Genomic DNA, 61,713 nt, shown 5'->3' with positions numbered 1-61,713 from the left:
GTGGCGGTCTAAACGAATCCAGCCTGGAGTGATGTGAGACGTACGTCCTATGCTGAAGATTCTAGAGCTGGAGAACGTGATAAGGATAAAATATGTACAGTGAGGTGATATATACAGTCTACTACCAAGTGACAATGGGGCATGCGGCTGACAGATATATTGCTCCATAAGGATACAGGCTATGGAGTGTCCCCAGAGTAACAGGAATGTGCGGGTATAGTGCACAGTGAGCTGCCTAAAATGAAAAGAAAACAGGCACATAAACACATAAGATGCTCGGCGTGATGCTTGGTGATGGACCCTAGGGTCCCAGGAGTATTGTTATCATGCCAGTGAAGTCCAGGGAGTGACCACTAAATGCCCAGGTCCCAGATAACCGTACCAATAAGATACAGAAATGTGAAAAGGATAACATTGCTAGGGGCTATAATATAGGTACCTGGAGACCACAATAACAAAATATGCGGATATAACCATACACTGGTTAGGAGTCAGCAGGGGAGCAGGAGCGCAGGGCGTCTACAAAGACAGCAGGGATGTGTATGAGACACTGCAATGCCAAAGCTACACTGTCCAGTCTAGAAAACATCATGACACAATGCAATACCTTATAGCAGGCGGTGGTAGGTGACCAATACGCTGAAAAGAGCAAGAGACTGGCCGGGACAGAAGCGCTGTGGAGGCAACATAGCAGGGGGGATAAGTAACCACATGGAAGAGAAGTGGAGAAAAGCATACTGCCAAGTGAGCCGCTGCTGTACCTGTAACCGCCAGAGTAGAGGACGCCGTGCCGCCAGGAAAATGCGCTCCAGGGCTGCAGGGGGAGACTGGCACTTCCGGGTTTAAGTGCTGGACGCAGCGAGTCAGCTGACCCAGCGCGTCATAGGGTCATGTGACCGGAGAAGCTGCGCATGCGCAAAGAGCAGAAAGGGGGGGACCGACGGATCTGATGCTGGAAGAGCTGGCGCCTGCGCAATAGATGACAGGGGCAAGGAGCTGCTAGTCTAGGAGTGTGTTAGGGGTGCTAAAGAGCAGCGCAGCGCACCTAGTAACGGCGGGGGCGACCCCCAAAGGCAGAATACTAAGAGAAGGTCACTCTGACATGATGGGGGATAAGCTTAAAACTCTACATGATAAAATGGCAAAAAGAGTGCATACTATACCCAGTGAGGTGCACGGTGCGGAAAGTGCATTTTAACGATTCTGTGAAGAGAAATGGATAAACAATGGTGAAACAATGATGAAGCAGTACAGTTAAAACCAATACTATACAACAATCAGGCTACACCAACATGCTAATGTCACCTCTGGTACTATGTACACATATATACACTGTTACAGAAAAGCTGAGACGTCGTAGTCCCTATTTAACCCTCTAGGTTCTAGAGTCTGTAAAGTATGAATCCAGTATGCTTCTCTCCTGAGAAGCATGCTGGTACGATTTTGGCCTCTCCTAGGTATGTCTACCTGTTCCAAAACCTGGAACCGGAGTTGAGAGATATTGTGGTTCCTTTCGGAAAAATGGTATGGAAGGGGAAGGTGCGTTTTACTACACCGAATCGTGGACTTGTGTTGGGTCTGATTGTGTAAGACCGAAAACGTTTAAATATTGAACTGGATGCACCGAATAAAAATCTATTTCTCAAATTTGCAAAAAACTCTTCTGAGTGCCAAGTATTTTCTACTTATATTAAGTACCAAATTGTCTCTGTCACTAAGGGGTTAAAGAAAAACTAACAGGTCTGAGCCAGAATTCTTGCTGGTTGGTAGGTGATCAAATACTTATGTCACGCAATAAAATGCAATTTAATTATTTAAAAAATATATAATGTGATTTTTTTCATTTTTATTTTTAGATTCTGTCTCTCATAGTTGAGATAAAAATGACAGATCTCTCCATTCTTTGTGGGTGGGAAAACTTGCAAAGTTGTTAGTGTATCAAACACTTATTTTCCCAACTGTATTTGTGCAGAGCTGATCCTTGAGCATTCTATCACAAGATTCCGTGATGACGTCACTGATGATGCTCGGCTATGATGACATCACTGGTGATGCTCGGCTATGATGACATCACTGGTGATGCTCGGCCATTATGACATCACAGACTACATTCCCTACTTCTAGAATCTACACGGAATCACCGGTGCCATTTTTGGTTCTATAGTGACTGAGAGCATTTGCAATTTTTCACTATGGCTGAATTTCGTCTGAAAGATTTTCAGGTACAAGCACTGTGGGAGATTCTTGTCATCAATCACCCTAACATTGAGCTTCTACCACCCGATGGCGTCCTCTGCTTCACTCACCGGCTGGTGGTGCAGCTAGTAAAGGACTGCCTGAAGAAACACCGACAAGATCAACTAACGTCAGAGTATCTGACTGATTTACTTCACAACATCAGGACATTAGTGCACCAGGTAAGTGGCGGACGCTCCGCACAAAACTTCTCCATAATCACAGATGATAATGGTGGGATAGAAGCTTCTCCTTTCCTCCAATATAAAACATGACGAGTCCCCAGATATGGAACCATTGTATCTGCAGACACATACAATGGCCGCCTCCATTGAGTCTTTTCTCATCTCAGATTTTTATGGTGCTTGAACCCTCTAGGTTCAAGCAACATATTGTAATCTGATTTCTTATACTTTATTATTATTCTACTTCTCTGTGTTTTCCGCAATTCATGTGGCCCGAACCGCTCGGCGCAGAGACCCCGTTCAGGCGGCGTTTCGAATCCCTCAGTGGGGACAGGTGTGCTATGTATTTTTGGAGTCAATTCAGTTTGTAGTTTTTTTTAAAAAAATCGCATTTTAAGCAAAAATTTTCCCATAGGAATTAATGGCGACCTTTCCATGACCCCCAACTGACATGGATTGAAGCCACAGCGCAGGTGCACTGACCTTACAAAGATGGCAGCTATGCAAATGTACGGTGTCCATTTTAGGACATGATCATTTAAGTCCAACATCAGAATAATGTGACTCTGACTCGTGACTCTGACTCGTGACTACCGAGGGGCCAAATGTGCAAAAGTGGCTACCAAATGGCCAATGTGTCTACCAAGTGGCTAAAGTGGCTACCAAGGTGCCGAATGTGCCAAAGTGGCTACCAAGTGGCCAAAGTGGCTACCGAGGTGCCGAATGTGCCAAAGTGGCTACCCAGTGGCAAAAATGACTACTGAGGAGCCGAATGTGCCAAAGTGGCTACCAAGTGGCCAAAATGTCTACCAAGTGGCCAAAGTGGCTACCAAGGTGCCGAATGTGCCAAAGTGGCTACCAAGTGGCCAAAGTGGCTACAGAGGTGCCGAATGTACCAAAGTGGCTACTAGTGGCGAAAGTGACTACCGAGTTGCCGAATGTGCCAAAGTGGCTACCAAGTGGCCAAAGTGGCTACCAAGGTGCCGAATATGCCAATGTGGCTACCAAGTGGTCAAAGCGGCTACAGAGGTGCCGAATGTGCCAAAGTGGCTACCAAGTGGCAAAAGTGGCTACCGAGGTGCCGAATGTGCTAAAGTGGCTACCAAGTGGCCAAAGTGGCTACCGAGGTGCCGAATGTGCTAAAGTGGCTACCAAGTGGCCAAAGTGGCTACCGAGGTGCCGAATGTGCTAAAGTGGCTACCGAGTGGCCAAAGTGGCTACCGAGGTGTAGAATTTGCTAAAGTGGCTACCGAGTGGCCAAAGTGGCTACCGAGGTGCCGAATGTGCTAAAGTGGCTACCGAATGGCCAAAGTGGCTACCGAGGTGCCGAATGTGCCAAAATGGCTACCAAGTGGCAAAGTGGCTACCAAGGTGCTGATTGTGCTAAAGTGGCTACCGAGTGGCCAAAGTGGCTAACAAGGTGCCGAATGTGCCAAAGTGGCTACCAAGTGGCTGAAGTGGCTACCGAGGTGCCGTGCCGAATGTGCCAAAGTGGCTACCAAGTGGACAAAGTGGCTACCGAGGGGCTGTGTGCACCAAAGTGGCTTCCTGCATGCCGAAATGGCTACCAAGGGGCCAAAGTGGCTAACAAGGGGCCATCACTCCCATTGGCTGCATATACAACCCATCCCAGGTTGTGCCATCGCTATATACAACATTCATATTCTAACTTTACTTTCTTACAGTCGACACCTGATACACGTCTGTAAAGCTGGCAGCGCTGTTCAACTACCATGTATTTTCTTCAGGAAATGTCCATCTAGTTCCTTTTTGTTTCTTTTCTTCTTTATAGGCTAAAAAAAGATCTCAAATTGAAGATTTGGCTTTTATTAAAGACCTAGCCGAAAAAGTCCTGTGTGTGCTGGAACGTCCGGCCCGCTCGTCGGAACGCCCGGTAAGGAGCCATCATCTTCTCTATCACACGTCCTTGTTTTCTGATCTTCTCCAGATCACCGGTCAGGTATCAGAAGATCTGGGGTTAGATCTTACAGGCCTCCCTGTCAGTCTCCGGCAGGCACAGGAGGTTTTATGTTCGCCTGTCTGTGCTGCTCCCTCCTCTGTGAGGACAGTCTGTATTCTGCTGAGGTAGTCACAGCTCAGTGGGGGAAGTCGGTATTTTCCCTTCTTCCTCGCTCTATCAGAGTCTTCCTGCTTGTAAACGCTGCAGCTGAGATAATAGACGTCATTACAGAAATGTTCTGCATATAAGTCCATTATACGGTATATTAATGTGGGCTTGTGGAGAGGAGCTGCAGTGTAAAGCAATTCTACCCAATAATGTAATGAATAAAGTGCAAGATGTATCCATGGTGTAAAGAACGTGAATAACATAGCTCTGGGATATAATATAAGGGTTCATAACATAAAATTTGACACCGAACGTGAGATTTTTCAATGTTAACTCATCTTAATCCACATAAGCAGGGCTGGTTTTAGGCAAAGTGGGGCCCTAGGCGAAAGTTTAAAATAGTGCCCCAAATGCTAACATATTGTACATCACACAGAAGCATTTGCGTTGTATTTTTATGCACTGAGTTCAGGCCGCTAGACGAGTGTGATCGACAATACTGAACTCGTTCAACGCTTGTTTCCCGGCCTCTTTACCCCAACTGAGAAAGAATGAAGGAAACAGAAGAATCACTATTAGGTCAATCTGTCCCCATACAGTATCATGTTATCAGCAGCACATCTGCAGTTTACACCGGCGATGTGCTGCTGAGAACAGTGATTTTTGTTCCGGCATAAACAATCCAATCACTCAATGAATATGCAGCATTTTGCTTGTTTAGTATAGCACACCTCATAGTCCTCCATATATTATAATGTGCACCTCAGTCCTCCATATAGTATAATGCACTCCCCAGTTCTCCATATAGTATAATGTGATGCGCCCTCCAGGGCTGTGGGGTACCCGGAATCGGACCGGACAGTTCTATGGGGGAGGTTACGGGGCCATGATCCGTTTCTGTGGCCCTGGCTGTGTCATAAAATGGAGGATAATTATGTGGTGTTTGGCCATGACGCCACCTGTGGTGTTCGCCAATGGGTGGCCAAACCTGTGGTTTAGGTCCACTGGGGCTGATGGTGACGCGCAAAGATGGTTCAGCTCCCCACGGGTAGAGCGGGGCCCCAGGGCAAATACATTTGATTGTTCAGATGGTGGTGAACATTGGGGTACAGAGAATAAGTGAAGGACACAGAGATGTGCAGTTTTCTTTACCTTTTACTTGAAAGTAGATGACGGATTGAGTCTGGCTTGCCTGGAGGCTTTCAGGGGATGCATCCTGCCAGGTGGGGTTGGGGACCTTCCTTCTGCGCTCTCTTTTAGAGTCCCTGCTACTTGTAGTTAAGCTGCAGCCCTCTCCTGCATGATGATTTCTAACCTGTATGGCAGACAGCGTGAGCCTATATCATGGGCACTGTCCTTTTCACTGTCAGCCCCGGGCTCTTGGTCTGCTGCCGTGCCTTCAGGTGTTCGGTGTGGCCAGGCAGCTTGCAGTCCCCTGCCCTCCAGATTCGGCTGTCAGGGCATACAGCACCCGCCCAGCCAAGGACTCTGGTGTCCCTTTTTATCAGCGCTCCGCTCTGGGGTCAGCTATATGTAGTTTTTATTCCCCTGAGCTCTTGTCTCTGCTCCTGTCCCTTCCATCTCCACAGACCAACTGCCAACTCTCCTCTCTCACTGTCCTGCCAGGAGTTCCAGCTGGCTCCCATTTCCATGACAGCTCCCCTGTTTACTCTCTCAGCTGACTTCTTACTGACTCACTAACCCCACCTGCTGGCCAGGATTTATAACAAAGCTTCCCCTTTCTGGCTGGAGCAGAAATTGACATGTATACCGTGTTACCTTGCATGGTGACCCCCCTGCCTCCTGGCATGACATCACCCCTTAGAGGGAGGCAATGTCACCGTGGCAACCGGACTCTGGGGTGCCACAAATGCACTCTCATAATCCTCCATATAGTATAGTACTCTCCCCATAGTCCTCCATAAAGTATAATATACTATATGGAGGACCATGGGGAATACACTCCCTATAGTCCTTCAGATAGTATAATACACTCCCTATAGTCCCTCCATATATTAAAATACACTCCTCACTCCTCCATATATTATACACTTCGCATAGTCCTCCATATATTATAACACACTACTCAGTCCTCCATATAGTATAATGCACTCCTCATAGCCCTCCATATATTAAAATACACTCAGTCCTCCATATAGTATAATACACTACTCAGTCCTCCATGTAGTATAATACACTCCTCGTAGTGCTCCATATAGTATAATGCATCGCCATAGTCATCCATGTAGTACAATTCACTTCCCATAGTATAATGCACCCCATAGTTCTTCATATAGTATAATGTATTCCCCATAGTCCTCGATACAGTATAATGCAGCCCACATATAGTATAATGCAGCCACCCCATAGAGCACAATGCAGCCACCTCACAGAGTATAATGCAGCCACCCCAGAGTATAATGCAGCCACCCCACAGAGTATAATGCAGCCACCCCACAGAGTATAATGCAGCTACCCCACAGAGTATAATGCAGCCACCCCACAGAGTATAATGCAGCCCCGCCATATAATAAAATGTAATCCCCCATAGAATATAATTCAGCCACCCCATAGAATATATGGTAGCCCCTTCATAAAGTATGATGCAGCCACTCAATAGAATATAATGCAGCTCCCTTATATAGTATAATGTAGCCCCTCCACAGAATACAATGTAGTCCTCCTCATAGAGTATAATGCAGCCCCCCATACAATATAATCTATCCCCCATAGAATATAACGCAACCCCCTCATATAGTATAATGTAGCCCCCTCATAGAGTATGATGCAATCACCCCTCATAGAATATAATAAATATAATACAGAATATAATGTAGCCACCCCATAGAACATAATACAGCCCACCTACCCACAGAATCTAATGTAGCGCCACCAAAGAGCATGATGCAATCCTCCCTCATAGAATATAATACAGCCCCCATAGAATATAATACAGCCCACCTCCCTATAGAATATAATGTAGCCCCCCATAGAATATAATACAGCCCCACCTCCCTATAGAATATAATATAGCCCCCATAGAATATAATACAGCCCACCTCCCTATAAAATATAATGTACCCCCCATGGTATATAACACAGCCTCACCATAGAATATAAAGTAGCGCCCCCATAGTACATAACACAGCCTCCCCCATAGAATATAATGTACCCCCCATAGTATATAACACAGCCTCCCCCATAAAAAATAATGTACCCCTCATAGTATATAACACATCCTCCTCCGCCATAGTATATAACAGCCTTCTCCCCCATAGTATATAACACAGCCTCCTCACCCCCCATAGAATATAACACAGCCTCCACTCCCCATAGTATATAAAACAGCCTCTTCCCCCATAGTATACAACACAGCCTCCTCCCTCATAGTATATAACACAGCCTCCTCACCCGCCAATAGTATATAACACAGCTTCCTCACCCCCATAGTATATAACACAGCCATCTCACCCCCATAGTATATAACACAGTCTCCTCCCCATAGTATATAAAACAGCCTCCTCCCCCATACTATTTAACACAGCCTCCTCACCTCCCATAGTATATAACACATCCTCCTTCCCCCATAGTATATAACACAGCCTCCTGCCCCCCATAGTATCTAATACAGCCTCCTCAATTTGCATAGTATATAACACAGCCTCCTGACCCCCCATAGTATATAACACAGCCTCCTCACCTCCCATAGTATATAACACAGCCTCCTCCCCCATAGTATATAACACAGCCTCTTCACCTCCCCATAGTATATAACACAGCCTCCCCCATAAAAAATAATGTACCCCTCATAGTATATAACACATCCTCCTCCACCATAGTATATAACAGCCTTCTCCCCCATAGCATATAACACAGCCTGCTCACCTCCCCATAGTATATAACAGCCTCTTCCCCCATAGTATATAACACAGCCTCCTCCCCCATAGTATATAACACAGCTTTTTCACCCCCCATAGTATATAACACAGACTCCCCCCATAGTATATAATACAGCCTCCTCCCCATAGTATATAACACAGCCTCCTCACCCCCATAGTATATAACACAGCCTCCTCCTCCCCCATAGTATATAACACAGCCTCCTCCTCCCCCCATAGTATATAACACAGCCTCCTCGCCCCATAGTATATAACATAGCCTCTTCACCCCCCATAGTATATAACACAGCCTCCCTCATAGAATATAATATACCCCCATAGTATATAACACATCCTCCTTCCCCATAGTATATAACACAGCCTCCTGCCCCCCACAGTATATAATACAGCCTCCTCAATTCGCTTAGTATATAACACAGCCTCCTCCTCCCCCCATAGTATATAACACAGCCTCCTCCTCCCCCCATAGTATATAACACAGCCTCTTCATCCCACAAATAGCGCCACAGTCCAGTAAGTACTCAGGGATATATAAAAAAAACACAGAATCCTCACCCCTCCTCGTTCCCCATGCTGCTCCAGACTTCGGTCTCAGAGGCTGCACTGCAGTCTGCCCGCCACACAGTGAGTGCACGGTGATATGACATCATCGCACACCCGCAGTGTCAGAGGGGAATGATGGGAGAGGGAGCGTCAGCTGATGCTCTCTCCTGCATCATTGCCTTGAACTCTACCGGCGTCTATGACGCCTGTAAAGTTCAATGCCGCAGCGCTGGCGGGGGAATCGGTGCTGGTGGCAGGCGGGCCCCCTGCCTCACATGCCCCATAGCGGCTGCCTGATGTGCCACTAGCTGGGGGCCCCTGGGGGAGTGGGGGCCCTAGGAAGCTGCCTGGTCTGCCTGCCGCTAACGCCGGCCCTGCACATAAGTGAGAGAAGTTTCTGAGAAAAGTTCTCATGATGGCGCGTGATTTGTAGAGTTACAATTGGTGCATCTGTAAATGTTGGTTTAGTCCTTCCTGATTTGTGTATTTGGTGATTTAGTGAAATCTTCCATATAATAATTATCTATATTATATCTACCAGGAAACAGCAAGAGGCGACCACAAATGTGGGAAGAATGTGACCCCGGAAACCCCGGGCCCTAATAGGAGTCAGCCGGAGCCGAGCCGCGATCTGATGACAGGTGAGCCGATCACTACAGGGAATATCCGGAGATTACACAGAGCAGGGAATAATGGCAGATTCACTCTCTGCTCCATGTATTAATCCCATGTACAGACGTCTTGTCATGTCTCCGCTTTATTGCGGGATTATGTATGTAGGATTGTTATCATCTAATATATTTTATTTCTTCATCCCTTTATCACTATTTTAGAACCATCAGCGCTGGCGAATCCCAACAATGGAATCTGTGAGAAAGCGGAGATAAAAGAATCAGCCGGTGTAAGTATCATAGAGATATAGGGGTGACTGTGTATCACCAGATCATGGGGTGTGAGTGACCCGTCCAGTGTTATCCCCCATATAACGTCTATGACACTATGGTGTTAGATAATAGCATTTATATTAAGTGGAATCTGTCACCAGGTTTATGCTATTTGAACTTAAAGCAGCATGATGTAGGGACAGAGGCCCTGATTCCAGCAATATATTACTTACTTTACTGAGCCTTGTATAATCACACAACACTGATTGGCAGCTTTCTGTGTACACTGTGCATAGGCAGAAAGCAGCTATTCAGTGGTGGTTTAGGGTTTACAGAGCAATAGGACTACATGGCACGAGCACATAGTCCTCTATTGATAATCTCCTACTGATAAAACACTGATTTTATTGAAACAACAGAACATAGCCTATTAAATAACAATGCTGGAATCAGGGTCTCTGCTCCTAAATCATGCTGGTCTCAGAATACATAGTTCTCCCCTGTGTGATCTCCCGTATTATCCAGCACTTTACAATAATACCGGTGTATAGAGGATCCCCCTTAGATTACATCCATGCGGAGCATCCGGCTTGTATCGTCCCCTACATCGGATCAGTGTAAATCAGCTGGGACATAATACAGGAGGAGAAGTTTTTATATCCTGAGATGTTTTCCTGCAGCTTTTATATCTTAGTATTATTTCTTATTCTTTTCTAGGACTTGATCAGATCATTGATCCCGGCAGGAGAGCCGCGTATGAGCGACTATGAGACATCTAAACTGATCGGCTGTGGAGCTTTTGGGTGAGATTTCTGTTCCCATAGTCCCCATTTCTCAGGGTTCCCTATGACAAAGCTTCTGCCTCTGTGCTCTGCATTCAGTGTTGTCATAGGCCGGCGTCACACTCGGCGTAAGACAATACGGTCCGTATTTTACGGCCGTAATACGGCCGTAATACGGAGAAATGTTCCCAAAATAGTGATCCGTAGGCAGGGTGTGTCAGCGTATTTTGCGCATGGCATCCTCCGTATGTAATCCGTATGGCATCCGTACTGCGATATTTTCTCGCAGGCTTGCAAAACCGACATCTAATGGATTTATGGGCTCAAATGTTCGGGAAAACATATATACAGTATATATATATATATATATATATATATATATATATATATATATGTCATTGAGACACATATATATATATATATAGTCTGTATTTATATTTACTACAGCGCGATATCTGTGAAAAGCCGGTAATTCAATTGCCGGCTTTTCATTTCTCCTTCCCAAACCCGACAGGATATGAGACATGGTTTACATACAGTAAACCATCTCATATCCCCATTTTTTTTGCATATTCCACACTACTAATGTTAGTAGTGTGTATGCAAAATTTGGGCGCTAACAAAAAATAGAGAACGATAGCGGAAGCTTATTTAGGTTATAAAATACATAACAAGTTTATTGAAATAGCAATACAAAAAATTAAAAACATACAAAACCGTGTTGAAGACGATAAAATACAAAAACACCAAAATGTGCCTGGCCCTCATGTAATTCTGATGTCCATGATAAGTATCAAATACTACCCAGGATGTATAGACTCACAAAAACACCGCCTAATTAAGAGGTCTCACAGCACACCATAGATAGTCTATAGAACAGTATGTATTGAGTGGATATGGCAAGGTAACCGATCTCCAACTGCTATACCTCAGCTCTGTGAGCACCAGAAGACATAACCAAAAGGAGCATATCTCACCTGGGTATGGAGGGACCCCGGCACGCACCCCGACGCGCGTTTCGACGATGTCGCACCCTGCTTTTCCCTTGAGAACTATGGACTATGTTTGGCTAAAATTTGGGCGCTGTAGCTGCTAAAATAAAGGGTTAAATGGCGGAAAAAATTGGCGTGGGCTCCCGCGCAATTTTCTCCGCCAGAGTGGTAAAGCCAGTGACTGACGGCAGATATTAATAGCCTAGAGAGGGTCCACGGTTATTGGCCCCCCCGTGGCTAAAAACATCTGCCCCCAGCCACCCCAGAAAAGGCACATCTGGAAGATGCGCCTATTCTGGCACTTGGCCACTCTCTTCCCATTCCCGTGTAGCGGTGGGATATGGGGTAATCAAAGGTTAATGCCACCTTGCTTAATGTCACCTTACAATAGGCTAGGCTATTAATATCTGCCGTCAGTCACTGGCTTTACCACTCTGGCGGAGAAAATTGCGCGGGAGCCCACGCCAATTTTTTCCGCCATTTAACCCTTTATTTGCGCAGCTACAGCGCTGAAATTTTGCACATACACACTACTAACATTAGTAGTGTGGAATATGCAAAAAAAAGGGGATATGAGATGGTTTACTGTATGTAAACCATGTCTCATATCCTGTCGGGTTTAGGCAGGAGAAATGAAAAGCCGGCAATTGAATTACCGACTTTTCACTAACACCGTTGCGTATTTCTCGCAAGTCACACTGCTGGTCCGTGTGGAATCCGTATTTTTCTCGCCCCCATAGACTTTCATTGGCGATTTTTTTGCGCAATACGCTAACAAACGCAGCATGCTGCGATTTTGTACGGCCGTAGAAAGCCGTATATACGGCTGATAGGACGAGACCCATTGAGAAGCATTGTGCCGTATGTTATGCGAGTTTTACGCACGTAGTTTCTGCGCTCTTACGTCCGTAAAACTCGCATGTGTGACGGCAGCCATAGGGAAACGATCTGAGTCCACATCACTGTCCACATCTCAATGTCACTATTCAGCTCCGTTATATAAGCTGAGCGAACTAATCTGTAACAAATCAGTCTGTAAGGAAAGGGATGATATAATACGTTACACTCACCGGTCCTAGACCTCACCTGTTCTTATGCTGCCGCCTCCACCACAGCTTCCTCCGATCTTCGGAGTCTTCGGGGCCCCATTATGGAGCTGATAATCGTGATTGGCTGCACATGGTCACGTGAGGGGTGACACGATACTGACGCCAATGACATCTGCACCCCCACCCTCCATCATGACCATGTGAGTCCAATCACTGGCCTCAGTAGCAGAAGGGAGAACAACCAAAGACCGGCACAGAGGACGGAGGACGGCAGTGATGGACGGGGAGGGCCGAGGACAAGTGGGTGTAATGTGATTAATTATATTAGAACTTCCTCCCTCCCCTCCATTTATTCTGCCTTGGGGTGTGGGGAGCATAATAAGCCTCTTCTTACAGCAAACGGAGCATTTTCAGTTTAGATCAATTTATATTTGGACTGAATTGTATCTACTGGTCGGTTATAGCGAATCTGCCCAAGATGAATTTCGGTAGATTCTCTCATCTATAATGTGACCTGGGTGAGGGTCCGGCAGACGGGGCATTGTGCAGACCTCCCATAGGTGATCTATGTACAGCTCTTTATGTATTTCTAGATGTGAGATGTGGATTTCTAGTGATGGTCTGACTGCTGGTATTAAACATTACAATAAAAGATCATATAATGACTTGTGCAGTACAGACCAAAAGTTTGGACACACCTTCTCATTTAAAGATTTTTCTGTATTTTCATGACTATGAAAATTGTACAATCACACTGAAATCATCAAAACTATGAATTAACACATGTGGAATTATATACTTAACAAAAAAGTGTGAAACAACTGAAAATATGTCTTATATTCTATGTTCTTCAAAGTAGCCACCTTTTGCTTTGATGACTGCTTTGCACACTCTTGGCATGCTCTTGATGATCTTCAAGAGGTAGTCACCGGGAATGGTTTTCACTTCACAGGTGTGCCCTGTCAGGTTTAATAAGTTGGATTTCTTGCCTTATAAATGGGGTTGGGACCATCATCAGTTGTGTTGTGCAGAAGTCTGGTGGATACACAGCTGATAGTCCTACTGAATAGACTGTTAGAATTTGTATTATGGCAAGAAAAAAGCAGCTAAGTAAAGAAAAACGAGTGGCCATCATTACTTTAAGAAATGAAGGTCGGTCAGTCTAAAAAATTGGGCAAACTTTGAAAATGTCCCCACGTGCAGTGGCAAAAACCGGAAAACCAAGAACACAAATAATGAAAGGGTATACTCAATATGTCAACCAAAAAACGAAAAAAAAACCTTTAAAAATACCTTTATTATATTCTCATTAAAATATAGTAATTAGGAGTCAAATAAAAAGAAAAAAAAAAACTACCAACACCGCAATACAAAGGTATGGGCGGGGTGAAGGGCTAGCCAAAATACAGCGGGAACTTATTTTGGGGAATGTATTCCTGACAAAGTCCCTATTTATACTCCTAGTAGGCTTTAAATCTTCCCGGCAGTGGAGGTTGGCACCCTATAGGTCGATTAGGGTCCGATTAGGGCCAGAAGGGACAGCCGACGTTGAGTGGGGGCACCATGTCGACCTATAGGGTGCCAACCTCCACTGCCAGGAAGGTTTAAAGCCTACTAGGAGTATAAATAGGGACTTTGTCAGGAATACATTCCCCAAAATAAGTTCCCGCTGTATTTTGGCTAGCCCTTCACCCCGCCCATACCTTTGTATTGCAGTGTTGGTAGTTTTTTTATTTGTTTCCTAATTACTATATTTTAATGAGAATATAATAAAGGTATTTTTAAAGGTTTTTTTTAGTTTTTTGGTTGACACAGTGGCAAAAACCGTCAAGAAACTGGCTCACATGAAGACCGCCCCAGGAAAGGAAGACCAAGAGTCACCTCTGCTTCTGAGGATAAGTTTATCCGAGTCACCAGCCTCAGAAATCACAGGTTAACAGCAGCTTAGATTAGAGACCAGGTCAATGCCACACAGAGTTCTAGCAGCAGACACATCTCTACAACAACTGTTAAGAGGAGACTTTGTGCAGCAGGCCTTCATGGTAAAATAGCTGCTAGGAAACCACTGCTAAGGACAGGCAACAAGCAGAAGAGACTTGTTTGGGCTAAAGAACACAAGGAATGGCCATTAGACCAGTGGATATCTGTGCTTTGGTCTGATGAGTCCAAATTTGAGATCTTTGGTTCCAACCACCGTGTCTTTGTGCGACGCAGAAAAGGTGAACGGATGGACTCTACATGCCTGGTTCCCACCATGAAGCATAGAGGAGGAGGTGTGATGGTGCGGGGGTGCTTTGCTGGTGACACTGTTGGGGATTTATTAAAAATTGAAGGCATACTGAACCAGCATGGCTACCACAGCATTTTGCAGCGGCATGCTATTCCATCCGGTTTGCGTTTAGTTGGACCATTATTTATTTTTCAACAGGACAATAACCCCAAACACACCTCCAGGCTGTGTAAGGGCTATTTGACCATGAAGGAGGTGAAGGAGGGTGATGGGTGCTACACCAAATTACCTGGCTTCCACAGTCACCAGACCTGAACCCAATCGAGATGGTTTGGGATGAGCTGGACCGCAGAGCGAAGGCAAAAGGACCAACAAGTGCTAAGCATCTCTGGGAACACCTTCAAGATTGTTGGAAGACCATTCCCGGTGACTACCTCTTGAAGCTCATCAAGAGAATGCCAAGAGTATGCAAAGCAGTCATCAAAGCAAAAGGTGGCTACTTTGAAGAACCTACCATATAAGACATAATTTCAGTTGTTTCACACTTTTTTGTTAAGTATATAATTCCACATGTGTTAATTCATAGTTTTCAGTGTGAATGTACAATTTTCATAGTCATGAAAATGCAGAAAAATCTTTAAATGAAAAGGTGTGTCCAAACTTTTGGTTTGTACTGTATATACAGACTGTTAATAAGGATTCATTATAAACCATGCATTCTCCTTCTCTCCAGGTCCGTCTACTTAATGCGCCATAAAGACTCTCAAGAGATCTTTGCTATGAAGAAGATGGCCAAGCGGAACCTGGATACTCCACAGAAAGTGGAAAGGGCCTTTATCGAGAGGGACATCCTAACATTCGCAGATTGTCCCTTTGTGGTCTCCATGCTCTGCTCCTTCCCAACTAAATCTCACCTGTGTATGGTCATGGAGTATGTAGGAGGTAGGACATGTACATTGTATTATATTCACCCCATGTCTGCTGACATCTTATCACCGCTCATATCATTAGGATTTACACCCCACAGAGCATTTATTATAGGTTATCTATTACCATGGTGCCAGGGAAGTCATTGATCTGTGATCTCCCTGTATGTCCGCACTGAGAACGTTAGTATCTCCAGCTGTAGACGATACCTGACATCACTTTATGTCATTAGTTAAGTAGATGACATTTCACCATGACTTCAGACTAATTCATTTGTGCAGAATACAGTACATTATATCTTCATATATTGTCTCCTGCCCCAATGTTTCTCATCATACGTCATGGTGATCTTCTGTATAATCCCCTCACCGGTCATATTTCCTTTCTTCTATAGGTGGAGACTGCGAGAGCCTTCTAAGCACAGATGGTCCTTTCTCTGTTCCGTTGGCCCGCTTGTACTTTGCAGAAGCGGTCCTTGGTGTGGAATACCTGCATAGTTACGGTGTGGTGCACAGAGACCTGAAGCCAGATAAGTAAGTGAATACCTGTAGTATTACAAAGGGGAAAAGTTATCCTTTATTATTATTATTATTATTATTATTATTTATTGTTATAGCGCCATTTATTCCATGGCGCTTTACAAGTGAGGAGGGGTACACATAATAAAAACAAGTACAATAATCTTGAACAATACAAGTCATAATAGGTACAGTAGGAGAGAGGACCCTGCCCGCGAAGGCTCACAATCTACAAGGGATGGGTGAGGATACAGTAGGTGAGGGTAGAGCTGTTCATGCAGCGGTTTGGTCGATCGGTGGTTACTGCAGGTTGTAGGCTTGTCGGAAGAGGTGGGTCTTCAGATTCTTTTTGAAGGTTTCGATGGTGGGCGAGAGTCTGATGTGTTGTGGTAGAGGGTTCCAGAGTAGGGGTGATACGCGAGAGAAATCTTGTATACGATTGTGGGAAGAGGAGATAAGAGGGGAGTAGATAAGGAGATCTTGTGAGGATCGGAGGTTGCGTGTAGGAAAGTACCGGGAGATGAGGTCACAGATGTAAGGAGGAGACAGGTTGTGGATGGCTTTGTACGTCATGGTTAGGGTTTTGTACTGGAGTCTCTGGGCAATGGGGAGCCAGTGAAGGGATTGACAGAGGGGAGAGGCCGGAGAATAGCGGGGGGACAGGTGGATTAGTCGGGCAGCAGAGTTTAGAATAGATTGGAGGGGTGCGAGAGTGTTTGAGGGGAGGCCACAGAGCAGGAGGTTGCAGTAGTCAAGGCGAGAGATGATGAGGGCATGGACTAGGGTTTTTGCAGATTCTTGGTTGAGGAATGAACGGATTCGTGCAATATTTTTGAGTTGAAGTCGGCAGGAAGTGGAAAGGGCTTGGATATGTGGTTTGAAGGAGAGATCAGCGTCAAGGATAACCCCGAGGCAGCGAGCTTGTGGGACTGGGGAGAGTGGGCAGCCATTTACTGTAATGGATAGGTTCGTTGGGGGGGTCACGTGAGATGGGGGAAAGATGATGAATTCTGTTTTGTCCATGTTAAGTTTGAGAAATCTAGCGGAGAAGAAGGATGAAATAGTGGACAGACATTGAGGGATTCTGGTTAGTAGGGAGGTGATATCTGGTCCAGAGATGTAGATCTGTGTGTCATCAGCATAGAGGTGATACTGAAAGCCATGAGATTCTATGAGCTGTCCCAGGCATTATCTCACTGTCTATGAAGCTAAAATCATCTTCTCTTTCACAGCCTCCTGATAACATCTGATGGACATATTAAAATTACCGACTTTGGACTTTCAAAAGTTGGTGTCATGACACCAAACACCAACATCTACAAGCACTCAGCAGAGGACATCTCCAGAGAGTTCCTGGACTTTGAGGTCAGCATTACCTACAGGAACTTAGCTTGTCCTGTACAAATCTCTTAACTCTATTCTCTCTTCCCTACGTTCTTCATTTTTAGAGAGCTTTTTCATTGCCATTTTAAAATCTTGTGTCATTCTGTTTTTATTGCAATAACTTGTCATAATAATTGTTTCATCGATTCTCATCTCTATCTTCTGTTGGCTTCCAGATGTGTGGCCCCCTGAAATACACAGCCCCTGAGGTCATCCAGAACAAAGGCTATGGAAGACCTGTTGACTGGTGGGCAATGGGCATCATATTATATGAATTTCTCACGGGACGTACACCATTTGATCGGGGTTCCATAATGGAGCTTTATGAAAACGTGGTCACTGGTAAGTAGAATAATCTGATCAATGCTTTGACTGGATATCTTGGTTTAGTTACTTCCTTTGCTTTATCTTACAGTCCAGTAAAGAGGTTTTATGTTCTGTATTTTTCTATATAACAGGAGATATAAAATGGGATCCTCATTACACTCCTCCACCCGATGTCCAGAACCTCATCACTCAGCTGCTGAGAAAAAATCCTGTGGATAGACTTGGGACAGGTAACGGATATAATATTAATATTCCCTTATTACACCGAAGACATATCCAGGGCCGGACTGGGACAAAAAAGCAGCCCTGCAACACAAACCCCACCAGCCTACAAACTATAACACTCCTCACCCCGATCAGTGAATTTTGCTTTACTTTGTCGTGCTCCTCACTCTCCTAAAATGAGACATTTGTAGAGCCACATGTGAATGGCGCAACAGTGCGTATGATTGACCACAGCTGCATTTACATGGTGCTCTACAGAGCTCCGAATTTCAGGATCGTGGAGGTCCCAGCAGTCGGATCTCCAGCAATTGGAAAGTTATCCCCTATCCAGAGGAAAGAGGATTACTTGGGATAATCCATTTAAACAGCTTTTCCAATATTTTATTTTTATTTGGCCATAGCAATATTGAAAATACCAAACCAATATTGACCCTCCCAAAGTCCAATGACGCCTCTTCGACAACAGGAGAGGAGAAGTGGTACTGTGTAGTGCATACAGGGCCGGTGCTAGGTTTTTGTGGGCGCCGGAAAAAAAAGTCTCAGTGGACCCCTTTAACATGTACCACTATTCCTAATGCACAGATACAGCAGAGAAATCTAGGAATAGTACAATGCCAAAGATTTCACTTCTTACATTACGTGAATTATAACTATTGTCCATTCTACAATAGGTCATAAATCAGACAGTATAGTCCTCCATACAGTATTATGGGCACCACATATCCCTCCATATACAATAATGAGCCCTATATATTGCTCCATGCAGAATAATGAGCCCCATATATTGCTCCATACAGAATAATGAGCCCTATATATTGCTCCATACAGTATTCTGGGTACCATATAGTGCTCCATACAGTATAATGAGCCCCATATATTGCTCCATACAGTATAATGAACCCAATATATTGCTCTATACAGTATAATTAGCCCCATATATTGCTCCATACAGTATTATGAGCACCACAAGTGCTCCATACAGAATATCATGCCCCATATATTGCTCCATACCGAATAATGAGCCCCATATATTGCTCCATACTGAGCCCCATATATTGCACTATACAGTATTATGGGCACCACATAGCGCTCCAAACAGAATAACATGCCCCATATATTGCTCCATACAGTATTCTGGGTACCATATAGTGCCACATACAGTATAATGAGCCCATATATTGCTCCATACAGAATAATGAGCCCCATATATATTGCTCCATACAATATTATGGGCACCACATAGTCCTCCATACAGTATTGTGGGCACCACATAGCGCTCCATACAGTATAATGAGCCCCATGTATTGCTTCATACTGATTAATGATCCAGAAATATTGCTCCATGCAGTATAATGAGCCCCATATAATGCTCCAAACAGTATAATGTGCCCCATATAATACTCCATACAGTTAAAATGAGCCCCAAAACTCTCCATACAGAATATGATGGGCCCCGTATATTGCTTCAAATTCCAAACAGTATGGGCCCCATATAATGCTCCATACAGTATATGATGGGCCCTAAATATTGCTCCAAACAGAATGGGCCCCATAGGATGCTCCATATATAATGGGCCCCATATGATGCTCCATATATAATGGGCCCCATATGATGCTCCATATATAATAGGCCCCATATGATGCTCCATATAATGCTCTGGGCGGTGAGTAGAGCAGGAAGCAAAAAAAGGGGGGATATACAGCACTAGGGGGAACAGGCATCGCCAGTGAGGCACATAGATCACAGGGGTGACACAGAAATCACAGGAGGGCACATAGCTGGAGGGCACAGAGATCACGGGGGGTACATAGCTGGGGGGCACATAGTTGGAAGGGACAGAGATCACAGGGGGCACAGAGATCACATGGAAGCACAAATATCACAGGGGGTACATAGCAGGGGTGCACATAGCTGTGGGGCACAGAGATCACAGGGGCATATAGATAGAGGGCACACAAATCACAGGGGGAACAGATAAAATGGGGGGCACATAGCTGAGGGGCACAGAGGTCACAGGGGGGCACATAACTGGAGCCACAAAGATCACAGGGGGGCACATAGCTGGGGCCACAGAGTTCACAGGGGGGAACATAGCTAGGGCCACAGAGATTACAGGGGGCATGTAGCTGAAAGGCACAGAAATCACAGGGGGAACAGAGATCATGGGGTACATAGCAGGGGGCACAGGGATCATAGTAGGACATATAGGTATGCAGCATAGATCATGGGGGGGCACATAGCTGGGGCCACAGAGATCACAGGGGGCTCATAGCTGGGGCCACAGAGATTACAGGGGGCATGTAGCTGGAGGGCACAGAAATCACAGGGAGAACAGAGATCATGGGGTACATAGCAGGGGGCACAGGGATCATAGTGGGACATATAACTATGTAGCACAGATCACAGGGGGCACATAGCTGGGGCCACAGAGATCACAGGGGGCACATAGCTGGAGCCACAGAGATCATAGGGGGATACATAGATCACAGGGGCACTTAGCTGAGGGGCACAGATCACCAGCAGATAGGCACAGAGCTGCCGGCACAGAGATCTCTCTGGCAGCAGCAGCTCCTCTTCTGAGATGGGAGCGACTAGAAAGGAGTTGATTTTTTGAGGTAATGATGTCACGGGAAGTTCAGGGCCTAGGGCTGTCTAGATCGGAGTAGTTAAAATGAGGATCACAAAAATTCAACTCCGATCTAGACGGCTCTAGGCCCTGCCCCTTTCAGTGACATCATTACCTCATAAAATCAACTCTGTTCTAGTCACAACCCTCCTAGAACTGCCGTGCCCGCAGATGTAAAGGGTCGGCAACTGGAAAAACAGGCCAGTGGCCAGATCAGCGGCCAGGCGACCGGATCAGCAGGCACCGCCGGCCCGCGGCCCATTATGAAGGGAAACATTGTGGCCCAGCGGGAAAATGCCGAGTTGGGCAGATTATTAATATGGGCCTTGACATATCGCTAATGTCCATGAGGATCAGCCCTTCTCTTTAGAGAATTTACCATTTATGATGACTCTTTGTTTCCTGTCATTTAGCCAATTCCTTACCCATCTGCATATAGTTTCCCCCAGTCAATGCTCATGGAGCTTCAGTATAAAGCTGTTATGTGGAACAGTATCAAATGCCTTTGCAAAGTCCAGATAAATCACATCAGCTGCATTATCAACTTCCAGATTTGCACTTACCTCCTCATAGAAACCCAACATGTTAGTTAGACACGACTTATTCTTCATGAATCCGTGCTGTTTGTCAGTTATTATATTATTATCTACAATATATTTCTGCAGGTCATCTCTTATAATGCCCACATAAATTTTGCATACTACTGATGTCAGTCTGACCTTTCTTAAATATCGGTACTACATCAGCCATCCCCCAATCCTGTGGCACCACCCACCCCAGTTACAAGAGAGGCTAAGAATATAAAATACAGCGGTCTGTCAATTACTGAGCTCAATTCCCTCAGGATCCGTGGATAAATGCCAGGGGATTTGTCAATGCTTCATTTGCTCAGACGCAGGCATACTTCCTCTTGTGTTATTTCCGGTGGTGACCTTTCATTTTTGCCTTGTTGAATGATCCCTGGAATACTTAGTTCATTGGTGAACACAGATGAAAAGTGCCTGTTTAATATCTCAGTGTTTTCTTTGTCCTCTATTATTATCTTGCTATTATAGTCTTTTAAGGGACCTATGCCATCTTTTTTTCCTTTTTGGCATTGATGAATTTATAACATTTTAGGGAATTTATTCTAATGTCACTGGCAATTTGTTTCTCTGTGGACAACTTTGCCAGCTTGATTTCTTTTTAATATTTCTTGCTTAGATCTTTATACTCCTGAAATGCTATTTCAGCATTCTCAGACTTCAAGATTTTGAATGTCCTATGTTTTAGTCTGATTAAACTTTGTAGTGTCTTATTTATCCACAATGGTTTCTTTTTATTCCTGGACATTTTATTACCAGAGGGTATAAGTTTTCTACAGGATTCTAGTATAATATCCTTAAACATGTCCCATTTATGGTCGGAATCCCCAGTTACCATGAGATGGTCCCAGCCTACTCGATTAAGCGCTTCCCTTAATTTGTTGGTATGGAGCTGTCTCTGACAATGTCCCCATCACTTTTGTTTTTCTTTATCCAGGAGGCGCATTTGAGATCAAGGATCATCCATTCCTTAGAGATTTAGACTTTGATAACCTTCTAAGTCAAAAACCGTTGTACCTTCCTCAGCTTGAATTAGATGTGGACACCAGTTTATTTATCAGTAAGTAGAAAAGACGTCATCTAGACTAAAGGTACCGTCACACTCAGCGACGCTGCAGCGATATAGACAACGAGCCGATCGCTGCAGCGTCGCTGTTTAGGTCGCTGGGGAGCTGTCACACAGACAGCTCTCTCCAGGGACCAACGATCAGGGGAACGACTTCGGCATCTTTGAAACTGTCTTCAACGATGCCGAAGTCCCCCTGCAGCACCCTGGTAACCAGGGTAAACATCAGGTTACTAAGCGCAGGGCCGCGCTTAGTAACCCAATATTTACCCTGGTTACCATTGTAAAAGTAAAAAAAAAACACTACATACTCACCTTCTGATGTCTGTCACGTCCCCCGCCGGCGGCTTCCCTGCACTGAATGTGTCAGCGCCGGCACCCGGCAGTAACAGTGGTGACGTCACCGATGTGCTCTGCTTTACGGCCGGCACTGACAGTCAGTGCAAGGAAGCTCTCGGCAGCAGCGCGTGCATTTAGCAGCGCTCCTGCCGAAAGCAGTTTAACCCTGTGGACGCCGGGGGACGTGACAGACATCAGAAGGTGAGTATGTAGTGTTTTTTTTTTTACTTTTACAATGGTAACCAGGATAAATATCGGGTTAATAAGCGCGGCCCTGCACTTAGTAACCCGATGTTTACCCTGGTTACCATTGTAAATCATTGCTGGCATCATTGCTTTTGCTGTCAAACACAATGATACACACCGATCTGACGACCAAATAAAGTCTGGACTTCTAGCTCCGACCAGCGATATCACAGCAGGATCCAGACCGCTGCTGCGTGTCAAACACAACGAGATCGCTATCCAGGACACTGCAACGTCACGGATCGCTGTCGTTCTCGTTGTAAAGTCGCTCAGTGTGAAGGTACCTTTAGTGTCTGCTTGTCTCTTCTTCCATATTATGTGATAATCGGTTCCCATTAATATTAATGATAAATGGGGACTGTGTTATACTGATAACCTCTAATAATTATCTATGTCTTACAGACCATTCTAATATGAAACAACATCTGGACTCAGAGGATGAGAAAGGCACAAGTGAGGACAATGAGTTGGTTGACTTCCAAAATTTTACATCATCATCTGAAAGGCTTTCTAAAGTAAGTATTTGATTTGTAAATCCCAAATATGTATAAAAATGACCCATAAAAGTAAACATAAAATGATTAAATGTTTTGTTTCTTCTGCATGTAGCGCTATACCACCACTAACGGGATGATGAACGATGAGGATTCCAAGTCACCTCCAGAGTGTACTCAAACATCCATCACTGACAGCTCAGAAATGTGAGTAGATTATGGGGTCATTACTGGGAGCTCCAGGCTGATATATGTGCACAACACCAAATATAGGACATAAATACCATACCATAATATCACATGAAGCATCCTCCGCCCCATGGTTACCGGTCATTGTGCTTTTGGTTTCAGAAACCGCAGGTGATAACAGCCCATGATTGTGCCAGTTATGCACTTTTAGTGATACCCACACTGTAGGAGAGATGTAGTATTACATGCCAGACAGTCTTGGTGGTTGTTTTCCACTTCGCTCTATACATGTTAGTTTTGAGCAGAAGACCTTCCCCAGTATGGGAGTCATATGTCCTATTGGGCATTATTGTCAGTGTTCTTATAGTGAGACAACCCCTTTTATACGGTTTCCTTGTGATTTACTTGTTTTTCTTCTTCCAAACAGGCAGAAAGAATCTGTGTCCGTATCTGATAGAGACGACACTATTACCACCTTGTCATCCTCGTCCCCACTATCAGGTATGTCCATGTCTGCAGCACCAACAATGGGAATGTTGATTTCAAGGCTCAAATATTTCCACATGATTTTTCTGTAATAGGTCTTCAATGTTATTCATGTTTCATGGATCCCCCAATTATGTTGTTCATGGGCCCATACTGAATCTCTATTTCCCTAATTTTGTACAATTGTGTTCATGGATTCTGTGAGATATGTTGCAGCATCCAATAACCTACATCATCATAAGGAGACATCGTCTCCTATAATAGAATATCACTCATCAGTGATGCACCACATGGCGGCACACAGGGCGCTTACTGCTCTATATCAGATGGGATTATGTACATTATAAAGGACTCATTCTTTCCTATTATGATATAATATCAGATATTCAGGACTATAGGAGACAGGACTAGCACAATCCTACTATACAGGCCCTTCTCAAAAAATTAGCATATAGTGTTAAATTTCATTATTTACCATAATGTAATGATTACAATTAAACTTTCATATATTATAGATTCATTATCCACCAACTGAAATTTGTCAGGTCTTTTATTGTTTTAATACTGATGATTTTGGCATACAACTCCTGATAACCCAAAAAACCTGTCTCAATAAATTAGCATATCAAGAAAAGGTTCTCTAAACGACCTATTACCCTAATCTTCTGAATCAACTAATTAACTCTAAACACATGCAAAAGATACCTGAGGCTTTTAAAAACTCCCTGCCTGGTTCATTACTCAAAACCCCCATCATGGGTAAGACTAGCGACCTGACAGATGTCAAGAAGGCCATCATTGGCCATCATTGACACCCTCAAGCAAGAGGGTAAGACCCAGAAAGACATTTCTCAACAAATAGGCTGTTCCCAGAGTGCTGTATCAAGGCACCTCAATGGTAAGTCTGTTGGAAGGAAACAATGTGGCAGAAAACGCTGTACAACGAGAAGAGGTGACCAGACCCTGAGGAAGATTGTGGAGAAGGACCGATTCCAGACCTTGGGGAACCTGAGGAAGCAGTGGACTGAGTCTGGTGTGGAAACATCCAGAGCCACCGTGCACAGGCGTGTGCAGGAAATGGGCTACAGGTGCCGCATTCCCCAGGTAAAGCCACTTTTGAACCATAAACAGCGGCAGAAGCGCCTGACCTGGGCTACAGAGAAGCAGCACTGGACTGTTGCTAAGTGGTCCCAAGTACTTTTTTCTGATGAAAGCAAATTTTGCATGTCATTCGGAAATCAAGGTGCCAGAGTCTGGAGGAAGACTGGGGAGAAGGAAATGCCAAAATGCCTGAAGTCCAGTGTCAAGTACCCACAGTCAGTGATGGTGTGGGGTGCCATGTCAGCTGCTGGTGTTGGTCCACTGTGTTTCATCAAGGGCAGGGTCAATGCAGCTAGCTATCAGGAGATTTTGGAGCACTTCATGCTTCCATCGGCTGAAATGCTTTATGGAGATGAAGATTTCATTTTTCAGCACGACCTGGCACCTGCTCACAGTGCCAAAACCACTGGTAAATGGTTTACTGACCATGGTATTACTGTGCTCAATTGGCCTGCCAACTCTCCTGACCTGAACCCCATAGAGAATCTGTGGGATATTGTGAAGAGAAAGTTGAGAGACGCAAGACCCAACACTCTGGATGAACTTAAGGCCGCTATTGAAGCATCCTGGGCCTCCATAACATCTCAGCAGTGTCACAGGCTGATTGCCTCCATGCCACGCCGCATTGAAGCAGTCATTTCTGCCAAAGGATTCCCGACCAAGTATTGAGTGCATAACTGAACATTATTATTTGATGGTTTTTTTGTTTGTTATTAAAAAACACTTTTATTTGATTGGACGGGTGAAATATGCTAATTTATTGAGACAGGTTTTTTGGGTTATCAGGAGTTGTATGCCAAAATCATCAGTATTAAAACAATAAAAGACCTGACAAATTTCAGTTGGTGGATAATGAATCTATAATATATGAAAGTTTAATTGTAATCATTACATTATGGTAAATAATGAAATTTAACACTATATGCTAATTTTTTGAGAAGGACCTGTATACAGGAGACAAAGCAGATCCCATTAAGATATGTCGTTACTGAGGGTTTTTTTTTTTTTGCTTCCTAATCAGAATTTCCAGCTCAGACGGAAAGAATATCTGCAATAAATCTGATTAAAGAAGAAGAGAAATCAGAAACTGGAGAAAAAGGAAAAAAGAGACGAGGTAAGTGTGAGAATCAGCTCCATGTTGTGAGATGTCAGTGAGAATCATTCATGTGGAGCAGACGTCATCTGTCGGTGATGGGATTATCACATGTATGATGGCTGACAATGATCCCTGACCTCTGTGTAATAATATTCCTCTGCCGTCCGGCTACAGTGACCGCACAGTAGTATCATGTCATATGGAGGCCCGTCACTTACATTATATTTCTCTTCTCATAGGTTCCATCGTCCGCCGGATCTTATCATCCTGTCGGCGCGGATTATCCAGGGCTGCTCGAGTATTTTCTTGTTGTTATTGTTACCCTAGAACCACCTGAAGGACGAGAAACCTAAGCATCCAGCGCCCTGAAGTCCAGCAGATCCATCATCACTGCTGGACCTGTACAGAAGGAGCTTCACCAGCTACTTGTGGCCTTCTGACTCTTACATCTAGACCCAGACATGTATCGGTAACGCCTCTGTCACCAGGCTCCACAGTAATCCTACTGCTCGCCTGACTGGGCTTTTACTGATCGCCTGGTATCTGACCGCGGCTGACTCCCTGACGATGATTGTGTCTATTGATTCTGTTCCTAGTTTTAACCCTCCCTTATCCTTCTATCCTATTATGAATTATAATAAAAACATAAATAAAAAACTTTTAGGTTTATTCAAATTTTTTATCAATCTATGCACATTGTTATCTGATAAAATTCAGTCCATATACAGATACTGACCGGTGGCCGGTTCATGCAGCCTTATATGTATATCCTTATTTATTGGAAAGGTGGCCGACCTTCTACTACAAACACTTATTACTAGTGTTGAGCGATACCGTCCGATACTTGAAAGTATCGGTATCGGAAAGTATCGGCCGATACCGGCAAAGTATCGGATCCAATCCGATACCGATACCCGATACCAATACAAGTCAATGGGACTCAAGTATCGGACGGTATTCCTGATGGTTCCCAGGGTCTGAAGGAGAGGAAACTCTCCTTCAGGCCCTGGGATCCATATAAATGTGTAAAAGAAAGAATTAAAATAAAAAATATCGCTATACTCACCTGTCCGACGCAGCCTGGACCTCAGCGAGGGAACCGGCAGCGTTGTTTGTTTAAAATTCGCGCTTTTACTTGGTTACGTGAAGTCCCGGCTTGTGATTGGTCAGGGCGGCCATGTTGCCGGGACGCGGACCAATCACAGCAAGCCGTGACGAAATTACGTCACGGCTTGCTGTGATTGGTCCGCGTCCCGGCAACATGGCCGCCATTAACCAATCACAAGCCGGGACGTCACGGGAGGCTGGACACGCGCCCATTTTAAAAAGCGCGCGTGTCCAGCCTCCAGTGACGTCCCGGCTTATGATTGGTCACGGCGCCATGTTGCCGGGACGCGGACCAATCACAGCAAGCCGTGACGAAATTACGTCACGGTTTGCTGTGATTGGTCCGCGTCCCGGCAACATGGCCGCCATTAACCAATCACAAGCCGTGACGTCACGGGAGGCTGGACACGCGCGCTTTTTAAAATGGGCGCGTGTCCAGCCTCCCGTGACGTCCCGGCTTGTGATTGGTTGCGCCGCGATCAACCAATCACAAGCCGGGAGGCTGGACACGCGCCCATTTTAAAATTTTAAAATGGGCGCGTGTCCAGCCTCCCGTGACGTCACGGCTTGTGATTGGTTGCGTCTCCCATGTGACTGCGACGCAACCAATCACAAAGCCGGGACGTAATTTTAAAATCCTTAAGGACCTGAAATTACGTCACGGCTTGCTGTGATTGGTTGCGTCTCCCATGTGACTGCGACGCAACCAATCACAACGCCGGAACGTAATTTTAAAATCCTGAAGGACCTGAAATTACGTCACGGCTTGCTGTGATTGGTTGCGTGCCGGTCACATGGGCGGCACGCAACCAATCACAAGCCGGGACTCACGTAAAGGAAAGAAAAGCGCGAATTTTAAACAAAGAACGCTGCCGCTTCCCTCGGTAAGGTGCAGGCTGCGTCGGAGAGGTGAGTATAGCAATATTTTTTATTTTAATTCTCTCTTTTACACATTTTTACATTAATGTTGTTTCGATACCGATACCCGATATCACAAAAATATCGGATCTCGGTATCGGAATTCCGATACAGCAAGTATCGGCCGATACCCGATACTTGCAGTATCGGAATGCTCAACACTACTTATTACCTTTTGTTCCCAACATTTTACTTATGAGTTGTAAATGTTTGAGCAGAGTCATCAACTCCACTTGTAGGAATTGAACCGTGTTACTTTGTAATGTCTGACACTGTACCTGTAACCTCTGAATTGCGCAACACCATGGAATAGTTACATTATGTTATTATTATTATATAAAATACCTAATATTTTTATATTTACGTTTGATGACATTGATCAATTAAAATGATTTTAGTCCATTTTTTCTTAATTATTTTTTTCAATGACTCTCCATAGAGAGTCATTATGTGTCAAGGGGCAGTGGACAACTCTAATGCAGGTATTACTATGAAATGTTCTATGGTCCGAACTGGGCATTCGGGAAATGACAACTACTGCTGGGTGACTATGCCTGACGCACCTTCCAACCGCATGGCTAGCAAGAATTCAACTGTGATCTCCATTTCTGTTTTGAAATATATTCCCTCAACCCCATGTTCCCAATTATATTGACACTGAATCCCAAATTTGCAGACATTAGAATACATAATGTGGAGAATGACGATTTGAGCAGTAGCTGCCTTTTTAATTAGAGGATGATGGTAGTGATGGTGGTTTGTGCACCTTATCCACAATTATGAAGAAGCTGAGATAATTTGAAAGGAATAGCCTTTACTAATAATAATGGGGCTTGTCAGTAGTTTTCACAATGTGCTACAGCATACAGTTTACACAGAAATCACAGTATTTGCATGGAACAGATTATACATCCAGTATCCCATGGAGATGGGGTTTTTGTGGAGTACCACATAGATGAGGACACCACAGTGAGAGCACAGAGGAAAGCACTGATAGCACTGAGGCCAGAAAAAAACAGATAAGCCAGCCATCACTCTCCTATGAAGCAGCCAGTATTTTCGATAGAAAAAACATATGTGCTACATTTCCATAAAATCTTCTATTATATTTATTGATACATCTTAAAATCTCCTTAATAAAAAAAAACACTCTTAAAACCCCTTCGTGACGAGACCAAATGTTTCAAATCTAACATGTTACTTCATGTGACAATAATTCTGGAATGTATCCAGTGAAGTTTAATTTATTTTGTGACACATTGTACTTTATGTTAATTGTAAATTTAGGTTAATGTTTGTATTTATTTATAAAAAATATTAGAAATTTGACAAAAATTTCCATAAAAATTGAAATTTTCAAACTTTGAATGATTATCCCTTTAATCTAGATATTCACACCACACAAAATAGGTAATAAATAACGTTTCCCTCATGTCTGCTTTATATAAGCACCATTTGTAAAATGTTATTTTACTTCGTTAGGATGTTAACAGGTTTAAAAATTAAGCAGAAATGTTTTTTTTTCCTAAGAAATTTACAAAACTTAATTTTTTTAGGGACCTATTCAGATTTTAAGTGAGTTTAGGGGACAAATAAGCTAGAAATCCCCCAAAAGTGATAACATTTTATAAATGGTGCCACTCAACAGATTAAAAAATGCTATCAGGTAGTGTATTAACCCTTCAGGTGCTTTTCAGGAATTAATAGAAAATGGCATGACAGGAATGAAAATTTTAACCTCAATGTTACTAATTCCTGAACAGGCCACTATATCCGGTAGGCATTAAGGCCGCTATTTGACCGTGAATTGCAATGGCAACCATCACGATTACACAGTCATGATAGCAGGGTCTTAATAGGGTTAAAAGTTGAGCCCCACAATCTCTTAATTTAGGTGTATGGTCACTATTGACAGCTGCATCTGAGGGGTTAAATGGCGATGGTCGGTGTCATCACCAATTGTGGCTTATGCAGCAAAGTGTCGGCTATAGTGTGTGCAGTTGACAGCTGCATAATTTTCACCCATCGAGGGATGATATTCTCTTGTTAAGATGTTAGAAGGGTTAAAAGTTTATCAGTTCTTTAGGGACCGTGTGCCGTGCAGGGGACAGCGCTACAGTAAGCGCTGTCCCCCCCACTGGTGCTGAAGCCGCGATTCATATCTTCCCTGCAGCAGCGTTTGCTGCAGAGAAAATATGAATAATAGTGTTTAAAATAAAGATCTATGTGTCCGCCGCCCCCCCACCCCCTGTGCGCCCCCCCGCTGTTCAGAAAATACTCACCCGCTCCCACGTTGGCTGTCACTCCTTCCTCTCTGCCCCGCGCCTTCTACTGTATGCGGTCACGTGGGGCCGCTCATTTACAATCATGAATAGTCGGCTCCGCCCCTATGGGAGGTGGAGCCGCCTATTCATGACTGTAAATGATCGGCCCCACGTGACCGCATACAGGAGAAGATGGGGCCAGACCAGGAAGCCGCGACAGCCAACGTGGGAGCGGGTGAGTATTTTCTGAACAGCGGGGGGGGGGGCGCACAGGGGGTGGGAGGGAGGGGGACGCATAGATCTTTATTTTAAACACTATTATTCATATTTTCTCTGCAGCAAACGCTGCTGCAGGGAACATATGAATCGCGGCTTCAGCACGATGCAGGGTACCACACGCTCCGTGTGGTACCCACTCGCCATACGGGCGGCACACGTGTGCCGCACGTATGGCCTACGTGAGTTCACAGGCACACGGACACGGATAACTCCGGTACCGATTTATTCCGGTACCGGAATTATCTGGACGTGTGGGACAGCCCTTAGCCCCAATTTTTTCACTTTAACAAGGGGTGGCATGAAAAAAATGTACCCCCTAATTTGTTACTCAGTTTCTTCTGTGTGTACATGTGGTCAGAAACCTCTGTTTAGACAATCGACCAGGCTCGGAAGGGAGGGAGCAAGATTTGAATTTTTCAGCACAAATTTTCTGACATAAGGCTCATACCCATTTGTGAGAATAAAACGGTCAGATTTAAGGACCGAAAAAACGGACAAGTGCTATGCAATTATCACGCAAGTGTCATTTGAGTGTATTGCGATTTCCGTGCGATTTTACCATGGGACATGCGTATGCAATGTGATTTTGACATGATGTTTTACACAGAGCAGTTCACTGTATGTAAAAACTCATGTTAAAATAGCATTGTAAAAAAAACCTGTACACAAAATGATCGTCAAAAAAAAGAAATATATAAATAGATAGATAGCTAGATAGATATGATAAAAGCCGGCAGATGCCACTTATAGTAAAAAGTAGAATAGGTTGGAATAGAATATATACACATTGTATAGGTGTAATTATATATATATATACACTCACCGGCCACTTTATTAGGTACACCTGTCCAACTTCTTGTTAACACTTAATTTCTAATCAGCCAATCACATGGCGGCAACTCAGTGCATTTAGGCATGTAGACATGGTCAAGACAATCTCCTGCAGTTCAAACCGAGCATCAGTATGGGGAAGAAAGGTGATTTGAGTGCCTTTGAACGTGGCATGGTTGTTGGTGCCAGAAGGGCTGGTCTGAGTATTTCAGAAACTGCTGATCTACTGGGATTTTCACGCACAACCATCTCTAGGGTTTACAGAGAATGGTCCGAAAAAGAAAAAAAATCCAGTGAGCGGCAGTTCTGTGGGCGGAAATGCCTTGTTGATGCCAGAGGTCAGAGGAGAATGGGCAGACTGGTTCGAGCTGATAGAAAGGCAACAGTGACTCAAATCGCCACCCGTTACAACCAAGGTAGGCCTAAGAGCATCTCTGAATGCACAGTGCGTCGAACTTTGAGGCAGATGGGCTACAGCAGCAGAAGACCACACCGGGTACCACTCCTTTCAGCTAAGAACAGGAAACTGAGGCTACAATTTGTACAAGCTCATCGAAATTGGACAGTAGAAGATTGGAAAAACGTTGCTTGGTCTGATGAGTCTCGATTTCTGCTGCGACATTCGGATGGTAGGGTCAGAATTTGGCGTAAACAACATGAAAGCATGGATCCATCCTGCCTTGTATGGAGCATCTTTGGGATGTGCAGCCGACAAATCTGCGGCAACTGTGTGATGCCATCATGTCAATATGGACCAAAATCTCTGAGGAATGCTTCCAGCACCTTGTTGAATCTATGCCACGAAGAATTGAGGCAGTTCTGAAGGCAAAAGGGGGTCCAACCCGTTACTAGCATGGTGTACCTAATAAAGTGGCCGGTGAGTGTATATACACATACACACACACACACACATATATATATACATACACACACACATATATATATACAGTATATATATATATATTTGAAAAAGATATAGATAGATTAGCTGTTAATTCATTTGTTGGCTTTTGTAAAAGAACTGCAAAAGACGGCAGGATATGACACATGGTTTACATACAGTTAGCCACTGCATATCCGTTAGATGTATACCGTATATGTCCCTCACTAATAATGTTAGTAGTGTATGTGTGTAAAATTTTGGAACTGTAGGTGGTAAATTAAAGGATTAATTCACGGAAAAAAATTGCGTGGGCTCCGTGCAATTTTCTCTTTTAGAGAGGGCAAGCCAGTGACTGAGGGCAGATATTAATAGCCTAGAGAGGGACCATTGTTTTTGGGCTCCCCCTCTTAAAAAAAAAAAAAAAAAAAAATCTGCCCCCAGCCACCTCAGAAAAGGCACATCTGAAAGATGTGCCAATTCTGGCACTTACCCGCTTTCTTCCCATTGCCCTGTAGCAGTGGCATATGGGGTAATAACGGGTTAATGTCACCTTGCTATTGTAAGGTGAAATTAAGCCTGGTTAATAATGGAGAGGTGTCAATAAGACAACTATCCATTATTAACCCACTAGCCTGAAAGAGTTAAAAAAAACACACAGACAATAAAAGAAAAGATTTTTAATGAAATAAACACACATTTTTTCCATCTTTATTACACTCCCAATCCATTCAAAGCCATCATTCTCCTGTAAAAAAATCAAAAAGCAACAATATCCCATACCTGTCCGCCGTACAGTCAAGTCCCACACCGCAATCCATCTGAAGGGGTTAAATAGTTTACAACCGGGACCGGTGCTAATGTGACCGACCTGGCTATAAGCCACAGAGGAATGAAGCCTCCCCGCCTGACCGGATTTGAATTCATTAGCATGGGAAAGTTTCTGAATATTTTTTTCCCACGCTGGTGAATTCACCTCAGGTCAGGCGGAGAGTCTGCACAGCCTCAGTGAAATAAAATCCAAATTAATTATGTAAAAATCATACAACGTGATATTCTAGATTTTTTTTCTTTTTTTTTTTTTTAAAGATTCTGTCTCTCACAGTTGAAGTGTACCTACGATAAAAATAGCAGACCTCTCCATTCTTTGCAGGTGGGGAAACCAAAAATCAAATACTTATTTTCCCCACTGTATATAACTATGAATCACTGGGTAAAATGCAATGATGAGCATTTTTTACGGTTCAAGAAGTTCACGACCATAGTTTCAGTGCATTTTACGCATTAAAAACTGATACAATTCTCACTTCTGTTATTACAGGCAGTGCAAGATGTGTACTGAAGGCTGACAGTGACACGCAGTGACAACCAGCGACATACAGCACTGACATAAAAGATGTAACAAACGAGAAAATAATTCAATGCAATGTTATCTAAATGTGAACATTACTACAGTAATTTCCTTATATCTTGAAATAAAATGACTTTATTGTAATGAATTCACTGCTGCCCATGTGTATAGGCTTCTTATTCCAAATATTAGTGTTGCATAAATAAATAAGTGTATTTAGAAAAATTAGCACTGGCACTTGATCTTTATTCAATGATCCATCATTAATCATTATCTATCTCTCATATCTATACACTATACTGTAAGTCTAAAAGATGAAAAGAAAGCAGGCGCCCTCTGGGTCAGAACTTGTAGTTCTCCAATAAAATATTAAAATATAAGCAACCCTCCATGATGAAAAAAAATGAGAGTTTCTTTATGTTCCCATCATAGACAATTGCTTTCAGATGACTCCAAAGATAAAAGTCTAAGGGAGATCGGGAGACCTTGGTGGCCATTCAACTGGCCCACGACGACCCATCCTCTTCCCAGGAAATCGTTCATGTAGGAATGCTCAGACCTTACACCCACAATGTGGTGGTGCACCATCTTTCTGGAAAAACTCAGGAAACGTGCCATCTTCAGTGCATAAAGAGGGCAACACATCATCATGATAGTCATCGTGGGCCAGTTGAATGGCCGCCAAGGTCTCCCAATCTGACCCCCTTAGATAACGGATACTGGAAGCCTGTGCTAGCATTTCTTCTGCAGTGTTGCTATCACTGTGTCAAGACTGGGGGAAGAGGGCTGCATTGACAATCCAACACAATGAGCAGCACTTTGAACACATTTTATAAGTGGTCATAAACTTGTAAATAACTCATGAAATAAAGTTATGTTAAAACCAAGCACAAAATTGTTTTTCTTGTGAAATTCTCATTAAGTTTGATGGGTCACATGACCCTCTTCCCATTGGAAAAAATAAAGTTGGATCCAAAATGGCTGACTTCAAAATGGCCACCATGGTCACCAGCCATCTTGAAAAGTTTGCCCCCTCCCATATACTAATGTGCCACAAACAGGTAGTTGATATCACCAACCATTCCCATTTTATTCAGGTGTATCCATATAAATGGCCCACCCTGTATATTTTTTGCCCTGCAGCATTAGATCAATGTATGATGTTTTGGAGGTGCGGTCAATGCTATTTTTTCAGCATATAGAAATTGGCGAGGAATATTGTCAAACACTAAATCTGCATTTACACTGAAAGATAATTGTGAACAATTGTTCTTAGGCCGGTTTCACACTTCCGTTTATTTCAGGTACCAGAAAAACTGGTACTAGAGATATCCGTGTCTGTGTGTGTAATACTTGCAGGACACGTGTGGACACCTGTGGCAAGCGTGTGCTTTAGCAGTACCACACGGATGGTAGGCAGGGAAGAAGTGTCACAGTTAGCGCTGTTCCCCGGCGCCGTGTGCTGAAGACAGCTCTCATTATTCTCCCCTGCTCTGCCTGCGATCGACGCGAGTGAGAAGTAATAGTCCCAAAAGCCGGGGGGGCTGGTATTCTCACGCTGGTAAGGGACCATTGATATAGGCCCCCAATTACAAGCAACGTTTTTTGGTGGCGACGGTCCGACGCAACCGTCGCACGACGGTTGCGACGTGTGGCAATGCGTCGCACTGCGTCGCTAATGCAAGTCAATGGATAAAAAACGCATCCTGCAAGCAATTTTGCAGGATGCGTTTTTTCTCCAAAACGACGCATAGCGACGTGCAGTGCACGACGCTAGTGTGAAAGTAGCCTAACACTAAAATCCCACATTCTAGATATCACTGAATGTAGGCAATAGTACATGCGACCTTGCAGCAATACCATTGTATAATAACATATATACATCATAATAGAACAGACAGTATCAGGACCTGTTAAAAAGGAAAAGCAAAAGGGAACATAATCCTTCATTCCCAAACAGAGAGAAAAAACAAGGAGTAGTTGTATGAAAACAAAGAAAACAAGGGGCAAAAAGTGTATAAACAAGATTGTTTTATTGTTATATGCATAGTGACCAGCATACCCTGTATCCATACAGACCACAGAGGTCATAAAAGGCAGCAATTACCTCCTGTGTCAGTGTGAGCCTGCTGTCCCTGAGAGCAGTCACACCAGGATCTTCGTGGGACATTATGGATCATCATTTCACTTCAGACAGGTTTTTGTTTTTTTTTTACAAGGGAGAAGGGCATTAGGGATTAGGTGTTAATGTGAGTATAAAGTGTTTTTTTAATTGTAAAAAAAAAAAAAGTGTAAAACTGTGTGGTCATTTATTTCAAAATAAAGGACTTTATTCTAGTTTTTTTATTTACAATTTGAATATGGGGCTTGTGATGGGGGCATCATATACTAACGCCTGTGCTTCATGTCACCTGCAAATACAAAGGTGACATCAACGCCCCCAACTATCACTCCACTTGCCATTGCATCAGGGCAAGTGGGAAGAGTGAGGCGAAGCGCCTGATTTGGCGCATCTCATTGATGCACCATATCTGGCGTGGTTGAGAGATTATGTTTTTCGTCTGAGAGGAGGCCAATAACCAATTTTTTTCTGGGGTCCCCCTGTAAACTAGCCAGTAAAGGCTCCTTCCCAGATCATTATCAGCCCTCAGCTGCCGGTTTTCCCTCTGCTGGTTCTGAAAAATTATGAGAGCCCACGCCATTTTTTCATAAGCAAAAAAAAATAAATGTCAGTGTGGGAGCCCGCCGATATGACCTCAAATAACCCCACATGCGACACCGCCACCAGGCATCATGGTGAACACAGAGTTCTGCCAGTTGCTGTTTGGATACAGCTTCTCCTAGGCTGGTGACAACTTCACTTTAACCCTTGGATTACCGTCAGACCTGGGGTGAGTATATTAGGTTAACAACCACTGCTGACACCAATCCATAATCCCATTACCCCAATGCGACTGCAAAGGCCATGGGGAAGAGCCTGGGCTAAGTGCAGAATTGGGACTTCAAATCTGACATGCCATTTCTGGGGCAGCCGAGGGCTGGTATTTTTAGCCTGGAACAGATATATAAGCATGAAAAAGAAGGGGTTGAACAAAGAAATTACATCACAAAACCTTTCTTTTTTCAAATTTCTTTATTTAGGTCCAAAAAGCATTCATTGCTGTACAAAAACGCATGTTGAGTATTTGCTTGCAGAAATTCCTACAAGGTTTCTGCATCTCTTGGCAGCAAAAACGTTCAATCTGTAGCGTTTTTATAGTGTTTTTTTTTGCATGCATGCTTTTTTTTTTGCTGTGCATTCAATGGGTCAAAATTAGTGTTGAGCATTCCGATACTGCAAGTATCGGGTATCGGCCGATACTTGCTGTATCGGAATTTCCGATACCGAGATCCGATATTTTTGTGATATCGGGTATCGCAACAACATTAATGTAATAATGTGTAAAAAAGAGAATTAAAATAAAAAATATCGCTATACTCACCTGTCCGACGCAGCCTGGACCTCAGCGAGGGAACCGGCAGCGTTGTTTGTTTAAATTTCGCGCTTTTACTTGGTTACGTGAAGTCCCGGCTTGTGATTGGTCAGGGCGGCCATGTTCCCGGGACGCGGACCAATCACAGCAAGCCGTGACGAAATTACGTCACGGCTTGCTGTGATTGGTCCGCGTCCCGGCAACATGGCCGCCATTAACCAATCACAAGCCGTGACGTCACGGGAGGCTGGACATGCGCGTATTTTGAAAAGCGCGCGTGTCCAGCCTCCAGTGACGTCCCGGCAACATGGCCGCCATTAACCAATCACAAGCCGTGACGTCACGGGAGGCTGGACATGCGCGTATTTTGAAAAGCGCGCGTGTCCAGCCTCCAGTGACGTCCCGGCAACATGGCCGCCATTAACCAATCACAAGCCGGGACGTCACGGGAGGCTGGACATGCGCGTATTTTGAAAAGCGCGCGTGTCCAGCCTCCAGTGACGTCCCGGCAACATGGCCGCCATTAACCAATCACAAGCCGGGACGTCACGGGAGGCTGGACATGCGCGTATTTTGAAAAGCGCGCGTGTCCAGCCTCCCGTGACGTCACGGCTTGTGATTGGTTAATGGCGGCCATGTTGCCGGGACGCGGACCAATCACAGCAAGCCGTGACGTAATTTCGTCACGGCTTGCTGTGATTGGTCCGCGTCCCGGCAACATGGCGCCGTGACCAATCATAAGCCGGGACATCACTGGAGGCTGGACACGCGCGCTTTTCAAAATACGCGCATGTCCAGCCTCCCGTGACGTCACGGCTTGTGATTGGTTAATGGCGGCCATGTTGCCGGGACTCGGACCAATCACAGCAAGCCGTGACGTAATTTCGTCACGGCTTGCTGTGATTGGTCCGCGTCCCGGCAACATGGCCGCCCTGACCAATCACAAGCCGGGACCTCACATAACCAAGTAAAAGCGCGAATTTTAAACAAACAACGCTGCCGGTTCCCTCGCTGAGGTCCCGGCTGCGTCGGAGGGTGAGTATAGCGATATTTTTTATTTTAATTCTTTCTTTTACACATTAATATGGTTCCCAGGGCCTGAAGGAGAGTTTCCTCTCCTTCAGACCCTGGGAACCATCAGGAATACCGTCCGATACCTGAGTCCCATTGACTTGTATTGGTATCGGGTATCGGTATCGGATTGGATCCGATACTTTGCCGGTATCGGCCGATACTTTCCGATACCGATACTTTCAAGTATCGGACGGTATCGCTCAACACTAGTCAAAATCAAAAACGCACAAAAAAATTGACAAGCTGCAGATTTAAATGCATATCAAGTCCTGGAAAGAAAAATATTGATGGTGTGCACAGAAAATATTGAAAAAAAAAATAAATAAAAATATCTAGCTCACCAATAAAATTCTGATCCCCTGTTGGTGCGGGGAAGTAAAACTTGGGTTGGTATCCAGGTGACGATCATGTGCACAGCACTTTAGGATTCTAATTGATTTAGCTGGCATAAGGATTCCCTACCGTTTTTGGGCCAATTCGGCACGGAAAAAAACACCACAAAAATGCAAAGTGTTCACACAGTCTAACAGTCCTACAGCTGCATCTACCGGTTCCAGCTTTTTGCCCATCTGTTGTATTGCACACCTGATTCACCTGAAGCTTTTGACTTACCAGATGAGCCTATGACATGGACTCTCGAATCCAGATAATGGAGATCTGTAGAGGTAGGCATGCCAGACCTCTGCTCCATTCATTTTTCAATGGGACTGGCAAAAATCGCTGAGCACGGTACTTGTCTTTCTCTGGCAGTCCCTAAGACAAATGCACTACCGTTCCATTAAAAATGGGGCTCTGCAACATCCCATTCTCTGGATTCCTGAGTCCCGTTCATTGTCTTATTAAAAGGATTCACTGGGGCTCACAGCGATCCAGTCTCTTAACCTCAATGATCCTTACCACACCATCATAAATGAGTGGTTGAATTTGCTTACTACCGTAAAGTGCACAATAATGGAAAACTAACCTACAGTTGTGGCCAAAAGTATTGACACCCCGGCAATTCTGTCAGACAATACTCAGTTTCTTCCTGAAAATGATTGCAAACACAAATTCTTTGGTATTATTATCTTCATTTAATTAATTTGTCTTAAATGAAAAAACACAAAAAAATTGTCCTAAAGCCAAATTGGATATAATTCCACACCTAACATAAAAAAGGGGATGGACAAAAGTATTGGCATTATTCGAAAAATCATGTGATGCTTCTCTAATTTGTGTAATTAACAGCACCTGTAACTTACCTGTGGCACCTAACAGGTGTTGGCAATAACTAAATCACACTTGCAGCCAGTTGACATGGATTAAAGTTGACTCAACTTCTGTCCTGTGTCCTTGTGTGCACCACATTGAGCATGGAGAAAAGAAAGAAGACCAAAGAACTGTCTGAGGACTTGAGAAACCAAATTGTGAGGAAGCATGAGCAATCTCAAGGCTACAAAGTCCATCTCCAAAGACCTGAATGTTCCTGTGTCTACCGTGCGCAGTGTCATCAAGAAGTTTAAAGCCCATGGCACTGTGGCTAACCTCCCTAGATGTGAACGGAAAGAAAAATTGACAAGAGATTTCAACGCAAGATTGTGCGGATGTTGGATAAAGAACCTCGACTAACATCCAAACAAGTTCAAGCTGCCCTGCAGTCCGAGGGTACTATCCGTCGGCATCTGAATGAAAACGGACTGTATGGTAGGAGACCCAGGAAGACCTCACTTCTTACCCAGAGACATAAAAAAGCCAGGCTGGAGTTTGCCAAACTTACCTGAAAAAGCCTACAACGTTTTGGAAGAATGTTCTCTGGTCAGATGAGACAAAAGTAGAGCTTTTTGGGCAAAGGCATCAACATAGAGTTTACAGGAGAAAAAAAGAGGCATTCAAAGAAAAGAACACGGTCCCTACAGTCAAACATGGCGGAGGTTCCCTGATGTTTTGGGGTTGCTTTGCTGCCTCTGGCACTGGACTGCTTGACCGTGTGCATGGCATATGAAGTCTGAAGTCTACCAACAAATTTTGCAGCATAATGTAGGGCCCAGCGTGAGAAAGCTGGGTCTCCCTCAGAGGTCAGGGGTCTTCCATCAGGACAATGACCCAAAACACACTTCAAAGCACTAGAAAATGGTTTGAGAGAAAGCACTGGAGACTTCTAAGGTGGCCAGCAATGAGTCCAGACCTGAATCCCATAGAACACCTGTGGAGAGATCTAAAAATGGCAGTTTGGAGAAGGCACCCTTCAAATGTCAGGGACCTGGAGCAGTTTGCCAAAGAAGAATGGTCTAAAATTCCAGCAGAGCATTGTAAGAAACTCATTGATGGTTACCGGAAGCGGTTGGTCGCAGTTATTTTGGCTAAAGGTTGTGCAACCAAGTATTAGGCTGAGGGTGCCAATACTTTTGTCTGGCCCATTTCTGGAGTTTTGTGTGAAATGATGAATGTTTTGCTTCTTGCTTCATTCTCCTTTGTGTTATTTCATTTAAGACAAATTAAATGAAGATAATAATACCAAAGAATTTGTGTTTGCAATCATTTTCAGGAAGAAACTGGGTATTTTCTGACAGAATTGCAGGGGTGTGAATACTTTTGGCCACAACTGTACATGTAGTACTAGCATATGATACGCGGCCTTTGGTGGGGGCAATCTAGTTGAGGTTGACCTCATTCTCTCTTCCCATTTGCATTATGACCCTGCACTGGGCTCCTATTCTCGGTAAGCACAGCAACATTGGCCAAAAAGGGTAAAAAGGAGTAAGTAACCCATAAATGATGCCCTCCCCTAATAGAGAGGAAAAGAAGATGGATTCTATAATTTCCTGTGTACACCAGCCTCAGATTAGTACCTACATTCATTTATTTTCTAGTCTCTCACTTCTACTTACATACTTTGTTTATTTTTCTGTGAAGGAGATAAGGTACCTTCACACTAAGCGACGCTGCAGCGATACAGACAACGATGCCGATCGCTGCAGCGTCGCTGTTTAGTCGCTGTGTGGTCGCTGGAGAGCTGTCACACAGACAGCTCTCCAGCGACCAACGATGCCGAAGTCCCCTGGTAACCAGGGTAAACATCGGGTTACTAAGCGCAGGGCCGCGCTTAGTAACCCGATGTTTACCCTGGTTACCAGCGTAAATGTAAAAACAAAAACACATACTCACATTCCGGTGCCCGGCGTCCGCTTCCCTGCACTCCTCCTGCATCCTGTGTCAGCGCCGAACATCTCTGGCATCTCCCACAGAGCAGAGCAGTGACGTCACCGCTCTGCTTTACGGCCGGCACTTACACAGGATGCAGGAGGAGTGCAGGGAAACGGACGCCGGGCACCGGAATGTGAGTATGTGTTTTTTTTTTTACATTTACGCTGGGTGTGTCACACACACCGATTCAGCGATGTCAGCGGGAGATCCAGCGACGAAATAAAGTTCTGGACTTTCAGCAACGACCAGCGATCTCACAGCGGGATCCAGATCGCTGCTGCGTGTCAAACACAACGATATCGCTAGCCAGGACGCTGCAACGTCACAGATCGCTATCGTTATCGTTGTAAAGTCGCTTAGTGTGAAGGTACCTATAATCGTAGAACAAACTTGTGTCCAGTTTTATGCACCTTATCTTGAGCCTGGTTGTTGCATTTGTGCCTGATGTTTGTCCATACAATGGGCAAAAAAACAGATGACAGACTTAACTAATTTGCTTGTATGGAAATATCCTGTGTATTTGTAAATCAAGAAGGAAACAAAAAAGGCAGGATATTACAATCCTTTTAGTGGTAAAATACATTCAACATTAAAATAGTAAAACCAAGAAGCATATCACAGATCTGCTTGATGGGAGATAATTCCAGAGATGCTTCGGGGACACTGACACTAACTCGTGAAGGCTTCTTCATGGCATTGTCCACGTGGTCTCCAGCTATCATTGCATCCAAGACAAAAGCAGGACTCATTACTGAAGAGCGTCCATTGTAGCCTTGCTCTCACAATGATAGCTTTGCGAGTGGTGGTGTCAGGACAATTGAACACCCCTAGATCGACATCAGGCTCGTAGCTCATTGTCTACAGAAATCACCAGAAGGTGTTTGTGCAGCGCCCCAGGGTCCTGGTCGTTGCAGTAATGTAATTCTCCTCTAGGGGGGGGAGTGATGTTACGTTTGCAGGGAATAAAGAAGATCTCTTTAACAGGTACCACAAACCTACAACACATTTCATACTCCAGTCCACCAGGGGGAGCTATGCTCCTATTTATTAGGGCACTCTTCACACTGGTAAAACTGGTGGCCTGGAGAGGAAGTTAGGCAGATGCTAGCTGAGCTGAGCTCAGGCAGTTGCTGGCTGAGCTTCGGCTCAGGTAGTTGGTCCCTGACAGCGGTGGGATCCTGTCAGAGGCCTAGACAGAAGGTCACGGAGCTGGGCCTGCCCCACGTGCGGCAGTTCCTAAGAAAGGACACGAACAGAGAACTGTATTGTAGAGAGTGATAAAGAAGTCATAGCAAAAGGAGTGGAAACCAGAAGGAGTTCTGCCCTGCACAGGCTGCCTCCTTCTGAGGCGCAGGATCCGGTAGCCGGAACACCGAGGGAGCAACAGTCCTATATTCCTTGCTCCAGAGACCAGCAGGACAGCTAATTTCACGTTACTGATCCGCCCCATACCCAGGAGGCACAGTGGCACCCCTCGGAGGCCGGGGCGTGCTAGAGTCTCTGTAAAAAGCCTCAGGCCACCAGTCATATGGGTTTGTCCTATCCATCTGGGGGACAGAGAGAGAGACATAACATCTAGAACATCTACAACAGTTGTGAGGACCTTATGAGAGGCTCAGCAGTAAGGTACTACAACACCCAGGTGCTAGAGGAAGGCTACTGATTTCCACCTGGATAAGGGGACTCTGGATTTACCTTCAAACCGGCCGGACTGTGCCTGCCCTGTGATCTGGTGCTCTGGACTGTGGATGCTGAAGTCTACAGTAAAAGGTAAAGAGTCTGCAACCTTGTGTCCTCGTTCTTCACTGCACCTCACACCATCCACCATCTACACACTGGGAAGCCCTGGGGACATACTTCACCTGTGGGAAGGTATAACATCTACCTGCCATAACATCACCCCAGCGGACCCCTTAAAGCAGCGTCGGTCACCCTGACCGAATACCACAGGTGGCGTCACGAACATTTCCCCTTTAAAGACCTTTCCCCCTTTACATGGACGTCTCAGGGCCACGGACCGGGTCAGCCATCGTGACATCCCCCTTGAGAACTGAAGAACCCGGTACCGAGTACCCCACTGCCCTATGGGGGCGATCCATTTGCATGACTCTGTATGATGCCTTAGGTTTGGTATGCAACATCCAATTTCACTTGCAGTACAGAATGTAGCGCCATTTTTTAATTGTGACAAGACCACGTGGGCAACGCCATTAAGACGCAATCACAAGGTAAAGTCAGACCATTGAATTATCGTGTGGGGTAGCCGGACGCTTCTAGTCTTTATTCCAGGTACACTAACAACATGGAGTTATATTAATTTGGTGGTAGAACTACAGTGCTATGGTCATTTCTCTAAAGTGTCCTAGGAGACATTTTTCCACATAACAGCACCAGGATACCTGCTGCTCGCGATACTGTGAGCAACCTGCAAGCCCTAAACATGATACCATGGCTTGTATTGTCTCAAGACTTGTCTCCCATCCAGCACATCTGAGGTGTCATTGGTCTGCAATGGCAAAGGGAGGTGCCAGCAGCAGATCTTTATGATTTTTCGTGCCTAAGTGTATTTAGTGTGGCAGGACATTCCTCAGACAACTGTTAATAACTTCAATGATACCAGCCATGGCATGTAAGTGTGGGGATTTCTGCACATAGTGCGAATACTCGATAGTGAATAAATAAAGACGTTTTAATTTTTTTTTTTTATAATTTGCAAATCAGTAACGATCAATCCATCCTGTAAATGGCCGTACATGGAATATGAATGGGTCAGCGCCACCAGAGCCACAGTTTGCAGCAGCTTTCTGCTCAGCCGATGAAGGGGGATCCTGATGAAGGGATTCTCCTCATAAATGTTATGTAGGCTATAATTTGGATAATATCAGCCGCACAGCAAATTGTGAGCTGCCATGTCCGCTGTACTGTGACACTGCCGGCAGCAGAGACAGCCGCATCACAATCAGCGCCCACGTCTGTGCCGGGAGCTGTGCACGGCCGTCACCTTGATGGCTGCTCAGCTCCCGCTCCCTCCATGTTCTCTATACTTACGGGTCAGGTGCCGGGTGTGCGCGATGACGTCATCGCACATGCGCCGACATGTTCCAGACGCTAGAAGCAGAGAGGCGCTGCAGGGGAGCAACTGGTCAGGCAAGTATGAAAAACTTTTTTGTTTTCTTTATAAAATGAATTCAATGGTGGGTAACTGCAAGTGATGAAGTGGGGGGTGTAAAGGAGGACTGCACATGATGGAGTGGGGGGGTAAGTGGGGCTGCACATGATGGAATATGGGGGTTAAAGGAGGCTGCACATGATGGAGTGGGGGGTAAGTGGGGCTGCACATGATGGAGTTTGGGGCTAAAGGAGACTGCACATGCAGTGAGGGGAGTGGGGCTGCACATGATGAAGTGGGGGAAGGGGATTGCACATGATGAAGTTGTCTGAGGTGGGACTGCACATGATGAAATGAAAGGGGATGGCTGCAAATTATGAAGGGGCACTGCAGATGAAGTGAGGGGGTGATAGGGGGACTGCAATGGATGAAGTAAGGGGACTTCAAATTAAAGTGGGGGTACTGCAAATGATGAATTCAGTGTGAGGGATGGGGACAGCAATTTAATTGAAGGTGGGGGGGTGGAGAGAGCAAATGATCCATTGAAGGGGTGTGGGGAGAGCAAATGATGATCTAGGGGGAAAACAAATAATTACTTTTGAGGGTGGGGGAGTAAATGATGTATTGAATGTGGGGCAGAGCAGTTGATAATGAATAGAGGGTGGGAGAGAAAGACATGAGGCAATGAATTGGGGCTGGTGGGACATGTAAATATAATGAATCTGGGGTTAGGGTTAGAGCAGGAGGTACACAGTGGGGGCGTTGAGGATGAAGTGACTGGTAATGAATTGGGGAAAGAGTACAGGTGCTAATCAATTTATATATTAAATGGGGAAAGTGGCTATTTATACACTGCTCAAAAAATAAAAGGGAACACTTAAACAACAATATAACCAAGTAAATCAAATTTCTGTGAAATCAAACTGTCCACTTAGGAAGCAACACTGATTATTCCATTTGCACAATAGCATGTGAAATTGTCAGACAACAGATGGAAATTATTGGCAATTATCAAGACACCCTCAATAAAGGAGTGGTTCTACAGGTGTGGACCACAGACCACATCTCAGTACCAATGCTTTCTGGCTGATGTTTTGGTCACTTTTGAATGTTGGTTGTGCTTTCACACTCGTGGTAGCATGAGATGGACTCTACAACCCACACCAGTGGCTCAGGTAGTGCAGCTTATCCAGGATGGCTCATGAATGCGCTGTGGCAGGAAGGTTTGCTGTGTCTGTCAGCGTAGTGTCCAGAGGCTGGAGGCGCTAAGAGGAGACAGGCCAGTATGTAGCGCCCCCACTGCCGCAGGGCTGAGGGGTACCCGGTACCGGGCCTCTGAGTCTCTGCTCTGGGGTTGTCACGGTGGCTAGGCCCGGTCCGTGACCCTGCTGAGGGGCGTACAGTAATAGATGGGGATGGTGGTGGTAGTGCGGTGCAGTAAATAACGAGGACACCAGGTTGCAGTCTCTTTACCTCTTTACTGAAGGTCTCTGGGTCCTCAGTCCGGAATAAGGTTCACCAGGCTGCGCAAGTCCGGCCGGTCCAATGGCACCTCCAGAGTTCTCTTTGCAGTTGGAAATCTGTGCCTTCCTGCTAGCGCTATGTGTTGTGGTCCTCCCCTGCTGTGCTTACGGGATAGTCCCCACAACTGTTGTGTCTGTTTCTCGTGTTCCCTCACAACTCGTTCGGATGATGTTCTTCTCCTCCGTCCCTCCCGGTGTTATGGTTGGGACGGCACCCGTATGACGAGTAGGCTCGGAGCTCTTCCGGGACTCTAGAGTCGCCCCTCTCCTAGTGTGCCCCCCATGTCTTCATAGGTGATATATGTGAGACAGCCCGCCTATGACTGACTGTCCTGCCGTTGGTTTGAAGTATTGCTTGGAGCTAGATATAGAAATACTTCCTCGGCGTTCCGGCTGCCGGCTGTGCGCCTCAGTAGGATGTTGCCTCGGTCTTACAGCACGACTCCTACTGGTATTCCCCTTCTTGCTTTGATCTCGTTTCTCACTCAGCACAATATATCTCGCTTCTGATCCTTTCTTAGGGCACCACCGCTATGCTGAGCAGTCCCGTGACGTTCTCTCTGTTTGCCAGGCCTCTGTCAGAGTCCCAAACCTGACAGGGACCCTACCGAATCTTCCCCCACAACTGTCATGAATCCCCAATGGCTAGGGATAGCACAGGACAAGCAAGGTACAAAATAATAACGGACGAGCTCTAGGGTGATGGAACCTGGGCTGACCGCAGCCCTACGCCTGACAAACGCAACTAGAGATAGCCAGGGAGCGTGCCTACGTTGGTTCTAGACGCCACGCACCAGCCTAAGAGCTAACTAGTACTGCAGAGAAAATAAGACCTCACTTGCCTCCAGAGGAATGAACCCCAAAAGATATAGTTGCCCCCTCACATGTATTGACGGTGAAATGAGAGGAAGGCACACACATAGAGATGATATATATAGCTTTAGCAAATTGAGGCCCGCTGTAAACTAGAAAGCAGAAAGATACAAAAGGGGACTGAGCGGTAAGCAAAAAACCCTAATCAAAAAAAACATCCTGAGATTACAAGAACCCATGTGCCAACTCATGGCACATGGGGAGAACCTCAGTCCACTAGAGCTACCAGCTAGCATAGAGACATAATAAGCAAGCTGGACGAAAAACCAAACAACTGAAAATCAGCACTTAGCTTATCCTGAAAGATCTGGGAGCAGGTAGGCAGGAACCAAACAGAGCACATCTGAATACATTCATAGCCGGCAAGGGAATGACAGAAAGGCCAGGTAAAATAGGAAACACCCAGCCTCTGATGGATAGGTGGAAACCAAAGGCCGCAACCCACCAAAGTCACCCAGTACCAGCAGTAACCACCAGAGGGAGCCCACAAACAGAATCCACAACAGTACCCCCCCCTTGAGGAGGGGTCACCGAACCCTCACGAGAACCCCCAGGGCGATCAGGGTGAGCTCTATGGAAGGCGCGGACCAAATCAGTAGCATGAACATCGGAGGCGACCACCCAGGAATTATCCTCCTGACCATAACCCTTCCACTTAACCAAATACTGGAGTTTGCGTCTGGACACACGAGAATCCAAGATCTTCTCAACAACATACTCCAATTCTCCCTCCACCAGCACCGGAGCAGGAGGCTCAACCGAAGGAACAATGGGCACCTCATACCTCCGCAACAACGACCGATGGAACACATTATGAATAGCAAACGATGCTGGGAGATCCAAACGAAAAGATACAGGGTTAAGAATCTCCGAGATCCTATAAGGACCGATGAACCGAGGCTTGAACTTAGGAGAAGAGACCTTCATAGGGACAAAACGAGAAGACAACCACACCAGATCCCCAACAAGAAGTCGGGGACCCACGCGGCGACGGCGATTAGCAAACTGCTGAGTCTTCTACTGAGATAACTTCAAATTGTCCACCACCTGATTCCAAATCTGATGTAGCCTGTCCACCACCACGTCCACTCCAGGACAATCCGAAGACTCCACCTGACCAGAGGAAAAACGAGGATGAAACCCCGAATTACAAAAAAAAGGAGAGACCAACGTGGCAGAACTAGCCCGATTATTAAGAGCAAATTCGGCCAGTGGCAAAAAGGCAACCCAGTCATCCTGATCAGCAGAAACAAAACACCTCAAATAAGTCTCCAAGGTCTGATTAGTTCGCTCCGTCTGGCCATTCGTCTGAGGATGGAATGCAGACGAGAAAGACAAATCAATGCCCATCTTGGCACAAAACGTCCGCCGAAATCTAGACACAAACTGGGATCCCCTGTCAGAAACGATATTCTCCGGAATCCCATGCAAACGAACCACGTTCTGAAAAAATAAAGGGACCAACTCAGAGGAGGAGGGCAACTTAGGCAAGGGCACCAAATGAACCATCTTAGAAAAGCGGTCACACACAACCCAGAAAACGGACATTTTCTGTGAAACCGGGAGATCAGAAATAAAATCCATGGAAATGTGCGTCCAAGGCCTCTTCGGGATGGGCAAGGATAACAACAACCCACTGGCCCGAGAACAGCAAGGCTTAGCTCGAGCACACACTTCACAAGACTGCACAAAGGTACGCACATCCCTAGACAAGGAAGGCCACCAAAAAGACCTGGCCACCAAGTCTCTAGTACCAAATATTCCAGGATGACCAGCCAACACAGAAGAATGGACCTCGGAGATGACTCTACTGGTCCAATCATCCGGGACAAACAGTCTTTCTGGGGGACAACGATCCGGTTTATCCACCTGAAACTCCTGCAATGCACGTCGCAAGTCTGGGGATACGGCGGACAATATTACCCCATCCCTAAGGATACCAGTAGGCCCAGAGTCTCCAGGAGAGTCAGGCACAAAACTCCTGGAAAGAGCATCTGCCTTCACATTCTTTGAACCCGGCAGGTATGAAACCACGAAATTGAAACGAGAAAAAAACAACGACCAACGAGCCTGTCTAGGATTCAAACGCCTGGCAGACTCAAGGTAAATGAGATTCTTGTGATCAGTCAAGACCACCACACGATGTTTAGCACCCTCAAGCCAATGACGCCACTCCTCAAATGCCCACTTCATGGCCAAAAGCTCCCGATTACCCACATCATAATTGCGCTCGGCGGGCGAGAATTTTCTGGAGAAGAATGCACATGGCCTCATCACCGAGCCATTAGAACTTCTCTGTGACAAAACCGCCCCCGCTCCAATCTCGGAAGCATCAACCTCAACCTGAAAAGGAAGTGAAACATCTGGTTGACACAACACAGGAGCAGAAGAAAACCGGCGCTTAAGTTCCCGAAAGGCCTCCACAGCCGCAGGAGACCAATCAGCAACATCAGCACCCTTTTTAGTTAAATCAGTCAAAGGTTTAACAATACTGGAAAAATTAGCAATGAACCGACGATAAAAATTAGCAAACCCCAAGAACTTCTGAAGGCTCTTAACAGATGTAGGTTGTGTCCAGTCACAAATAGCCTGAACCTTGACGGGATCCATCTCAATAGTAGAAGGAGAAAAAATGTACCCCAAAAAAGAAATCTTCTGGACTCCGAAGAGACACTTTGAGCCCTTCACAAACAAAGAATTGGCCCGCAGAACCTGAAACACCTTCCTGACCTGTAGAACATGAGACTCCCAGTCATCAGAAAACACCAAAATATCATCCAAATACACAATCATAAACTTATCCAGATATTCACGGAAAATATTGTGCATAAAGGATTGAAAGACTGACGGAGCATTGGAGAGTCCAAAAGGCATTACCAAATACTCAAAATGGCCCTCAGGCGTATTAAATGCGGTTTTCCACTCATCACCCTGTTTTATCCGCACCAGATTATACGCACCGCGAAGATCTATCTTAGTGAACCACCTGGCCCCCTTAATGCGAGCAAACAAATCAGTTAATAATGGCAATGGATACTGATATTTGACTGTAATCTTATTCAGAAGGCGATAATCTATACAAGGCCTCAGGGAACCATCCTTTTTTGCCACGAAAAAAAAACCTGCTCCCAGAGGGGACGAAGATGGACGAATATGTCCCTTTTCCAAGGACTCCTTAATATAATTCCGCATAGCAGTATGCTCTGGTAGTGACAGATTAAATAAACGACCCTTAGGGAACTTACTGCCAGGAATCAATTCAATAGCACAGTCACACTCTCTATGAGGAGGGAGCGAATTGAGCTTAGGCTCCTCAAAAACATCCCTATAGTCAGACAAAAACGCAGGGATCTCAGAAGGAGTAGATGAAGCGATTGAAATCGGAGGTGCATCACCATGAACCCCCTGACATCCCCAGCTTAACACAGACATTGTTTTCCAGTCCAGGACAGGATTATGAGTTTGTAACCATGGCAGACCAAGCACTAGTACATCATGTAAATTATACAGTACAAGGAAGCGAATCACCTCCTGATGAACGGGAGTCATGCGCATGGTCACTTGTGTCCAGTACTGCGGTTTATTCATAGCCAATGGTGTAGAGTCAATTCCCTTCAGAGGAATAGGAACTTCCAGAGGCTCCAGACGAAAACCGCAGCGTTTAGCAAATGACCAATCCATAAGACTCAGGGCAGCGCCCGAATCCACATAGGCATCGACAGAAATGGAAGACAGTGAACAAATCAGAGTCACAGACAAAATGAACTTAGGCTGCAGAGTACCAATGGCAAAAGATTTATCAACCCTTTTTGTGCGTTTAGAGCATGCTGATATAACATGAGCTGAATCACCACAATAAAAACACAATCCATTTTTCCGCCTATAACTTTGCCGTTCACTTCTGGACTGAATTCTATCACATTGCATAGTCTCAGGTGCCTGTTCAGAAGACACCGCCAACTGGTGCACGGGTTTGCGCTCCCGTAAACGCCGATCAATCTGAATGGCCATAGCTAGTGTTGAGCGATACCGTCCGATACTTGAAAGTATCGGTATCGGAAAGTATCGGCCGATACCGGCAAAATATCGGATCCAATCCGATACCGATACCCGATACCAATACAAGTCAATGGGACTCAAGTATCGGACGGTATTCCTGATGGTTCCCAGGGTCTGAAGGAGAGGAAACTCTCCTTCAGGCCCTGGGAACCATATTAATGTGTAAAATAAAGAATTAAAATAAAAAATATTGCTATACTCACCTGTCCGACGCAGCCGGGACTTCAGCGAGGGAACCGGCAGCGTTGTTTGTTTAAAAATCGCGCTATTACTTGGTTACGTGAATTCCCGGCTTGTGATTGGTCAGGTCGGCCATGTTGCCGGGACGCGGACCAATCACAGCAAGCCGTGACGAAATTACGTCACGGCTTGCTGTGATTGGTCCGCGTCCCGGCAATATGGCCGCCCTGACCAATCACAAGCCGGGACGTCACGGGAGGCTGGACACGCGCTCATTTTAAAATGGGCGCGTGTCCAGCCTCCCGTGACGTCACGGCTTGTGATTGGTTGCGCCGCGATCAACCAATCACAAGCCGGGAGGCTGGACGCGCTCATTTTGAAATGGGCGCGTGTCCAGCCTCCCGTGACGTCACGGCTTGTGATTGGTTGCGCCGCGATCAACCAATCACAAGCCGGGAGGCTGGACGCGCTCATTTTGAAATGGGCGCGTGTCCAGCCTCCCGGCTTGTGATTGGTTGACCGCGACGCAACCAATCACAAGCCGTGACGTCACGGGAGGCTGGACACGCGCCCTTTTTAAAATGAGCGCGTTTCCAGCCTCCCGTGACGTCACGGCTTGTGATTGGTTAATGGCGGCCATGTTGCCGGGACGCGGACCAATCACAGCAAGCCGTGACGTATTTTCGTCACGGCTTGCTGTGATTGGTCCGCGGCCCGGCAACATGGCCGCCCTGACCAATCACAAGCCGGGACTTCGCGTAACCATGTAAAAGCGGGAATTTTAAACAAACAACGCTGCCGGTTCCTGCGCTGAGGTCCCGGCTGCGTCGGACAGGTGAGTATAGCGATATTTTTTATTTTAATTCTCTATTTTACACATTTTAACATTAATGTTGTTCCGATACCCGATACCCGATACCACAAGAGTATCGGAATCCCGGTATCGGAATTCCGATACAGCAAGTATCGGCCGATACCCGATACTTGCAGCATCGGAATGCTCAACACTAGCCATAGCCATAGACTCATTCAGACCTGTAGGCGTAGGGAACCCCACCATAATATCCTTAATGGCCTCAGAAAGACCATTTCTGAAGTTTGCAGCCAGGGCGCACTCATTCCACTGAGTAAGCACCGACCATTTCCGAAATTTTTGACAATATATTTCCGCTTCATCATGCCCCTGAGAGAGGGCTAATAAAGCCTTTTCAGCCTGAATCTCCAGGTTAGGTTCCTCATAGAGCAATCCCAATGCCAGAAAAAACGCATCCACACTGAGCAATGCAGGATCCCCTGGTGCCAATGCAAATGCCCAATTCTGAGGGTCGCCCCGCAGGAAAGATATTACAATCTTGACCTGTTGAGCAGGGTCTCCAGAGGAGCGAGATTTTAAAGAAAGAAACAATTTGCAATTGTTCCTGAAATTCAGGAAGGTAGATCTATCTCCAGAAAAGAACTCTGGAATAGGAATTCTAGGTTCAGACATGGGAGCGTGAACAACAAAATCCTGTATGTTTTGAACTTTTGCCGCGAGATTACTCAGGCTGGAAGCCAAACTCTGGACATCCATGTTAAACAGCTAAGATCAGAGCCATTCAAGGGTTAAGAGGAGGTAAGAAGCAGCTAGACAGCAATTAAGGGCTAGGCAGCAAAACTCTGAAGGAAAAAAAAAAAAAAAAAAAAATTTCCCTTAAACACTTCTTAATCTCCTGCTTCAGCCCAAACAATTAACACTTTGTGGGCCGGCTATACTGTCATGAATCCCCAATGGCTAGGGATAGCACAGGACAAGCAAGGTACAAAATAATAACGGACGAGCTCTAGGGTGATGGAACCTGGGCTGACCGCAGCCCTACGCCTGACAAACGCAACTAAAGATAGCCAGGGAGCGTGCCTACGTTGGTTCTAGACGCCACGCACCAGCCTAAGAGCTAACTAGTACTGCAGAGAAAATAAGACCTCACTTGCCTCCAGAGGAATGAACCCCAAAAGATATAGTTGCCCCCTCACATGTATTGACGGTGAAATGAGAGGAAGGCACACACATAGAGATGATATATATAGCTTTAGCAAATTGAGGCCCGCTGTAAACTAGAAAGCAGAAAGATACAAAAGGGGACTGAGCGGTCAGCAAAAAACCCTAATCAAAAAAACCATCCTGAGATTACAAGAACCCATGTGCCAACTCATGGCACATGGGGAGAACCTCAGTCCACTAGAGCTACCAGCTAGCATAGAGACATAATAAGCAAGCTGGACAAAAAACCAAACAACTGAAAATCAGCACTTAGCTTATCCTGAAAGATCTGGGAGCAGGTAGGCAGGAACCAAACAGAGCACATCTGAATACATTGATAGCCGGCAAGGGAATGACAGAAAGGCCAGGTAAAATAGGAAACACCCAGCCTCTGATGGACAGGTGGAAACCAAAGGCCGCAACCCACCAAAGTCACCCAGTACCAGCAGTAACCACCAGAGGGAGCCCACAAACAGAATCCACAACACACAACACCCTCTGCCACAAGGTGTTGCCTGGTTCCAACCCAGTCAGCTTTCTCACTAACTTCCTGCCTGACCCCCAGTTTACCCACACGGTGAGGAGTGGCCTAATAAATAGCACCCTTAGCTCCCCCTGGAGGCCCGACTGTGAAATGTATTGGTGTATGTGATACCTGGTCAGATGAACTCCTTCAGTGCCATCAGACGTACCATAGCCCCCCTTAGCAGCGGAGCCACAGTACTGCAACGACCAGGACTCTGGGGCACTGCAAGTACACCAGGAGACATGGAGAGGGCTGTAGGAGGGCAACAACCCAACAGCAGGACCGCTACCTCAGCCTTTGTGCGAGGAACACTGTCAGAGCCATGCAAAATGACCTCTAGCAAGCCACAAATGTGCATGTGTCTGCACAAGCGGGAAGAAACTGACTCCATGAGGATGGTCTGAATGACAAACGTCCACAGATGCATGATGTGCTCATAGCTCAACACCGTGCAGGACACTTGGCATTTGCCACAGAACACCAGGATTGGCAAATTCGCCACTGGCACCCTGTGCTCTTCACAGATGAAAGCAGGTTCACACCGAGCACATATGACAGACGTGAGTCTGGAGATGCCGTAGAGAGTGATCTGCTGCCTGCAACATCCTTCAGCATGACCGGTTTGGCAGTGGGTCAGTAATGGTGTGGGGTGGCATTTCTTTGGAGGGTCGCACAGCCCTCCATGTACTCACCAGAGGTAGCCTGACTGCCATTAGGTACCGAGATGAGATCCTCAGACCCCTTGTGAGACCATATGCTGGTGCGGATGGCCCTGGGTCCCCTCTAATGCAGGACAATGCCAGACATCATGTGGCTGGAGTGTGTCAACAGTTCCTGCAAGATGAATGCATTGAAGCTATGGACTGGCCCGCCCGTTCCTGTTAAATATGCTTATTTTGCACATTTATTTAATCTAGACTATTCACCAGGTGTATTACTCTTAAAGAAAAATGTCATGATATTCTCATGAAAAAGGTAGTGGTTTATTGAATTGTCCACAGAATAACCACATTGCAGTGAAACATAAAAATAGACGAAATAGTTACGAACAGATTGTCCATGTGTAGATATCAGCACTTATACTCATCTTCCTCAAAGTTTGGATGGTAAAAGCAGTCTGTCTGTGTGAAGTCTGAAGATCATTATGATGGCTAACAGCTGTTGTTTCTTCATCTCTCGTCCATGGTAAATGATGTGAAGGCAGGAGGTGGCAGTCCCACGTGACAAAAGCCCCCACACCCTCCTAAGAGACGTATATATATGTTTCTACAGACCACGTGTTACCCTTTATAAGGCGTTGACTTATGCTCTGAGCTCCTATATATATAAATAGTTTTTGTAACGTCAGCAAGAAGCAATGTGCTCTGTACTGCATCGAGACCAAGAATAAGTCAATTAATTAATATTTAACAATTCCCCCTTTTGAGGGTGACAGACATTCATTGATTGGAACCCTCAAATAAAATATATTAATAAGATCTTCTTTCTTCTTTTCTTCTTCTTTGGCAAGATAATTTAGTGTTCATAATATCAATAATAATAATATTGTTATATGTACTCAATAATATAATGATATGTAAACTCATGTTATGGTAAGCCGTGACCAATATTCATATAAAATATATAATTATACTTCCCTATATCTACTTGAAGCATCTCTGGTCTGATCATCATCTGATGTCATCTGGTCTTCATCTTGATGTCTTCTCCTTGGTTCTTTTTAAAACAATCTTTATTATAATTCTTTTGAAATAGATGATATCATGTAGATATTGTAGAGACTGTGTGTCATGTGTCAATCAAAGTCCATAAATTCAAATGTTGATAAGAAAACAAAGTTCATAGATGAGATGTAGCTTTAATATCTGTGCAGTGTCACCTTTAGAGACCTGGACTTACATTGGCTCGCCTTGGAAATCATCTGAAATCCTTCATATCATCCGCAGTAGTCTTGGAACAGGTGTGACATTTTTGGTCAGCACAGCAAGGGATACATTGACTCTTCCCTGCTAAACATAGGACCATAACCAGTCTTTAGTACACAGGACACATGTCAGGGTTGTAGCATCCTGACAATTACCCGATTGTTCACCAGCTTTCATGGAAGTCTTATAGGTGATAGGAAACCAATGGAACGTAATAACAGTTCATCTTAGCATCATAGGATTATCATCCTCTCCGTGGTTGGCAGGTAGGATACTGTACTCATACTTGTCAGCAATGGATGCTGTAGTTGTGAGTGGTGACATGAATTGTATTTGACACAGTCTATTATTATTCAGAAATCATAGCATTGTTACCTTGTGGAACTTCTGGATAACATCTTTTTCTTCTTGTAACTTAATTGAATATAAAAATATACAAAGTCTTTATTAACGTAACTTTCGGTGTCTTGATTGAAGTCTTCATTCCCTATTCGATACCAAATCTGGTAATTTTCCTAACCTATAATATCATAGCTTACCATAGCAATCAATAATATCCATATAATTATTATCAAAATATTAATATAGAATTTATATTTGGAAAAATAAAATAATAATAATGATAATATATTATTTACCATATTCTTCATGTGATAGGACATTTTTATGTCATAGGTGTAATTTCTTTTTGAACCCATAGATATCAGTGTGTCTTTTATGTAACAAGTGTTTTCATCTTTATTACTAAACTTTATTAATAAATTATATTAGATCAATAATATGTAAGAACGTGCAGTCATGAACCAAAATAAGAAATTATATATATATATATATATATAAATAAATAAATAAATAAATAAATAAATGAGTGAAAGAATTGTTGTATTCAACCCAGAATTGAAACATTTCTTATATAATGAAACCATATGATCACTATTAGTGTTGAGCATTCCGATGCTGCAAGTATCGGGTATCGGCCGATACTTGCTGTATCGGAATTCCGATACCGGGATTCCGATACTCTTGTGGTATCGGGTATCGGGTATCGGAACAACATTAATGTTAAAATGTGTAAAATAGAGAATTAAAATAAAAAATATCGCTATACTCACCTGTCCGACGCAGCCGGGACCTCAGCGCAGGAACCGGCAGCGTTGTTTGTTTAAAATTCCCGCTTTTACATGGTTACGCGAAGTCCCGGCTTGTGATTGGTCAGGGCGGCCATGTTGCCGGGCCGCGGACCAATCACAGCAAGCCGTGACGAAAATACGTCACGGCTTGCTGTGATTGGTCCGCGTCCCGGCAACATGGCCGCCATTAACCAATCACAAGCCGTGACGTCACGGGAGGCTGGAAACGCGCTCATTTTAAAAAGGGCGCGTGTCCAGCCTCCCGTGACGTCATGGCTTGTGATTGGTTGCGTCGCGGTCAACCAATCACAAGCCGGGAGGCTGGACACGCGCCCATTTCAAAATGAGCGCGTCCAGCCTCCCGGCTTGTGATTGGTTGATCGCGGCGCAACCAATCACAAGCCGTGACGTCACGGGAGGCTGGACACGCGCCCATTTCAAAATGAGCGCGTCCAGCCTCCCGGCTTGTGATTGGTTGATCGCGGCGCAACCAATCACAAGCCGTGACGTCACGGGAGGCTGGACACGCGCCCATTTTAAAATGAGCGCGTGTCCAGCCTCCCGTGACGTCCCGGCTTGTGATTGGTCAGGGCGGCCATATTGCCGGGACGCGGACCAATCACAGCAAGCCGTGACGTAATTTCGTCACGGCTTGCTGTGATTGGTCCGCGTCCCGGCAACATGGCCGACCTGACCAATCACAAGCCGGGAATTCACGTAACCAAGTAATAGCGCGATTTTTAAACAAACAACGCTGCCGGTTCCCTCGCTGAAGTCCCGGCTGCGTCGGACAGGTGAGTATAGCAATATTTTTTATTTTAATTCTTTATTTTACACATTAATATGGTTCCCAGGGCCTGAAGGAGAGTTTCCTCTCCTTCAGACCCTGGGAACCATCAGGAATACCGTCCGATACTTGAGTCCCATTGACTTGTATTGGTATCGGGTATCGGTATCGGATTGGATCCGATATTTTGCCGGTATCGGCCGATACTTTCCGATACCGATACTTTCAAGTATCGGACGGTATCGCTCAACACTAATCACTATATATTTGATAAAGCAATATTCTTGTATTAGACATTACTTTATTAAATATTGATTTATTTTTTTCCTCTTGAGATAAAAAATAAAAATTAAAAATAAAAATTGAAGAAAAAAATGAAAAAATTAAAAATGAGAAGAAAAATTGAAGAACAAATGAAAAAATGAAAAATGAGAAATGAGAATAAAAATAAAAATAAGGCCTTTATATGTTGAAGATAAATGCTGAGGTTATGTCTCAGTAACACATTCCCTTTAATATTTCCATAATCTAGATGTTGTCATAACCTTGAATTACCAAAATATTGAAATTATGCAGCTTTGCATATAATAACCTTCATTAGAGAAAAAAAAAATGACTTTTATAATACTTCTTGTATTGTACCCAATAATACCTTATTAATATTTCTTTTTTATTAAAGTGTGTGAAAAAGAGGTATTGATGAAATGTGATGATGTAATCTGGATCAAAAACACATTTCCCCCTTAATATCAAAAATTATTATTTTATGAAAAAATTAATTTGTAAAAACAAAAATTAAAAATAATTAATTTTATAACTGTAATATCAGCTTGTGCCATATATTTGTTTGAAGATGTGTACCTATCTGTGTAACTAAAAAAAAACATTGAATATGAAAAAATTATAATTTGGGAAAATTATTCTAAATGTAGACTTGATAAACCATATTGATGTGTGATTGCACTTATTCATTATTAACTAAATCAAGAAATAATTACTAAGGAAATATATAAATATATGTTGAGTAAATATTTAAATATATCTTAATATTCTAATTTAACTGAATCTTATTTTCTATTTTCTCTTACACACAAGTTTTTTTTTTCTTTCTCTCAACATACCATAAATCATGAGGCCTCTCACATACCGCATGTACCACATTCCACGCTCCTTCGTTAACTTCACTCTTACATTAAGTGCACCCTTAGCAGCTGCTCATATGCTCATCTGTCATCTGTCATTCAGACTGTTGTGACACACATAAAAGTTGAAACTACATATTTCACATACAAAGAAGAATACACGTATATCAACCCAAAATATTGTATCCTAATTATCAATCAATGCGCATTGTATACTATTAAATTTAGTATTCTAATATTTCTTTGAATATTCCCCAAATACTATCTACAGTAACGCTATGTTCTAACCTATGGATAGGACTCATCTATAAGAAACAAGGGTATCTGTTCCACAGCTATTTCTGGTACAAGACCTAGAACTTCTAAACTTTCTTCTTATAGCTCTAAGTTAAAACAAGAGACTGAGATGTCACGACATACAGTGAGGAAAAAAAACTACATTATTATTACCATGCAAAGGAAAAAAAGTTTTAGAACAAAAATTACAATACACAAATTTTACATTGTTAGTTATATATTATTTATATTTTTTAAGTGTTAAATATATACACTCATGCAGTTATTATAGCTTCCTGTGTAAATAAAACAAATTCATGTAAAAAGGTTTTTGTTCAATTCCTGTTTTGAAATGAAAGCTCTAAGGAAAAATAAAAGATAAAGGTTAATTTCATATTTATTTAAACACAAAATAATGTAAATATGTTATACATATGTATATATTTAATATATGTAATTAATGTAATTCTAAATATTATTACTAGAATAAATTTTAATTATTTCACTATGCATATAAAAATACAGTTACTATAATCTCTACTTATATAAATATGCTACAGTATTTACTGTATACTATATTAATATATATGTAACTGCAGAAATATATTGTATAAAATAATTACATATTAATAAATAATACATTGTATAACTCATCTACACATCATATAATATGATTACATTTTTATCCAATTCCTAAACCAAAATTTACCTCTCTGTCAATAATCTGTTGGAAAACTTTATTTAATAAGGTCATCTTTAACCCTATGGACTCTTTGAAGAACTGCGATAATGGAGTGTTCAGCTGAGCACCCCCTGGGATACTCACTTGTTTCCATCTGTCAATCTCCGCCATCTTTACAGACAGATCTGACCCTTCAGCTTTTAACCCTTTCAGTGCAGCTTCAGTGGAGAACTCCTGAATCGTTTGGTAGCAAATATGTAATTTTCTTCGTTCTTCATAGATTTGATTTTGGGTCAGTTTTGGAGATTTTGATTTCTCATAAGTTATAGTTCTGCTTGGTTTAAAAAACTTAGTATGATTTGTTTTTCTTTCAAGATTCTCATGTTTTCTAGAAAAATCAAGGGATTGCGCACATTCAAGTAAAGAATCTTTTTGTGTCGCAATAACACGAGATACAGGATTTAGGAATCTAAATTTGTTTACAAAACAATCATTGATTTTTTTATTGGAATTAGTACTGACCAGTCTGTAAACCCTTTCAAAAATAGACATGAAGGTAAAAGTACATTCTTTCCGGCCAATCCTCAATTTTAGAAGAATATCAAGATCTGGATAATTTTCTTTCAATCCACAAAATATCAAAATTTTTAATCTTTCTACATGAGTCATTTCTTCATGGAACTCATCCTGCATTTTTAATGAGAATCTTCTGATAAAAATTACTGGTAGCCAAATTTTAAACAATTTATTTTTCTCCTGATTAGTCAGATCATACTTATCGGCAAAACTTTCAAAAATCTCTGAATTTCTGCACACATCGATTTTGTCATCATATGCAGGAATGATTTTGCATAATTTTAACAAAGTCTTCCTAGATTTAATTTGGAGTTGGGCCTCTGAGCCGTCTTCTATTTTTAGTGGCCCTTCCACATCATCTTTGTCAGTTGTCATGTCTCCTACGTGTCCTCCATCTTGTTTTTCATCATGAGACACAAAGTCACCTTGGGTGGTCATAACAGACACATGCGTCACCTCTTCCTCACTCTTTACAATACAGTCAATCTTGGGAACATCATTAATTTCCATTTCCTTAGAAATTCTTTCTACACAATCTTTTTTGGACTTATCTGTAACAAACTCATGAAATACATTAACCATATGTAATATATTTTTCAGTTGCTCTTTTTCTTTTTTCCCCAGATACTAGCTTAGAATCTAACTTTAAATTTGCGATTTTGCATTCTGCAAATAAAGAAAGCCAAAATATTTCTACACTAGATCTGTACAAACTTACAAATTCTGACTTGATTTAGCATAAGAATTAATCAAATCCATTGTTCTTACCTTGAGTTCCTCTGAAATATCTCAGCTTGTCTTTACAACGCTAGACTGTGAACTTCAGCACGGCTATTTTTAGCACGTCCGGCACTTGTAGTACTCCTACTACTTGTCAATTCAACTGACACCCGTTAGTCTCTGTAATTCGTAGGTTCTTCTTGTGAGATCTTTGTGACTTGAAGTTTTGAAGTGAAATTCATGAATACTTGCACAATATCTAGCGAACTCTCTTGCGTCGTCCCCCCGTGTGCAAAAATGAAGGAAATTCACGTAAAAATAGCACAAAAATCAAAACTGGCTGGCTTGGCCAA

General features: G+C 44.2%; 1 protein-coding gene across 1 annotated transcript; it reads left to right on the top strand.

Moving 5' to 3' along the window:
- The first annotated feature begins 2,172 nt into the window (after nt 1-2,172).
- Nucleotides 2,173-27,125, top strand: LOC143788402 (microtubule-associated serine/threonine-protein kinase 4-like). The gene is made up of 16 exons (XM_077278102.1): nt 2,173-2,417; nt 4,213-4,314; nt 9,472-9,571; nt 9,764-9,831; nt 10,532-10,617; nt 15,601-15,809; nt 16,189-16,327; nt 17,545-17,677; nt 17,872-18,037; nt 18,154-18,252; nt 22,396-22,518; nt 23,512-23,624; nt 23,719-23,810; nt 24,220-24,293; nt 26,401-26,493; nt 26,715-27,125. The coding sequence occupies exons 1-16, from the start codon at nt 2,193-2,195 to the stop codon at nt 26,810-26,812; spliced, it is 1,920 nt and encodes a 639-aa protein (XP_077134217.1). The 5' UTR covers nt 2,173-2,192; the 3' UTR covers nt 26,813-27,125.
- Nucleotides 27,126-61,713: the final 34,588 nt, after the last annotated feature.

Source organism: Ranitomeya variabilis, chromosome 1, assembly GCF_051348905.1.
Source record: "Ranitomeya variabilis isolate aRanVar5 chromosome 1, aRanVar5.hap1, whole genome shotgun sequence".
In the NCBI taxonomy this organism is placed as follows: Eukaryota; Metazoa; Chordata; class Amphibia; order Anura; family Dendrobatidae; genus Ranitomeya; species Ranitomeya variabilis.
Note: the sequence above shows the minus strand (reverse complement) of the source record. Positions and strands in the feature narration are given on the sequence as shown.

Excerpts from the sequence above, each read along its gene's own strand:
- LOC143788402 (XM_077278102.1), top strand. The coding sequence starts at position 2,193 with ATGGCTGAATTTCGTCTGAAAGATTTTCAGGTACAAGCACTGTGGGAG. Across the intron at positions 9,572-9,763 it reads GAGCCGCGATCTGATGACAG|AACCATCAGCGCTGGCGAAT; the intron begins GTGAGCCGATCA and ends TCACTATTTTAG. Across the intron at positions 24,294-26,400 it reads ATCCTCGTCCCCACTATCAG|AATTTCCAGCTCAGACGGAA; the intron begins GTATGTCCATGT and ends CTTCCTAATCAG.